Below are 72,089 nucleotides of genomic sequence, written 5' to 3'. Positions count from 1 at the left end.
GGAGAACCTGAGTTCAAATCCAGCCTCAGACACTTAATAATTACCTAGCTGTGTGGCCTTGGGCAAGCCACTTAACTCCATTACCTTGCAAAAAACTTAAAAAAAAAAGTTGGGGAGGGGGTGGAGCCAAGATGGTGGAGTGGAGGCAGGAATTCCCAAAGGCTCTCCTCCTAGATTACTCCAAATTCCTTAAATTTATGACTAACCAAATTCTGGAGTGGCGGAAGCCACAGAAAGACTGAGTAAAACAATTTTCCAGCCCAAGACAACTTGGAAGGGCTGCAGTGCAACTGGCGGTAGCCACACTTGAGCAAACCAGTTCCAGCCTTCCAGGAACATTTCAAGAGGCACCTGGGTCCCTGGAGGAGCTTGGTTGGTGGAAGAAGAGCAGTTTCCAGACCTCTCAGGCCAGGGATTGCCAAGGACAACTTGGAAGGTCAGTGGAAAAACTGCTACACCACAGTGAGCATAGAGCTCAGGCCAGCGCAGGTCTCAGGGCAGCCCCACCCCAGGAACCTGCAAAGCCATTCAGCAGCTGCTTCCAGAGCACTCAACTCCAGGACAGAATGGGAGTAGGGGTAGATTGCAGAGGTCTCTCCACTAACCCTGGGGCAGGACTCTATTGCTTTGCCTATACTCATATCCAAGTCATAATCTGGGGTCCCATACTGCCATAGCAGAGCAAAGACCCTCCTCACTGTTCCCTGGCAGAGGTGAATGATTGTGGACATCCACAGACCAGAGTACAGGCCAGGAGAGCAGTCAGAGCCTTTCATAAGACCTTGAAGGAATTGAGGTCCCTGGGGAGGTATCCCAAAAAACCCTCAAAAGCTTGGGAAAGTGTGTCCTCTACCCTGGAAGCAGAGTCCCACCTTACCAAAGGATTAAAATCAGGTCATAGGCTGGAGAAATGAGCAAAAAATAGAAGGAAAAAGAATCTGACCATAGACAATTACTTTGGTCCCATGGAGGATCAAAATACACACTCAAATGATGAAAAGTCAATAGGAATTGGTCCTTTGGAAGAGTTCAAAAAAAAGATTTTGAAAATCAAGTAAGGGAGGTAGAAGAAATTGGGAAGAGAAATGAGATCAATGCAAGAAAATCATGAAAACCAAGTCAGCGGGGTGGCTAAGTGGCACAGTGGATAGAACACCAACCTTGAAGTCAGGAGGACCTGAATTCAAATCTGACCTCAGACACTTAATCATTACCTAGCTGTGTGGCCTTGGGCAAGTCACTTAACCCCATTGCCTTGCAAAAACCTTAAAAAAAAACTAAGTCAGCACCTTGGTGAAAGAGATACAAAAAATACCAAAGAAAATAACATCTTAAATACCAGTTTAGGTCAGTTGGAAAAAGCAATCCAAAAGATCAATGAGGAGAAGAATAACTTAAAGCAGAATTGGCCAAATGGAAAAGGAGATAAGAAAGCTCTCCAAAGAAAATAATACCTTTAAATGTACAATGGAGCTAAGGGAAACTGATGACTTTGTGAGAAATCAAGTAACAATAAAACAAAATCAAAAGAATAAAATACTGGAAGAAAATGTGAAATATCTCAGAGGAAAAACAACTGACCAGGAAAACAGATCCAGGAAAGATAATTTAAAAATTATTGGACTGTCTGAAAGTCATGATCAGAAAAAGAGCTTAGACTTAATTTTTAAAGAAATTCTCTGCTCTCCCAGAAGTAGGAGGTAAAATAGTAATTGAGGGAATCCACCAATAACTTGTTGAAAGATTCCAAAATAAAAACTGCCAGAAATATTATAGCCAAATTCCAGAACTCCCAAGTTAAAGAGAAAATAAATATTACAAGCTGCCAGAAAGAAACAGTTCAAATATAGTGGAGTTACACTCAGTATTACACAAGGTTTAGCAACATATTTTAAAAGCTCATAAGGCTTGGAATATGGTATTCTGGCAGGCAAAAGAGCTTGGATTACAACTGAGAATCAACTACCCAGCAAAACAGAACATCCTCTTTGAGGGGAAAAGATGGATATTCAATGAAATAGTAGTCTTTCAAACTTAATTCTGCTTTTTAAGGTATTCTTCTCCTCCAAGCTGAATAGAAAGTTTGATCTTCAAGTACAGTGCTCAAGTAAACCACAGAGAGGGTGGATTGTAAGGGCAAATTACGAGGGATTTAAATGATGTTTGAAGTCCTTATATTCCTGCATGGGAAGATGATATGGATAACTCAAACCTTCTCATTTATTAGAGCAGTTTGAAGGAGCATATAGACAGGAGGGAACTGGATATGAAGGTATAATATAATATAGTATAAAGATGGAGTCTATGGACAAAAAAGAAATATACTGGGAGAAAAGGAAAGGAGAGGAAGAATGAGCTAAGATATTTCATGTAAAAGAGGCAAGAAAAATCTTTTTTGCAATAGAGTGGAATGGGGTAAGGTGAGGGGAATGAGTGAGCCTTCATTCTCATCAAAGATGGCTCAGAGAGGAAAAATATACACAATCAATAGGGTATAGAAATCTATCTTACCCTTGAGAGAAAAAAAGGAGAGAAAAGGGACTAGAGAAAGGGGACAAGGGGAGGGAAGGGGGGTGTAGATGATAGAAGAGAGGGTAGATTATGGGAGATGGTAGTCAGATACAACCCACTTTTGAGAAGGGACAGAGTGAAAGGAAAGAGAGAATAGAATAAATGGGAATGGGGAGGAATAGAATGGAGGGAAATGTAGCTAGCAATAGCAACTGTGGGGAAAAAACATTAAAGAAATTTCTCGTAAAATATTTGGGTCAACAATCATTAGACCTTATCTCACCAGGCCACTGGCCAGTTTTGCAGAAAAGCTAGAGTTTCAATGAACCTTCCTTAACATAACTGTTCAGTTGTTTATTACATCAATGATGTGCAGGTATTCTGTTCCTTGTTTGACCTAACTCTCATTTTCATCATATGGGACTTCTTGTAACCATATAGAGAAATATTCCATATCCATCTTCTCTGGTGGTTCTTTTGATTATCATGATTATTATTTATAATAATAATTATTATTACATGTACATTTGGGTGATTGTTGGTATTGGTTGAAGGCAGGAGAACTGATGTATTCTTATCTCTGAAATTTATTAACCATGTGTCTAGTGACCAATGATTGACTAAATTCTAGACTACCATCTGTATGTTCCAGCCTCTAGGGAAGCAAACAGAATGTCTTTAAATGAACATAATGAAGGTCCAGTGGTTAGTAGCATACTCTATGTTCTTGTCCTGACATTAGAGTAGTCAGAACATGGAAGTTCATTGTAAGGAGCAGGACTGGCCAAGGAAACACCATACCTGGATTTATATCCCAACTTGTTACTCACTGCCTAGGTAAACTCTCCAGTCCTCAGGTTTCTCCATCAGTAAAAGGGAGGGTAGTAATCCCACTCCAAGAAAAGGCTGTTTGTTGTGAGACTTAAATGAGATGATGTATGTTAATTACTATACAGAGGTATGAGAGTATGATGGTCATTAAGGGAGGCTCCCCAAACTAGAAAGAGAATTAAAATATAGGGTTTTGAATCACAGAGTAAGAGGTAAGAAAATACCTACTTGGTCTTTCCCATCTGACTCATACCTGCCTAAGGATCCTATCTGAGAAATTCCCAACAAGTGGTCATCCCTCTTTCTCTCGAAGACTTCTAATTAGAGTGGAACTTCCTAGGCTTTTGTGAGCCATGGACCCTTTTGGTGGAGCCCATAGGCATCTTCTCAAAATAATGTTTATTGTCTATATTCATAATTGAAAGAATTGTTAAGTTTCAGTTAGAAATTAGTGAAAATCAAGACTCGTCCAAATTCATAAATCCTGAAATCTATCCCCATGCCCTCAGGTTAAGAATGCTGGAACCAGGCTGTGCCTACTAACTCAAAACAGTTCATTAACTTTAGAATTGCCTTCATCATTAGGAAGTTTAATAAATTAATTATATAGTTCTGCTTCTCTGGCACTCACTCTTCTTTTTGTGTATATATAGTGAGAAACTAAATCTGAGTCACCACTTCCCTGTCCCATCTGATGAAATCACAGGACAAGAATCTTTATCACAAAGGGGAGCCTCCCATGGAGCCAGGCCTGTGTCATGGCCCCAGTCCACTGGTTATAATGATCTCAGCTCCTCAGTAACTACTTCGAAATGGTGAGTGTTGGAAGCTCATCAACATAGACTCATCAAAAGAAAGGAACCACCAGGCATGCAACTGAGAATAAGATCTCTTCTCCTAGAACCCATCTACCTTAGGTGTCTTTTCGAGACCCCTCCTCCAGAGTGAATCCATGTGAGACCAAAAAACCTATGTTTGAGAGTCCTAGGATTCATGTGTATGAGTACAAGCTTCTTGGTTGCTTAGTGCTTTCTGAGGGCAGGGACCTTGTTATCTATTTTTATCTTCAGTATTTGGGACCTACTGTGCACAGTGTTGGAAACTTGGATTAATACAGAGATTAGATAAGACCAAATTTCTGCCTTCATAGACCATATAATCTTTATTTTTCTTACTTTCTACTCATCTTTTTTTTTTTTGGGGGGGGGGGGAGGCTGACCAAAAGTGAGAGTCTCCTGTGGCTAACATAATTTGTTCTTTCCTTTTTTTTTCACAGCTTTAAATTTTAGTTTCAAATTCTCTTTCCTTCTAGCCCTTCCCTACCCATTCAGAAGACAAGCAACAAAACATATTTCCATATTAGCCATGATACAAAAAAAAGGAAGAAAAATAAAATGGAAAAATAGAGTATATAGTCTTGTAAGGAAAACATATACACTTATTATTTTTTTATGCCAGAACCCTAGGGTACACTGGATGGAACCCTTGCTGAAGGGGACCTAAGTTGCTATACAAGGGGATCTTGGGAAAGGATAACAGTAGACATAATTAGAACTGGGGGACAGACAGTTTGCCTTAAATCTATTTTGCCTAAATATCCTCAGTTCCTTCCACATATCTTTGTATGGCATGACCTCAAGGACTTTCACAATTCTCTTCTCTGTCACAGATTCCAAGTTGGAATCCTTCCAAGATGGTCCCTCCCTGCCAGATCCAAGAATCCCACCATTCCTCCTGTATTTTAGCATTGAGTCTCTCCTTGTTGGCTGTTCCTCCTTTTAGTGTTAACAGTTCTCCCTCATTGTTTCCTCCACCTTTTGAAATATAAAATTGTCATTAAGGCAAAAACTAAATTATTGGTTACTACGTTTTTTGGTACAGAGTTTGTTCCAGGGGATGTCTGGGTAATTGAATTACCTAGATAATTAAATTGAATTTAATCACTATTATTATGATTAATGATTAATAATTAATTAATAATAATTATGATTAATCACTAAATTATGACTTGACCAGCCTTAAGGAACTCCCAGCTCCAATCTATCCATCATACAGTTGATAAAGTAATTTTCCTAAAGCATAGTTCTGATCATGTCACTCCCCACTTCTCTTCAACTCCAGTGGCCTCTTATTCCCCATAGGATCAAAAATTAATTCCTCTATATGACATTAAAGGCCCTTCACAACCTGACCCTACTCTATCTTTCTGAAAATATTCTACCTTTCTCCCTTCATGTATACAATGCTAGAACTAAATTGTAATCTTGCTATTCACATTGTATGCCATCTTCAGTGTCTTTGAACTTGGCTGTCCTCTATGCCTAGAATTTCATCCCTACTCCTCTCCTTTTGGAATTCCTACTCAGCTCAAATGAGAATCAAGTTTATTGATGCCACCAGCCAAGAGGTAGTAATGTCTTCCTTTTAAAAAAATATGCATATATATATATATATACATACATAGTATATGTATAAATACATAATCTATATTATTTATGCATATTATATTGAATTTGCCTCCTTGAATTCTTACCTCTAGGTTATCTAACTCATTACCCATCTTTTGTCTGTCTGTATAGAGGCCTTTGTATCTGTGTCTTTGAGGTTGGGATTTAGATTTTTAGTTCTTTTCTTGGATTTTTGACTCCTGTGAATTGCTAGGTAACTCAACTACCATTTTACCTAGGTTATGGCTTCCCTCTCTGGTATCTACCAGAATTGTCATTGTTGAATCATTCAGTCACAAACAACTCTTCATGGCCCCCGTGGATCATAGCATATCAATATTGTCCATGGAGTTTTCTTGACAAAGATTCTGAAATGCTTTGCTCTTTCCTTCTCCAGTGGATTAAGGCAAACAGAACTTAAGGGACTTGCCCAGGGAGACCCAATTAGTAAGTGCTTGAGGTTGTATTTGAACTCATCTTCCTGACTTGAGATCCAGTACTCTATCCACTGAACTACCTATCTAGGTAAATGTAGATAAAAGAATTTCCCTCTCCCTTTTCATTTAAGACCCTTTTGATTAAATTTGTAAAACTCCATGTAAATATATTTTCATAGCCACTTGTTAGATATAGTCCATCACTGGTTATTCCAATATATCAAATAGATTCTCACCCAAACATATAGTATCTCCCCAAGTTACCCTGGATTCTAGGTACTATGTGAAAAGGCAAATATTCAAATCACTTGCTCCACTAATTCTTTTATTTTTAAATGAGCCCCATTAATGCATTTAGTTTTAGCATCCATAAACATATTAGTTCTAATATTTATACATAGTATTTAATCAAATAAGATAGTAAATAAAACAACAAGAAAATATTCCTCATACTTAGCAGTACACTCTACCAAAAGCAACTGTGTCACCAGGGGAGAAAGGTAGGCATCTAAAGAACATGTGTGACCAAGAAACCTACCTGGAAAGCATACACATAATGGACACTATATGAAAGGAATCCCTGTAGTCAGAGGGCACATGCATGTGGTTTGAGTGCATGTGTAACCATGCTCTTGCAGAAGTGCAAATGTCTTCTAGCGATACCAACATGCTACATTATGTTCCCTGGGAGTCTTGTAAGCCCTCTGCTGCTCTTTGTTTCCATCTTCAGGGTGTCAGTTCTTCAGGACTATCTTCAAGGCTCTCTACCCTATCTACTAAGGTACACTGATGAGAAAGCCTTTCCCTGACAAAGGTAGGATGATAGAGTCTCTTTCTAGTGCCCTTAAGGTCTTCAGTCTCTTGCCTAGGACTTTTGCATCCTCAGCTAAAAAATTTTAGATTCCTTCTGGCAATAGTGTTTGTCTCCACATGAATCACCAGAAGTAGGAAGAAGTAATCTGGTTTAACAAGTTTGAGAAGATTCCCCTGTCACAGAGCAAAGAAAAGACAACAGAGATATTACTGCTACATTGATAATAACTGCCTCAATCTATCTTATATTGATAAGAGATTTTGTCTAGTACAATCCTTCTAAATTATAAGGTCTTTCTTCTAGATAGTTCTTTTGGAAGAACAATGGCAAGATGGGCAACTGGTTAACTAAAGGATTGGCCAGATGATGATATGCAATTGGCTGGAGAGATGAAATTTTTTTTATTAATATCATGTATCTTGAATAAGAGAATGATCTGAACCCAAAACTGAATAGTAACATCAGAATGCAGAAGAAAAGGAAAGGGGGGAGAATGAAGTGAGGGGAAGGAAGAAAAGTAAAGTGGAGAGAGAGAGAGAGAGAGAGAGAGAGAGAGAGAGAGAGAGAGAGAACTAGACAGAGAATAGGGAGAATAGGGAGGCAAGAAGAGAATCTTAAAAAGGTATGAATGTGGATTTATCAGAAAGCAGAGGGAACATAGGTCCTAAATTGTCAAAAATTCAATGTCAGGAAATTTCCAGACTCTAGAATCTATGAGCTTTTTGGATGAGAATGTGGGAACATCTTTTGATACAGGCTTTTTAGTACAGAGTAGTTAAAAATGAATTATTTAGGCATTTGGCTGATCATATATGTCTTTAAAAGGGCCAGACTTTGACTAGAAAGGTAGAAGAGACAATTATCATACCTTTGGGGCTGAACTTTGTTGCTGAGATTTACCCCTCCTTCCTAAGTGCATGGGAAAATGAAAAGGGTTTGGTTTCTATAAACTAGGGATCCCAGAATGTTTTAGAAGCTATTGAGTAAGTAGTCCTTAAATGAATAATAACTCAGTATAGGCTATTCTCAGAGGTTAAAAGTGAAATTCATAGGGAATGCTCACCATAAACTAGACTAAGGTCCCCCAAAAAGATTCAAGTCCAGACAATTTTATCCTAAGGTATTAACTTAGTTGACTTTGCTCTGTGTATTAATGAGCTTGGTGCCTGGGTCAAAGGATTGCCTATTGGGAATAGGAATCTCTTAGACAAAATTGAAAAGAAAAAAACTTGTCATTCCATAAAGGAAAAAAGCCAGGAAGATTTCCCTCCAATCCTACCTAGGGAGGGGTTATTGTTAATCATATGAAGGAGGCAAGGGTTTCTACTGTCTAAAGAAATTAAAAAAAAATTAATAAATAAACCCTTCAGATTTTGCTCTAAAAGAGCATGATAAGAGTCCATTCTCCTCTGAAGGAGGACTACTATCTGCTCTACAGCACAATGAATCATTAGACTGCTTCAAAGAATGTTTTCCTTCTATTTCTGTGCCCTAAGTGTACCTTTCTTTAAATATTCCCTACATTTTGCCCATGGGGGCAGCTAGGTAGCTTGGTAGAAAGAGTGCCAATCTTGGAGTCAGGAAGACTCATCTTCATGAATCTAGATCTGACTTCAGATACTTACTATCTGTGTGACCCAGGCAAGTCACTTCACCCTATTTGCCTCAGTTTTTGCATTTGAAAAATGAGTTACAGAAGGAAATGGCAAATCACTCCAGCATCTTTGCCAAGAAAATCCTGAATGTGGTCATAAAGAGTTGGACATGACTGAAATAACCAAGCAATAACCATGATTGGTGGTTTGTTGCTTATTTGTTTGTTTATTTTTTATGTAGGAACTCACATACTATGGTTATGAGTATGAGTCCTTGGGGTAGCCTTCTCTGAGACACCTACCCTATGAGTAGGGTGTAGGAGATAGGGATGGCCCCAAATGTTAAAGAGCTACAATACTCTTGCCTGGAAACAATGGTAGACAAGATAGTTCATCAGTTCTTTTCAGCCTAATATTTTAGTAATAAACTATACTGATAAAAAAATAAAATAAACTACACTGATTCCATCTAGTACTTCTTGCTTAAAATTATTCATGCCCTCTTGCACCAAGACCCACAAAGTGGCTCCAGGATTTGGGACTAGGGTAAATCATTCAACAAAAACATTTATTCAGTACTTAATATTTCAGGCTCTATACTGGTACATTCCCTGAAGAATGGACTTGAAGAAGGGGCTCTTTTAATTTAAAATTTGAGGATAGAAAGATAAAAATATAACAGTCCATACCCTCAAAAAGCTTACATTCTATGGGGAAGACAGCATCTGCATACATAGATAGCTAAATACAAGATAATTTTGTGGAAGGAGGTACTTAGAGATCAGAAAAGTTCTCATGTAGAAGATGGTATTTGAGTTGAAAATTTTGAGTTGAAAATTAGCAGAGAGGAACAGCTAGGTGGTACAGTGCATAGAGCACCAGCCCTGGAGTCAGGAGTACCTGAGTGCAAATTTGACCTCAGACACTTAATAATGACCTGGTTGTGTGGCCTTGGGCAAGCCACTTAACCCCATTTGCCTTGCAAAAAACTAAAAAAAAAATAATAATAATAACAGAGAGGGGTAGCTAGATGGTGTAGTAGACAGAGCACCAGCCCTGGAAGACCTGAGTTCAAGTGTGACCTCAGACACTTAATAATTGCCTAGCTGTATGACCTGTATGACCTTAAGTCACTTGACCCCACTGCCTTGCAAAAAAAAAACTACAAAAAATTAGCAGAGACTAGGATTTCTAAGACATGAAGGTAAGAAAAGAGTGTCTTTCCAGCAAGAAGGGAAAAGGAATGCTGTATAGTAGGAACTGTAAGAAAGTCAGTTTGAATAAACCATATGAAGAGGCTTAGTGAAAAATAAGTCTGAGGTCAGTTTATAAAAGGTTTTAAATGCCAAACAGAAGTTTTTACTTGATTCTAGAGATAAACCACTAGAGTTTCTTGAGTAGAAAAATGACATGGTCAGGCCTGTGCTTAAGAAAATCACTGTGGCAGCTGTGTAGGGGATGGGTTGACATGGGGAGGAACTTGGCCAGTTAGGGAATATAGTAATATATGAGGTGATGAGCTAGGGGTTCAAATAGAGAGGAGGGGAGAGGTACAAGGTATGTTGTGGAAATAGAAACAAGATTTAACAACAGATTGGATATGTGGAATGATGAAAGAAGATAAGAAGGATGTCACAGAGATTGAGTTGACTGGCAGAGTGGTAGTACCTTTGACAGAAGTTATAAAGTTTGAAAGGAAGAGTAGATTTGGGGAAAAAATTAAGTTCTATTTGAGACATAGTGAAGATGAGATGCCTCTATGACATCCAGTCCAGAATGTCTAATAAATTGTGATAGTAGACTGGGTAAGATAGTGGAGAAAGACTGGTGATGGACACCATATACATAGAGGTCATTAAATTCATGAAACCTAGGCAGGCCAATGATCTGGAAGTTTATTTCATTACATTAGGAGCCTTTCCCTAGCAAGAGATTAGGTGAAGAGTCTTTAAAGGGGAAAATAAATCATCAATTCATTTTTAATAGCCCTTTCTCCACCAATCATTGTTCTTTGTGCTCTTGGGGTTACAAATAGGTTACAAAACCCATTTTTCTCCTATTTTACCTCTCCTGTCCTCAGGTTCCATATCTCTAATGAGGATAGACAATCATGACCATCCTTTCCAGGTCTAAGGACTACAACTCTTAGATCTCATCCTTTCCTCTTACTTTACAAGATCTGCCACAGGCTGTGTAGATTAGGGAACAAAAGGAAGTGGTTCCCCCAAAGCAGGAAATTCTGCCCCAAAGTTACCCAAGTCCTCTGAGATTCTGACCCACAGAAATATCAGAGGAAACTCTTGGAAATTCCAAGTGATTTGGTCCCTTGCTATTTTTGTTTTCATTAAGATCTCTTAGTTTACAACTGAGAATCAACTTCCCAGTAAAATTGAACATCCTCTTTCAGGGGAAAAGATGGATTTTCAATGAAACAGGGGACTTTCAAGCTTTCCTATTGAAACAACCAGAACCAAACAGAAAGTTTGATCTCCCAAGTACAGGACTCAGGTGAACCATAGAGGGGGTGGAAGAGAGGAACTTACAATGAGTAACTTAATGATATTGAACTGTGTGTATTCCTGCACAGGAAGACGATATTGATAACTCATATGAACTCTCTCATTTATAAGAGTAGTCAGAAGGAGCATATATTGACAGGACATAGGAAGGAGTGGAATATAATGGTATAAAATAGTAAAAAGATGGAGTCAATGGGTGATAAAGGAAAGTACTGGGAGGAAGGGAAAGGAGATTAAGAAGCTCAGAAATTTCCCATAAGAGTCAAGAAAAAGCTTTTTCAATGGAGTGGAAAGGGGGAAGGCAAGGGGGAATGAGTGAGCCTTCATTCTCATCAGAAATGGCTCAGAGAGGAAATAGTATACACACTTAATAGGGTGAGTAAATCTATCTTACCCTAGAGAAAAATGAGAAGAAAGGGATGGGATAAGGGAGAACAGGGGGAGGGGGGAGTAGGTGATAGAAGAGAGGGGAGATCAAGGGAGAGGGTACTCAGATACAACAGACTTTTGGACAGGGCCAGGATGAAAGGAGAGAGAGAATAGAATAAATGAGAGTGGGAGGTACGGCTATTAATAGAAACTGTAGGAAAAATATTGAAGCAGTTTTTCTGGTGGACTTATGATAAAGAAAGCAACTCACCCCAGAGACAGAGCCATTGGAATCTGAACACAGACTGAAGTACATTTTCTCTATTCTTGAGGTTTCTCATCTTCTTGGGGGGGGGGGGGGTTATGTTAACTCTTAAAATATTCAATTTAGGGGCAGCTAGGTGGCATAGTGGATAAAGCACCGGCCCTGGAGTCAGGAGTACCTGGGTTCAAATCCGGTCTCAGACACTTAATAATTACCTAGCTGTGTGGCCTTGGGCAAGCCACTTAACTCCATTTGCCTTGCAAAAACCTAAAAAAAAAAAAATTCAAGTTACATTAATGTATTACATGGAAACAATGTAAAAACTATCAGACTGCCTTCTGTGGTGGGGGGGGAGGGAAAGGAGGGTGGGGGAAATTGTAAAATTCAAAACCTTACAAAAAAATGATAGGTAGATACTACTATTGTATATAATTGGAAAACAAAATGTTAATAAAAAAACATCTCTTTTGTTCTTTTGTTTGTTTTTAAATAAGTAATAAAAAAAAAACCTGTAGCCCAAGTTCCAAAGGTTCTGGACCTTCAGAATCAAGTTCAAATCTTGAGGCATTTTCAATAGTAATGTATCTGTCTTGTTCACCTTTGTTCCCACGCAACTTAAATTGCTGGCATCACTTGAGTATAGATATTCAGTTTCATTTATGATTTCATGCATTGTTTGCCTTCTTAGTGGGTGGAGGCTGGACAGGAGGAAGGGACAGAATTTGGAACTGAAAATATTTTTTCTAAAAGGATTCAGTTTTTGAAACTGCTATCAGGAGGCAGCTAGGTGGTAAAGTGGATAGAACACTGACCCTGAATTAGGAGGACCTGAGTTCAAATCCAGACTCAGACACTTAACAGTTATCTAGCTGTACAACGTTGGGTAAGTCACTTAACTCCATTACTTTGTGCCAAAGAAAAAAAGAAAAAGAAAAAATTGCTATCAGACCCTATCAAGGAATAGCACCAAAATACTGGAGTATTTCATGGAGACTAATGTGAATGATAACAACAGCTCATATTCCCAAATATATAATCTCATCCCCTTCCCCAAAATAGTTTGGGAAATGTACTTTCTATCATTTCCATAAAACAGAAAATAGATGCAAGATTTCAAATCAGTCCTTGCAACTTTGACCTCCTTGCCAGAACACTGTTCCTGTATCTGCCCAATGCTTTCTGGTCTCCATACACTTTTGGTTGGTCTCTTCTCTGTATGGTTACAGACCAGTATTGAAGAATAATGATCAACTGGGGTGTGCTGGTAAAGGTTTAACAGCTAACTCTCTGAAATAGGAAATACATTTGACATATTTTTTAAAGTTTAATTTGAATTGAAAAAATTAATAAAAGAAAAAACATCAAAAAGAAAAGCAATCTAGACAGTAAAAAAAGTTTAAAATGCATTGATAACATTTTCTTCATCGATTTCTTACATCTAGATAATCAAAAAACAATCACTCAAACCCTTTCTCACACTGAAAATTTAACAATGTATTCCAAGTTGACAGAGACACCCCAATTAATTCTCCAACCCCTGGTCATCTTCCCCCATTCCCCCCAAAAATAATCAATCTGGGGGTGTTAACACACTTTCTTTGAAGTTCTTATTGTCCCAAAGAATGTTCATACTCTTAATCCAGGCATCCTGGGAAATGTAGGAGGACTTACTTACTCCAAAGATCAGACTAAAATATCAACTTCTCAGGAAGAATTTAAGGCCCTTCTCAGTGTAATTCCAAATCACTTTGTCATCATTATTTTCCCATATCTTACATTCAGTCAAACAAAACTATCTATTAGCTATACTCTGTCAACCAATAGTCTTCTACCTTCAAGCATTCACACCAACCTCACCAACACGCCTGTACTAATAACTGTAATAATACCACCTGATAATTATATAGCACTTTGAGCTATAGGTAAGGATTTTCAAACACTGTTTCTTTTGATACTCACATTGTGACTTCGGGAATCCTTCCCTGATATTCAAAGTGTTTGTTCCTTCTTTCCTTGATTGCATTCTATTTCTCCCTCCCATTTGGGATCTTTCAATATAGCTCATATTTCTATAATGTTTTAGGTCTGACAGTGTTATAGGTAGGAGGCAAACTATTCTAAAATTTTTTCTCTGAAAAAGTCATTTTCAGCATAAACATGATTATCCCCATGTATCCAGATAAGGAAGCTGAGATTCAAAGAAATTAGACCACGGAAAAGGCTTGTATGAACTGACATAGTGTGAAATGAGCAGAACCAGAACATTATACAATAACAGCAATATTGGGTGAGATTATCAGTAATGGACTTTTACATTTCAGCAGTATAATAATCAAAGACAATTCTAAAAGATTTGTGATAGAAGGAGCTGTGGAGTTTAAATGTGACCAAAAGGCTATCTGCAATTTTTAAAAGTTGTCTTGTGCATTATGTGTTTTTTCCCCTCTAATTTCCCTCCTACCCTACCCCTGCCAATTTGGATTTTATTTCTCTTTCATAACATGTTTAATATGGATCTATGTTTAACATGGTTGGACATGTATAGCTTATATTAGATTGTTTTCTGTCAGAGGGAAGAGAAGAGAAGAGGGGAAAGGAGAAAAATGTAAAACTCAAAACAAATTACTATTGTATATAATTGGGAAACAAAATATTTTTTAAAAAGAAAAGAATTCCACAAAATAGAAAAAAGATTATTGAAAACTACCATTGCATATGGTTGGAAAAATAAATTAATAAGATATTTAATAATAAAAAGAAAAAAATTAGCTGAAACAAATATTTTTAAAAAGAAAGAAATTGAGGCAGAGCCAAGATGGCGACAAGAGCTGATCGTATCTTAGGCGCGCTCTCATAAATCTTTGAAACTAAGGACTTTAACTAAATTTTCAAGACACAGAACCCATAGAGGGACCCAGTGAGGCAGTTCTCCTACTCAAGGTAACCTGGAAAAGAGCATAAAGGCTCTGCTCCCCGGGGTTGGAGGGACGGCCAGCCAGAGGGGTGGCCCACCAGAGCGAAAGAACTTCAGTCTCCCAGAGCCATGGCTCACAGCAGCGAAGGAGTTTCCCAACCTACTCCCGGGGGAGCACTGGGCACAAAGTAGGGGAACAGTGAGGGGACCTCTGCCAGAGCAAGCACATGAAGTCCAGCCCTCAGGGCACACAGCGAGCAGCGGCCACTGCATTCCAGATCCAGGAACAGAAGCAAGAACCAGTAAGCAGGAGCCCCCAGGGCATGAGCCCATTGAGCTAAGGGAGGGGAGTGAAGAGAGAGACTGCAGAGCTCTGTCCTCTGCCCCTGGAACAGGACTCTGGGGCTCTGACCACATTCAGATGCTGATCACAGTCTAGGCCCCCCCATAGAACAACAGGGCTCCCCCACCTCGGCCCCGTGGCAGAGGGGGGAGCTTATGGTCATTCACAGACCAGGAGGGAGGACAGAGCCTCACACACTGAGACCCTTGTGGGAGTGTCCCAAAAGCTCAGGAAGCACCCCAAAAAACAGGCTTAGGCTGGGAAAATGAACAAGCAAAGAAACAAGAGGAAGACCATTGAGAAATATTTTGCAAATGAGCCCAAGAAGGATCAATATACTCAGTCTGAAGATGAGGAAGCACAACCTGCATCTAAAGACTCCAAGAAAAACAGAAATTGGCCTCAGGCTATGACAGAGCTCAAAAAAGACTCTGAAAATTAAATGAGGGAGGGAGAAGAAAAACTGGGAAAAGAAAGGAGAGAGATGCAGGAAAAACATGAAAATGAAGTCAGCAGCCTAGTCAAGGAAATCCAAAAAAAATGCTGAAGAAAATAGCATGCTAAAAACCAGCTTAGGTCAAATGGATAAAACAGTTCAAAAAGTTATTGAGGAGAAGAATGCTTTAAAAAGCAAACTTGGCCAGATGGAAAAAGAGATAAGAAAACTCTGAGGAAAACAAATCCTTCAGACAAAGAATAGAACTCAAGGAGATTGATGAATTTACTAGAAATCAGGATTCATTACTTCAAAACCAAAAAATTGAAAAATTAGAAGAAAATATGAAACATCTCATTGAAAAAACAACTGATATGGAAAGTAGATTTAGGAAAGATAATTTAAAAATTATTGGAAGACCTGAAAGTCATGATAAGGAAAAGAGCCTTGACATCATTTTCAAAGAATTACTACAGGAAAATTGCCCCAATATCCTAGAAGCAGAGGGCAAAATAGAAATGGAGAGAATCCACAGATTCCCCCCGAGAAAGAGATCCCAAGAAACCAACCCCTAGGGATATTATAGCCAAATTCCAGAACTCCCAAGTCAAAGAGAAAATATTACGAGCAGCCAGAAGGACACAATTCAAATATTGTGGAGCTGCAGTCAGGATCACACAGGACTTAGCAGCAACTACATTAAAAGCTCATAGGGCTTGGAATATAATATACCGGAAGGCAAAAGAGCTTAGAATGCAACCGAGAATCAACTACCCAGCAAGGCTGAATGTCCTCTTCCAGGGAAAAAGATGGACTTTCAATGAACCAGGGGAATTTCAAAGGTTCCTTTTGGAATGGCCAGAGCTGAACAGAAGGTTTGATCTTCAAATACAGGACTCAGGTGAAGCATGGAGATTGGAGGAGAGGGGGGAAATATGAGGAACTTAATGAGGATGAACTGCATGTATAGAAAAATGATACTGATAATATTCATATGAACCATCTCAGTTAATAGAGCAGGTAGAGGGAGCTTTTATAGTTGAAGCACAGGAGAAAGCTGAATTCGAAGATAAAATATGGTGTAAAAATGGAGTCAATAGAAAAAAAGGGAAATGGAAAGGGAGAAAGAAAAAGGAGAGGGGGAATAGGCCAAGATATTTCATATAATAAGATTTTTCTTTATTACAATGAGCTATTGCAATGATATGGAAAGGGGGAAGGCAAGGGGGAATGAGGGAATCTTCGCTCTCATCAGAGGTGGCTAGGAGAGGAAACAGCATATATACTCAATGGGATATAGGCATCTGGAGTAAGAAGGAGGGGGGGACAGGGGGAAGGGGGTGATGTGAGTGATGGAGGAGAAGGTGGACCATAGGGTGAGAGTGGTCAGATATAACACATTTTCCTTTTTACTTCTTGCAAGGGGCTGGGATTGGATGGCCTGTCCAAGACCATAGGGCCAGGTGGATGCTGGGCCTAAGGGGTGGTATGGGGGCTCGGGTGGGCCTCTTGGCCCCAGGACCAGGGATCTGTCTGCTGCACCACTTAGCGACCCTACAGCAGAGTCAGAGTGAAAGGAGAGAGAAAATATAGTACATGGTAGTGGAGAAATAAGAAAGGAGGGAGTTGCAATCAGCAATGGCAACAGTGGAAAAATATGGAAGTAACTTTTGTGATGGACTTATCATAAAGAATGTGATCCACAAGCGACAGAGTTGTTGGTGTTGGAACAAAGACTGAAGCACATTTTTTATTATTATTATTATTATTATTTGGGGGGGTGCAGGGCAAATGGGTCTGGTGACCTGCCTGGGGCCGCATAGCAGGGTGATCATTGGGTGTCTGAGGCCAGATTTGGACCCGGGTGTTCCCAGCTCAAGGACCAATGCTCTGTCCGCCACCCAGCCACCCCTACTATTATTACTATTTTATTTTATTTGGGGTCTTTTTTTCTTTTTTTTTTGGTTTTTTGCAGGGCAGTGGGGTTGGGGTGGCTTGCATGTCACACAGCTGGGTGATTGTTGGGTGTATGGGGCCAGATATGGGCTCAGGTGCTCCAGGCTCCAGGGCTGGTGCTCCATCCACTGTGCCACCTGGCCATACCTACAATTATTACTATTATTTTTCTTTTAATTTTAATTTTTTTCTCTCCCCTTTACTTTATCGCTCAAGCAAGTCTATATTTTTGGGGGGAGAGGGGGTATTTTGTTTACTCTTAAACAAGAATATTTTAATAATGTATAAAAAACATTATTTGTAAAAAACAAAAATGTACATACCCTTTGATCCAGCATACCACTCCTCGGTCTATACCCTGAAGAGATGATGAAAAAGGGTAAAAACATCACTTGTACAAAAATATTCATAACAGTCCTGTTTGTGGTGGCAAAGAATTGGAAATCAAGTAAATAAGTAAATGTTCTTCAGGGGGAATGGCTTAGCAAACTGTGGTATATGTATGTCATGGAACACTATTTTTCTATTAGAAACCAGGAGGGATGGGAATTCAGGGAAGCCTGGAGGGATTTGCATGAACTGATGCTGAATGAGATGAGCAGAAACAGAAAAACACTGTCCACCCTAACAGCGACATGGGGGTGATGATCAACCTTATTGGACTCGCTCATTCTATCAGTGCAACAATTAGGGACAATTTGAGACTGTCTGCAATGGAGAATACCAAATGTATCCAGAGAAAGAACTGTGGGGTTTGAACAAAGACCAAGGACTATTACCTTAAATTTAGGAAAAAAAACCTTGATATCTTATTGTCTGATCTTACTACCTCTTATACTTTATGTTTCTTCCTTAAGGATATCATTTCTCTCTCATCACACTCAATTTGGATCAATGTTTACCATGGAAACAATGTAAAGACTGACAAACTGCCTTCTGTGGGGGTGGGGGGAGGGAAGTAAGATTAGGAAAAAAATTGTAAAACTCAAAATAAATAAAATCTTTAAATAAAAAAAAGAAAGAAAGAAATTAGGTCACATGGTCATACAGCTAGCACTTGTCAGAATCAACACTTCAAACCATATCTGACCCTAAGTCCTACTGTCCTACCATAAAAGACTTTTAATCCTATTTAAGGCAGCTATGTGGCTCAGTGGATGGAACCCTTGAGGGAGGAGAGTTTTGTTGTTGCTGTTTAGTCAGTTTTTGTGACCCTATAGACAATAAAACACCATTAATCTCCAAAGGGTTTTCTTGGCAAAGATACTGGAGTAGTTTGAATTTCCTTTTCCCAATAAATAAAGGTTAACAAAGATTAAGTGACTTTTCTAGGGTCACACAGCTAGTAAGTATCTAGGGTCAAATTTGAACTTGGGTCTTCCAACTCCAAATCTGACACTCCAGTAGTTGCTCCATTCTCTCCCCTTCCCTCCACCTTCTAGAATCTCTAGTGTCCCTCAAAGCTCTGTACAAGTGTAACCTTTTGCCAAAAGCCTTTTTTGATCTCCCTAGCAGGTTGTTGCCTCCCAGAGTGAAATAACTCTGTTTCCTCTCTCTGTTTCTGGTTGTTTCTTCCTATTTCTCTCTATCTCTGTCTCTGTCTCTGTCTTTGTCTCAGATTCTCTTCCTCTACCTCTCCTCTATTGATCTGTTCATTTCCTCATCACACCCTGGGACTAGTAATATGGCAGAAGGAAGGAGTAGAAAGAGGAAGAATATAAAGTCTGTAAAAACCGCAGAGTGGGTGGATGAAACTTCATGGGTTTCTCACTTGGCTTCATTCACTCCAAATCTAGTAGTAGCTTTTCATCTTGGGCAAATATATCCATTTTCTTCTCTGAGTACTTCCTCTGAGAACCAGATAAACTATCTTTTTTATTCCTCACATGTTACACTTCATTTCCCATCTCTGTGCATTTGCTCTGATGGGCACACATGCCTGGAATGCCCTCCTTGCCTCCCTTTGCCTCCCTCTGTTCCTTTAAGATGCAGCTATTTTCAGCTTTATCTTCTTAATGGAGTTTTTTCTGATCCCTCTAACTTAAGTGATCCCTCCCAAACTTCCTTAATTATTTTAGGCAAAGTAGTTTTATTCGATTTATATTATATATTTATACTTTATAAATATATTTCATATCTTTATAGTCTTCCAGTATATTTATATGTGATCTTGTTGGTCTCTTCCATTAGAACGTAAGCTCATTACTTATAGGAATTTGTTCATGCTTGATCTGCTATCCCAGCAGCTAGCTCAGGCTTGGTAAATATTTGTTGATTGATGAGCCATCTCATTTGATTTGTCCTGATCTTGAACAATTCTAAGTTGATCTAGACAGACAAAATTCTGTAGTCAGAAGACCTGAGTTCAAATTCCACCTCTGAATCTTACTATCTGTGGGATTATGTGCAAGCCCCTGGGCCTCAGTTTCTTCCTCTGTAAAAAATGAAGGCCTTTTTGGCTCAATATCCATGATTTCAAGGTCTCTCCCATGGTGTCCTGAGCATCCTAAGCATTACAGTGAATTTAATTAGACAAGTAATTATTAAGGACCTGCTTTGTCCCAAGCACTGTGCTAGTTCTTATGATACAAAGACAAAAAACAAAATAGTTCTTGCCCTCGATGAGCTTACATTCTATGGGGATTTGGGGGTGTCCTAAATATATCCAAAGATAATAAAAGGGAGAGGCTGGCAAAGCACCCTGAGACAAGGAGGGAGAGAAGACAGGTGATCAGGGAGGATTCCACTGAGGTGGTGACAACCTGAATCTAGTCTTGAAGGAAGATAAGGATTCTGAAAGACAGAAATGAGGTCACCTCATAAAAGGGTCTTCCTCTGAGGAGAATCTGTGGTTCCTCCTCACTTCTCTGCAGCCCATCCTACCCCACCCCCCGCAGCTTAAATCTTATTTCCCAGGAAGGTCCTTGGGTGGGAATTCAGGATCAGGGTTATGGACTACATTAGGATCTCTATCTAGACAAAAGTATTATTCTCATTTTACAGATGAGGAAATTGAGAACTGAATGGTGAAGAGATTTGTCCAAGGTCACTCAATTAATGAGGCATAGAACCAAGACTTCAAAAACCAAACATTCAGACATTACTTCAGAGAGCACAACTGATGGACTGGCCACATAAGCTTGCCAAAAAGACTATTTGATGGAGAGCTGACACAGGTAAGCACTCACAGCGGGTCAAGAAAAACTGTGGAAAGATATCCCTGAAGGACTCTCTTCAGAACTTTGGAACTGATTGTGCAGCATGGGAGACACTAGCGGAGACCGCCCAGCACGGTGTGTCCTCATTAGAGAGGATGTTGTGCTCTATAATCAAAGTAGAATTGAAGCAACTATCCAAGCAGATATCCAAGTTTAGAGAACCCACCCCAGGTGTTCACATGGATTATTTGTGTCCAACCTGTGGTAGAGCATTCTAAGCTCGTATTGGTCTGATCCGTCACAGCTGGACACATCGCTAATATAGTGATGTTATTTTGGTCTTCTTCCATAACAAAGGACAAGACTCAACCAACCAACCAACCAGAACCAGAGACTAGAGGGGTAGTCAGGTAGCACGGTAGCATGGTCATTGGAGTCAGGAGCACCTGAGTTCAAATGTGACCTCAAACATTTACTAGCTGTGAGACCTTGGGCAGGTCCCTTAACCCTGATTGCCTCACCAAGAAAGAAAGAAAGAAAGAAAGAAAGAAAGAAAGAAAGAAAGAAAGAAAGAAAGAAAGAAAGAAAGAAAGAAAGGAAGGAAGGAAGGAAGGAAGGAAGGAAGGAAAGAAAGAAAGAAAGAAAGAAAGAAAGAAAGAAAGAAAGAAAGAAAGAAAGAAAGAAAGAAAGAAAGAAAGACTAAAAGACATATATAATGCAAATATGAGTAGGGGAAATCCTTATGCTGTGTGCCTAAGGGCAAGGCAACATTCTGCTCAGTGACAGACTCCCATAGTTCCACATGACCTTTCTTGAGTTCTAGATCAATTGGGATGATAGGGTATTATTGTACCATAATAAATGACAAATGTGAAGAGATTAGAGAAGTTTGTAAAGATTTGTTTGAACTACTTTGGAGGAGAATAAGTACAACAATCTCCTGAGAACCAGAAAAATATAAAACTACATTGAGATAAAAAAAAACCATTGAGATGACTAATATGGAAATATGTTTTACATGATTGCCTCCTCTATGGCAGAAAAATTTGGAAATCAGAAACTTTCAAAAAATAAATGTTGATATGAATGATTTTTCTCAGCATTGCTAAAACCCCAAGACAACTTTGAAGGACTTATAATAAAGTATGCTATCCATCCCCAGAGAGAAAGCTGATGATGTCTGAATACAGACTGAAGCATAACTTTTTTTTTACTTTATTTTTCTTAAGGTTTCTTTTTTGTTTTGGGAGGTGGGTCCTACTTTTTTATAACATGACTATTATGGAAATGTTTTACATGACTATATTTTTGACCTATATCAAATTACTTGCTTTCTCAAAGAAAAGAAGTGGGGTGGGGAGAAGGGAGAGGATTCAAAATTCAAAATTTTTTAAATTGATGTTAAAATTGACTTTATATGTAATTGGGGAAAAGAAAAGAAAATTTTTAAAGATATTTAGCAAAAAAATGTTGAAAATTATCTTTACATGTAAATGAAAAAAATTAAATTTTGAAAAACTATACAACTTTGATCAACACATTGACTAATTTTGACTCCTCTTCTCAGAGAGCGTGGAATGAATTAAATTGTTGCTATTGAGTCCTTTAGGTCATATCAGCTTCTGATGTTGAACCATCTGACACTAGACTGGAAGTATTGTTATTTCTGAGGCTTTTGGGCTTAGAGTCCTAGATTTTCTTTGTAAGGATGTGAAGCAAAATGGTGGTCACTGGGATGGTGATCATGATACTGCCTGCCTGACTCGTATTGTCTCCTGTCTCTCTCTCCCTTAGGCTGTCTTGATGCTCCAGCTAGGTTAGTTTACCTTTCCTATGAGAATCAGTTGGTGGGAATGGTTGAGTCCTTCTCCATAGGTGAGGCCTCCCCAAATAAAAGGCTATGAGGGCTGGGCTAGCAGCAGGTACAGTGATCTGAAGGGAGGGTGTTGCCATCCCTAGGGATCTTGAATCGATTTGCTTATTGATGGTAGTTAGATACTAAGAAAACAGTTGAGATAATAAAAGTTGGAGATGGTGAGGAAGGTGGGCCTCTTCTCTTAGTAGCAGTTGTGGGGGAATGGAGTCTACATTTCCAACCTGACTAATGCCCTAATTTGTTTTACTTGATTGTACTTATTTCTTACAAAGTAGGGATAGTTGGAAAAGGGAAATCCTTGGGAAACTACAAAGATTGTTTTAAGAGCATTCATAAAATATTTTAAAAAAAGAGAGAGAGAGAGAGATTGTCTCAGACCTTGACAGAATCCAGCATCAGTCTCCAAAAGTCTGAGGCTGCAAAGGAAGCTGAAAAAGACCCCTCTAGAATTACCCACAGTTATCTATGGGGGAAGCCTCTTGTGCACCTCCCTGCATGTGCAGATGTGAGCAGACCCAGAATGAAACCTGGTGGGTAGTGAGGCATGAAGCATTTGCATGAGCAATATGGAAAAAATAGCCATCTCGGGTGAGTGGCATAAAATAGGGAAGTGTCCCTGTTTGCATTGAGACAGATTTCACAAGAAAATTTGCTTGAGCTATTGGAGTTTTCTTGAAGATGAGAAAGTTGAGGGAACACATAGAATCTCCCCTATGTTCTTGGGGCTCATACATTGTGAGAACTCACATATCTAATAAATAATAATATACATCTATAGTGCCTACTATGTGCTAAAAAATTTACAATTATTATCACATTTAATCCTCACAACAATCTTGGAGGGTAAGTGCCAGCTATTATTATCCTCATTTTACAAATGAGACAGATAGAAGTTAGGGGACTTGCCCTACGTCACACAAAATTATTTCCATTTTACAGATGAGAAAACTGAGACAGATAGAGACTTGTCCTAGGTCACACAAAGTTATCTCCATTTTACAGATGAGGAAACCAAAGCAAATAGACTTGCCCAAAGTCACAAATCAGCAAGTGTCTAAGGCCCGTTTGGAACTTCGGTCTTCCTGCCTCCAGCCCCAACACTTTATCCACTGCCCTGGATCACTGGAGCAGACTTGGACTGCAGTCCTCTAAGCCACCCTCACCCCTTCTCTCTAGTAAGCAGGAGGGGAAAATACCCCTAAGACCTCAGCCCCAGTTTGCAAGTAATGGGATTAGTACTTGGGGGGATTTGTGAGCTGGTTTCACTTGGCTTACTTTCTCTGCAAAGCTAAAAAAACCCAAAACTTTAAAATGCAAATTTCAAATAGAATTCTTGAGATATTTTGAGTTCCTAGGCAAGCCTTGATGGCCAACCAGCTGAATTGAGCAAAATCAAATATCCAGAAGTTTCCTTTGTTCCTGTGCTTTCTCCAAGAAGCCAGAATTGAGTTGTTCTCTGATGGATTGTCTTATTAAGTCAGACTTGAGCCAAGGGAGAAAAAAAATGGCAAAGAGGCTTCTAAGAAGAGTCTTTATTCTGCCTACCTACCCTTTAGCTCTAGGCCTCCTCTGAATTTAGTAGGCCCTTAATAAATGTTTATTGATTGATTGGCACTGCCACACTCTATCTCCAATTCTCATTTCTGTCTCCAGAGAGTTTTTAAACTCCCTTTGTCCCAGGATCTTCAGCCTCCACTCCTGATTTCTCAGTAAGAGTGCTCTATTCTCCTGCTTAGAAAGAATAGACACCTCCCACCACATGGCACCTTGGGGGCTCTTTTTCCAAATTTGTCTAGGAAGCTGGGACACATGGATGAGTTGCATCAGGAAAATTTCCACTGGGCTTCCTTACTTAATGGTCAGACCCTTCGGATACTGCTGAGCCCCCATTCATCTGACAATCTGACAGCTAGACCTACGGAAGCATTCCAAGACCTGGCTAATAGTGGAGTTTATTTTGTTCACCCATTTATATTTGTCACAAGGGTTTGTTGTTTTTTTTCCCAATTTGGCAGAGAGAGTGGAGAAAGAGAAATAAATACTGATTATTGAAAAAAATAAAAGTTTTTTTAAAAGTTGAACCTTTGTTTCAAAAGGTTTGGGACCCGTAAAAGTTGTAAGAGGCTTCTTTACTCTCTTACAACCAACACTTCCTATATAATATGGTAGAAAGAACATTAACCTCCAAGTCAGGAGTTTTGTTCTTGACTCTGACGGCAGTGTGACCTTGTGAGTAAGTCACTTACTTTCTCTGACCCTCTGTTTCTTCTTCCCTAATTTGAGGATAAAACTATTGTACTACACAGTGAGGAAACCTCCTCTATTAATGAAATCACTTCTCTAGAGGAAAATCAGAAGCAAGCTACCTTCCTCATTAATTTACAAAGAAAGCACTATGTAAATGTGCTATTATTATTATTATTATTATCATTTCATTTCATTTCCTTTACTCCAAGCAGTTACTTCCATTCAATTCAATGCACATTTATAGAGTCACTACTCAATTTCAGACACTGTGCTAAGCATTAAAGAAGGATATATGGGGGGGGGGGGTGAGGGAAGCAAGATGGGGGTAATTGTAAAATTCAAAATAAATAAAATCTTTCTAAAAAAAAGGATATAAAGAAAGATAAAAAATACAATTCCTGATCACAAGAAGCTCACAGTCTAATGAGAGACAGCATGAAAAAAATGTATATATATATATGTGTATATTGTTTAAAAGGAAGGGAATCTCAGAGGGAAAAGTCCTAACAATAGGAGAGAGGAAAAGATGTCTTGTAGAAGAGAGAGATTTGAGCTGAAGCCTCAAGGAAGACAGAAGTCAGAGAAAGGGCATTTTGGCAAGGGGGTCAGCTGGGAAAGAGGTAGAGGGAATTGGAAGAGCTGGGAATACAAAGGCAGAAGACAGTGTTTGCTTTCCAAGAGTTTTCTTTTCACTGAGCCAGGGAAAGCAGAGCATCAAATAAATCAAAACCTTTAAGAAGAATTATGGGGGAGGGATAGTTAAGTGGCACAGTATATAGAGGATGAATGATAGAATGACTACTAAATACAGGAGCCAGAATACAGCCCCATCCTACCCTTCCAATACCAGTCAAACTACTTGGAGTCAAGAGGACCTCAGACACTTAACACTTATTTAGCTGTGTGACCTTGAACAAGTCACCTAACCCCATTGCCTTGTGGAGGAAGAGGAGGAGGAGGAGGAGAAAGGAAGAAAGGAAGAAAGGAAGAAAGAAAGAAAGAAAGAAAGATTATGGAGGAGAGGAAGCATTTAATTTGGGAGTCAGAAAACAGAGTCACAATTCCGTTCCTGGATGTGACCCAAGACCAAAAGTCCTTCCCCCCTTTGGTGCTATATCCCCATCTGAATCAATGTCACAGGATAGACTTTTAGCCATAGACATTGCTGGGTAGGAACAGGGTCTTTTTTGGGGACACAAAGTGGAAGGCTCATCCATCTCCCTTGAGTCAATGTGGGTCCTTCCCCACTTTGGGATAGCAGAACCAAAAGAACTCTATATCCAGTCAGTAACTAGCCCTCCTGATTCCCCTTTCCTACTCCCCTTCACATTCATCCCTTCTTCTCCATCCTTACTGCCCCTATTCTAGTTCAGGCTTTTCTCATCTTTATCTCATGCAGACTATTGGCTGACCTCTCTGCCTCTACCCTCTCCTTTCTTCACTACACCCAGGTTTGCTGCAGTCCCACTAATCTTCCCCAAATCCTGTTTGATCAGCTTCATCTGGGCAATCCTTACTCAGAAAAGAGGTCCTCCCTTTGAGACTTATGAATGTTATAATTTTCTCAATGTGAGAACCCCTTCCCACTCATACATCCCAGATCCCTCTCACCTCCAAGATTTCTCATCTCATGACTCTTGTCCCAATTTGAAAGATAGTGAGGAATAGTCAATAGAACACTAAATTTGAAGCAAGGCAAGACACTAACACTAATTAATGTGAGACCATGGGAAAACGACTTACTTCTGAAAACCTCAATTTCTTCATCTGTTAAAAAAGAAATGAGATAGCACCTACATTATAGGAACCTTCTGTGGGTCAAATGAGATAACACGGGTAAAGGGTTTCAAAAGACTTAGAGTCATTTAGAAATATCAGTTGTCATCATTTTTTTGTCATTGGTTCTCTTTAGAAATATCTCTGTTTACCTATGGATAAGATTACATTCAAGGCCTTCCACAGAAGCAACAAAAGCTCATATCCTATAGTAATTTGCAATTTGCAGAATACTTTGCTCATCACAACCTTATGAGATTGATAATGCATATACCAGTTCTTGATAGATGAGGACATAGAGGAGAGACAGGATGAACGATAGAGTGACTACTGAATACAGAAGCCAGAATACAGCCCCTAGCCTACCCTTCCAAGATTGTCTCACCCACATACCAGTCAAACTACTGGAGTACTCACTGTTACTCAGTCACTGGAATCAGGGTGATTTGAGTTCAAATTCAACCTCAGACACATCCTAACTGTGAGACCTTGGGCAAGTCACTTAACCTTGACTTCCTCCCATCTAGGTCCATCTCCAGTAGTCCTGATTCTCTGGAGGAGAAAGTGAAACTGGTCACCTAGCACAGACCCTTCACTCAAATCCAATTCACATGCTTGTCATGTCATCACCTCCCGGATGTTATGGTCTTCTTGGAGGAAAGACAACAAGAATGTCATTATTATTATTATTATTATTATTATTATTATTATTATTACTAGTTCTGTGACCTGGGGCAGGTCACTTAACCTCAGTCAGTCCCAGTTTCCTCATCTGTAAAATGAAGAAAATAATAGCACCTATTATCTAATAAGATAATAGTGCTTTATTAATTATAATTCATTATATAAATGCTAGCTATTATTTATTAAACATCTATTAAACCCCTAAGCCAATTCCAGGCACTATACCAAAAACTAAAACTATAAAAGTGTTTACAGAAACAAAACAGTTTTTGCCCTCGAGGAGCTTACATTCTTCTGGGGGAAAACAAGATCCTATGCACACAAATAAGTTCATACAAAAGATATAAGTATTGATCCCTATATTCTAATCACTGGGTGACAGACAGAAGAGTTGGACAAAAACAATTCTCTGGATCTGTCTCATTTCTAGGTGGGGGTAGGGGTGGGGGTGACCCAAAATCTGAGGGATAAATGAGTTCTGGGCTGGCTTCCCAGATTCCCACATCAAACCCCAACGAACCAAACACATTCATTAAGCATTTGTGTTGCTTTGTCCCAGTTTTGGAGCCCTACCCCATTCCTCCCCCTGGCCTTAGACCTCACCAAGAGACACTTCTTGCCTGTAGACATGTATTTCCAGGCTAATGCAGGAATTTGTTTTACTTCAAAATGCATATTTGGTTGGAGTTTTTTAAATGGTTTTTTTTAATTTAAAAAGTTTTTTTAAAATGTTCATTTATTTTTTCAACAACATGCAAGGATAATTTTCAACATTCATCTTTTTATAAGTTTTTGAGTTCTACATTTTTCTCCCTCCTTCTTCCGTTTGATAGTAAGTAATCTGATATAAATTATATATGTACAGTCATGACTAATGTATTTCCATATTACTCATGTTGTTTCAGAAGAATCAGAACTAAAGAGAAAAAAACATAAAACAAGTTTTGATCTACATTGAGACTCCATCATTTTTTTCTCTGTGGATGGCATTGGCCATCACAAGTCTTTTACAATTGTCCTTGGTCAATGAATGTTGTGAGGAGACAATGCAAATTTGTTACACAGGTTCTGTTTTGCTTTTAAGTTTGGGGTGGTGGTGAGGAGGCAGAAGGAGAGACAGAAAATTGATTTTATGTTCATTAAAAAAAGTTGGGTTTTTTTGATTTGCTTTTAAAGACAAGCCTTTGTTTCAAAGGAAAGCATGTGGCCATTAAAATCCTTAAACAATTCCCCAAAGGCTATTTAGCCTTTTCTTCCTGTAAATCTCTGGGCTCTGTTCAATCTCTCCTTGCAGAGTCTATTCAAAATATATGATTATAATAATAGCTAATAATAATAATAATTAGTTTTTTTATCATTTTGAGGCTTGAAAACACTTTACTGTATATATCTTATCCCATGGAGTCCTCATAGCAACTCTGGGAAAGTATTCTTGCTATTTGCATTTTACAGATGAAGAAAGTGAGTCGGAAAGAAGTTAAGTGATACATCCTCCTATATCACACAACTAGGACTGATGTCTGGAGCAAATTCAAAAAATTCGAACTCAAAAGTTTCCCTGATGATGATGTTTGTCCTCCATTCTCTTTTTTTTTTTTTTAGTTTTTTTGTTTTGTAAGGCAAACTGAGTTAAGTGGCTTGCCCAAGGCCACACAGCTAGGTAATTATTAAGTGTGTGAGACCGCATTTGACCCAGTTACTCCTGACTCCAGGGCTGGTGCTTTATCCACTGCACCACCTAGCTGCCCCCTGTCCTTCATTCTCGAAGAAGACCCTGACATCAGAGAGGTGATGCCAAGTTAAGCTAGTGAATTGGATTTGAGTGAGGGGGACTGTGCTAAGTCACCAGCCTCACTTTCTCCTCCAAAGCCATCTGGGTCCAGTGGGTATCCCAAATCCTCTCTACCATACCTATGGACAAAGTTTCTGGGTTGATCACAGCCTGGATATAATCATCCTTTGTCCACTTGTTTTTTCCTGTGTGGATGAACAATTTGAATGAATTTCCCCCCCCTCATTTAGAAAGTTCTGTAATGTTCTATGGCTTTGACATGATACAATATCATGAACAAAGGCAGGTAGGCAGTCAATAAACAATTATTAGTTAAAGAATTAAGTTTAGTCATTGTGACAAGTTCACAATCTAAAGTTGACTATCTCACTCTCTCTCTATAGAAGGAATTTAAAGAAATATATTCCTGTTTGGGGCGGCTAGGTGGCGTAGTGGATAAAGCACCGGCCTTGGAGTCAGGAGTACCTGGGTTCAAATCCGGTCTCAGACACTTAATAATTACCTAGCTGTGTGGCCTTGGGCAAGCCACTTAACCCCATTTGCCTTGCAAAAAAAAAACTAAACATATATATATATATATATATATATATATATATATATATATATATATATATTCCTGTTTAATGAATGTATGTGAGTTTGTCTTAGCTCCCCAACTAGACTGGAAGCTCCATGAGGGCAGGGACTGTCTTAACCTTCTCTTTGCTCCCCGCCACAGCACAGTCTAGCAAAGGACCAAATTCTAAAATAAATTGAAGCAAGTCCTGCTGGACTCCCAGTCCTTCTCTGGCATTTCTACCCTCAAATTCACGTGCTGCTCATGACCCTGGGGAGACTTGTGGGAAAAATCCCTTAGTATTTGTGGAGAGTCTTGGCATCTCTGAATGAGAGGAACTACAAAAAGTACAGAGCATGATTTCTCACCTTTGTTGAAAGGGAAATGCCGTCATGAGCCTGTTCACAGAGCGTTTATATAAAATGTTATTTATGGTTGGACCTTGAGGTTACCTCTCTGGCTGGATTTTCCAGAAGTGTGTTTACTGTTCCCCACCTCCCACCACCAGGTCCCTGGGGATGACCCAAGATGTCTCTAATTGTAGGACAGCATTGACTGTTCCCATCTCCTCTCTGAATTACTTGAAGAGCTGGGGAAAACTATTATGGGCTCTGGGAGCCTATTTGACAAAGAGGATCGATATCAGATTGCCTTCTGCTGGGGGAAGGAAGGAGGGATAAAAAAATTGTAAAACTCACAACCTTGACTTGCTCCTTCCATCAGTGCAACAATCAGGCACAACTTGGAGGTATCTGTGATGGAGAATACCATCTGTATAGGGAGAAAGAATTGTGGAGTCTGAACAATGACCAAAATTTAAAAAATTATCTTATTATGTAATTTTGCTACCTCATACTTTATTTTTCTTCTTTAAGGATATGATTTTTTTCTCATCACATTCAACTGAGATCAATGTATACCATGGAATCAATGTAAAGACTAACAGACTGCCTTCTGTGGGGGGTGGGGGGAGAAAAGTGAGATGGGGGGGAAATATAAAATTCAAAATAAATAAATAAATAAAATTTTAAAAACCTGGAAAAAATAAAAAATAAATGGAAAAAACTTTAAAAAAATAAAAAACTGGAAACCTTGCAAAAAAAAATTAGTAGATGAAAAGAAAGAGAGCAAAGTGATTGTATAGGGAGTGGGCAGAGAGCCTTAAGCCATTTTTCCCTCTCCCACTTCCATCCTGCATAGATATACACCCATTCCTCCTTCTCGACCCAGGGCCAGCTGGAACTCCCAACCCTTTACACTATTCTTTTTTCTTAAAGACTAGGATTCTTTTGGCCACCAGGTGTTGCTACAAGCTACAATACTGTCTAGACCAAAACCAAAGCTGATTTTTGGTTTCCAGGGAGGCCAAGTTCCTTGATGTGTTTTGTAGACTTGGTAACTCAACAAGGACCCAAACAAACCGAAACAGAGAATAGAAGCCAGATGCCTCGGTTCGTTGTGGGAAGGGGAGGAGACCCCAAGATCTCAGAGTTCTCTGCCAGGGGAGCCCAGACTTCAACGGTTCTTCCCCATCTATCTAGACAAGGTGCCAAGGCTTCGAGGAATGAGAACCTGGCAAGGGTCCACTCCTTGAGAACTGAGCTGACATTCATCATTGGAAACTTGATCACCTGGGAAAGAATTTGGTTTTTGGTTTTTTGTTTTTTTTTTTAAGTTTTGTTTTCATGGAGATCACCTGGGGAAGAATTTGTTTAATTTTTTTTTATTTTGTTTTCATGGACAATGCAACTTATAAGGATTGTCTAAGACTCTGAGAGACAGTGATTTTCAGGGGGAAAGAGGGGAACACCCTTCCCTACTCCCACCCCCCACACACACACCTCATGAAACCAAGGATCCTTCAAACATCAAAGTAAGTGTTTGGAATATCACTTGTGGAATTTTGCTAGGGGGTCTCTGAGTGGAAGGAAGACTCTTCTAAACTCTTTTAGATGTGTGAGGGAGGTCCAGAAGAACTGGACTATCTTAATATCTTAAGATTCGTGGTCCCAAGGAATTTGTTAAATTACAGACTCAGGGGATCTCCTTTTTGCTTGCTTAGCAAATATCTGGGAATTCAAAGGGACCCCGTGTTTAGAGCTCTTTGGGGGTCATCTGATCCAACACCCACATTTATTTTGTAGGGAAGAGACTCACCCAAAAACACCCAGACAGGAAAGTCTGCTCCCTGGTAAAGGGGGACCATGCTTGGGACAGATATTCTTGTCTTTGGGTGAGGGGGACATCAGACAAGTAGGGAAAAGTAAATCTGGGATTGGAGCAGATGATTTGGCAGATGATGAAACTGAAACCCAGGGAGGCTGACTTGTCCAAGGCCACAAAGAGATCATTTGCTCTCTATGATCTTAAACAAAACCAGTTTAGATACCTGTAGGATTTTTCTATCCTGTAAAAAAGTTTATGTTTACAAAGTGAGTATTTTATAGCTCAAAAACCACCAAGAAAAATGCAACAAATCAGGGTTTGATTTATTAGGTAAAGGGGGGAAGGGAATAAGCATTTTTTTAAAACACATTATTTACCAGGAACTATGCTAAGCACCTTAATATATTACCCTATTGATCCCCCTTCCCCCAACAATCCTGGTGCTATTATGATGCCCATTTTATAGCTGAAGAGAATAAATAAGGCAGACAAGTTAAGTGACTTGGCCTGGGTGACACAGCTAGTGACTGAGGTCACATTTGAATTCAGGTCTTCCTGACTCCAAGCCTGGGATTCTATCCTCTGTATCAACCCACCTGATTATTGACGATCAAGATTTAAAAGAGTAGAAATGCAGACTAAATTTAAAGGCATTCAGGCATACATTCCCGCCCCCATGCTGAGATCTGGATTTACCAGCATACTTGCTTCCAAGCTAAAATCTATGATCTGACAATCCTATTTTGTTGTTTAGTCGTGTCTGATTCCTTGTGACCCATTTGGGGTTTTCTTGGCAGAGATACTGGAGAGGTTTAACCATTTCTGCCTCCAGTTCATTTGACAGATAAGGAAACAGAGGCAGAGTTAAGTGACTTGTCCAGGGTCTCTCAGGTAGCAAGCATCTGAGGCTGGATTTGAACTCAGGTCTTCCTGATTCCAGACCTGGAATCCTATCTTCTCTATCCACCTGGCTGTCTGATAATCCCATTACTGGGGATTTATCTTGAGATCCCAGGATTATTAGTACACAGAGCATGACCCTATGCAGGATGTACTTTTTTATTTCTGCTTGAAGAAACAACTCAATAATGTATGAGGCATTTTCCTGCTCAAGGATAATTGATAGCCTCATGATCAGTGGTCTGTGGCAGGGACATGCTAATAGGAGCACCCTATTCTCTAGGGTAACTGTGACTAATAACCGGCTTTTCCAGAACACTACAAAATGTTCAAAGCTCTTGACCTGCATGAGTTTGGATCTCTCCCCACCCATGAGGTATGCACAGTTGCTAGAACCTTCACCACTAAGATTGTCTTCCATACTCAGCACGTGTGTGTGTGTGTGTGTGTGTGTGTGTGTATGTGTGTGTGGTCTTCCCTATGAGAAAGTTCTTGGAAGAAGGATTATTTTTGCTTTTATTTAGTATTCCCAGTCCTTAGCCTAATGTCTGAAATGTAGTAAGCACATAATACTTTTTGATTGTTTGGCTGGTCAGTTGGTTGGTTACAACAAATACTATTAACCTCAGGAAGACTTAAGTTCAAATCCAGCCTCAGACCTGGGGAAACTCACTGAACCTGTTTCTTCATCTGTAAAATGGAAATAATAGTAACACTTATATTCCCAAGGTTTATGTGAGGATTAAGTGGGATATTTGGAAACTACCTAGATCAGGATCTGTCATATAGAAAGTGCTATATAAATTTTAGCTATTATTATTATCATCCAGATATTGAAGGTAATTGGAAAAAATAAAATACAAAATAAAAAAAATCATTATCCAGAGCATGGGGACACTGAAGCTCAAGGAGTTACTATCTTGCCCATGAACAGCTAGGGTCAGACGTAGATCTTCCAGATTCTAATTTCATTACTCTATGTAGAAAGAATCCCATCAGGAGGACAGAAAGAAAATAAAAAGAATCCAAGGAATTGGATAATAATTGGCATCCCAAGGAGGTGGGTGGGGAGAAAAATATTGCAGAGTTGGGGACAAGAGAAAAAGGGCATCCTGGCTAAAGGATTCCATTAGCCTTGGATTCATAGCCTGCTCCTCACATTTACTAAGTGTGTGACCCTAAACTATTTGAATCTCAGCTTATATATCTATACAATGGAATGATATTAATATGCTGAGTATAATGGTTCTTAACCTTCTTTATTTTTATTTTTTATATCAAAGACTCCTTAAACAATCTGGCAAAATCTTTGGAGTTCTTCTCAGAAAGATGTTTTTAAATAATTGAAGGAAATGCTAAATTTAAGTTGGAGGTTAATGAAAATAAAAGTGGAATTTTTCTCAAGTTACAAATAACAATTTAAGTTTTAAAAAAGTCTAATTTTACTAAGGTGAGAGAGAACTAGGAAAAGAAAAAGTTCTCTGTATCTTTGGTTGTATCTCTATTTAGGACTTCAAAAAATGTATGAAATGTATGAAAACTCCGAAAATTTTTCTTTCTTTTAAAAATTTTTCTTCTGGGCTTCCCCAAGTAAATATTTTTGAGTTTCAGTTTAATGAACTGCTCTAAGGCAGTGCAAGGACCTTCTTTTTGTGGTAGTTTTTCACTAGGTGACAAGATATTGGCTATTTGCTTGTACTTGGATCAGATAATGCTTTTCCTGACCTGGCTGAAGAAGTCTCAGAATATCTTCACTTTTCTGAACAACTCTGTCTAAAGCATCCACAGAATCTGACATTTTCTAATTTCTCTAAACTCAGCATTGGCAATGCTGCCAGATTTTGTACGTCTTTTTAAAATCTAAGTTTGGTGGTAAGTTCTATGCATCCACATGGATCTTTCTATCCCTTTTTTTTGTTTTTTTGCAAGGCAATGGGGTTATGATTAGCCCAAAGTCCCACAACTAGGTATTAAGTGTCTGAAGTCACATTTGAACTCAGGTCCTCCTGACTCCAGGGTCAGTGCTCTATCCACTGCACCACCTAGTTGCCCAAAATTGCCCCATCACTTTTTTTTTTTTGGTTTTTGGTTTCTAGACCAGTGATATACTCAAATAAGAAAGGGGGGGGGCACTAAACCCTGTATAAATATCCTTGTGGACAATGTATTGGCTTAGTTTAAAATGCAGTATTTTCTATGTTTCATTATATTTTTATTTTGTTAACTATTTCCCAATCTGGTGGTTCATGGTTGACATCTCTGCTCCAGACCACTTCTTTTTTTTCTTAGAATTGTTCTTCAGATACATTCCTGAGAATTTATCAAGTCCCTCGTAGTTTGGCTTCTTCACATATCATGGTTTCCTAACTATCCTTTTTCCGAATCCTTGGGAAACAATTCTTCCCAATCTAAGAAGTCCTTCAGACAATACCCAGATTTCCTCTCTTTCTCTATCACAAATTGTAAGATGAATTGGTTATTTCCTCCTTGGGTACCCAAGCACAAAATTGGGTGCTCAAGATGAGACAATAGAATCACAGAATTTCAGATTTTTAAGGAACCTCAGACATCATCTAGTTTTTAATTGAAAAAAATATCCTTCCTAACAATGTGCTTGGCAAGTGGTCATTCAATCTGATTAAAGACCACTAGTGAGGTTTCCCTTTGATAGTTCATCTGAAAACAATCTGAGGGTCTCAATATGCATCATCAGTGTATTATGACGGTGAATAATGTTAATGCAATCTTTGACTGCAATGAGAATTCAGAATTAAGTTGATAGAGGTGCACCCGTCATCCCCAGAGCACACAGAATATTGCATCAAGTTCCAAGTACTACATTTTAGGAAGCACATTAGTAAGAGAACGAAGGACCTCAAAATTACACTATATGGGGGGTGGCTAGGTGGTGCAGTGGAGAAAGCACCAGCCCTGGAGTCAGGAGTATCTGGGTTCAAATCCAGTCTCACTTAATAATCACCTAGCCATGTGGCCTTGGGCAAGCCACTTAACCCCATTTGCCTTGTAAAAACCTAAAAAAAAAAAAATTACACTGTGAGAATGAAGAAACTGGGGATTGTTCTCCTGGAGCAGACAGAGATAAGATATGCTAAGCTATCATTGAGATTTTCAAGGCTGTCCTACTTAAAAATTAGACTTTTTTGGTTCTGCTTGGTCATAGAGGACAAAACAAGGGGGGGAATCAGTGGACAATGGAAAAAAAAATATTAGTTGAGATTTGATGAAAGGAAAAATTTCCTGCCCAAAGGTGAAATAGGCTGCCTCTAGAAATCATTGTTCCCTCCTCTCTGGAAGTCTTCAAGCCAAGACAGGCACATAGTGACTGTGGTAATAAGTAAACTGATTTGGTTTGGATTCATTAGATTTCAGAGCTCCTTTTTAGTTCTAAAAATCTGGAATTCTGTGGTTATTTTTGAGGCATGTCTGTGCTGAGTAATTTGAAATCTATTATAGAAACAAGCCTCTTTCACCATGATTATTTATATACTGAAGAGAAAAATCACATCTGTGCAGGAAGTTGGGACCTTCTGTGGTAGTTCCCAGGTTTCCTGTCAACTACTTTCACTTATTTACTTAGCAGTGCCAAGGCTCATAATGAATGGATTTGGGCAGTGGTCCCCAGGATTGTTGATTCTTGATAAAAATACTGTGGGATTTATATGGAAAGTTTTTGTTTCTCCTTAAAGAAAAAAAATTGTTTATTGATGTTTTGGTTTTTCTTATACTGTTCTCACCCATCTCCACTAATAAAAGAACTCCTCACTTGCAACAAATAGTCCAAATTTTTGAGGCTTACCTGAGGTCAAATCTAACCTCAGTCACTTAATACTTAATTCAGTGACCTTGGGCTAATCAATTAACTCCATTACCTTGTAAAAATAAAAACAAAAAAGACTTGTCTGAAATATGCATCTCATATTCAGTTCAGAGGTTAAAGGCTAAACTAGGGCAGGTGAAAAGGGGTATAGAATTGAGAAATAAGATAAAGGCAGGACTTTTCAGGACGTGGCTATTTATTGGATGTTGGTGAGAGAAAAGCAATGAGGATTAGAGAAGCATGAAAGATGATTCAAAGGTTATTAACTGAAGCAATTAGCAGGGTGATGGCACAACAGGAATAAGAAAGTTGGTGGTAAAGATCTGGAAACTGAGGTAATTCCCACCAGTGGAGGCATGGTTAAATATGCTGTGGTACAGGATTATAAAGGAAACTATTGGAAGAAATGAGCTGGTTGACTTTAGAAAAATATGAAGATGCATGAAATTATGAAAAATGCAATGAATGGAACTAAGAGAGCATTATATACAATAGCAATATTGTTCAAAGAATAGTGAACATTTATAATTATTAAAATTTGGTATTATACTCAAATCAAATATAAAAGAGCTATGAAGGAAGATGCTATCAACCTTCAAAGAACTCAATAGCTATGTGAATAGTATGGTTTTACACATGGTTGTTTTATAAATCTGTCAAATGGTAACCTACTCTAATGCATGGTGGGAAAGCAGTTTGTAACTTAAAATGCAACAAAATAAATTTAATTTTTTAAAAAAAGGAATAAGAAAGTTGGGAGGGATAAATTTAATGGGGAAGCAGATTAAGTTTAATTTTAGAAATATTGAAATTGAGGTGAAAGAATTTGGGGGTAATATCCAATAGGAAGCTGAAGATATAGGCCTGGACTTGGACTACAAGTATAGATTTCAGTGTCATCTCTATATAAGTCATAACTAAGTGAAAAGGAATAGGATTAGATCACCAAGAGAGTAGAACTAAAGATATGACCCAGGGAATTCTGGAGAGCATCCATCCAAAGGGGAGTTTTATCAGTGGTACTAAAAACTACAAAATTATCAAATGCGGACTGAGAAAAGGTCCTATAGCTGTTAAATACACACAGCAATCTCGGATGGAAATTTCAGTACAGTGATGTCACATTGCAAAGGTTGGAGGGTTCAGAAGATGAGATCCAAACCAAATGTATTTGAATCTACACTAACTGAAAAAGTTGCTGGGTATCTGATAAGAGTACCTGGGACTAGTAAAGTCTGTTCAAGCCTTCATTCTGCCACATCAGCAATCACAAGTTCCTAGAGACCTAAATATAAAGTGAGATTGAATCAGATTCTCTTTGGGTTTATACAGTTCTAGGTCTATTATTCTTTATATGAAATAACCTTAAGGAAAAAACCAACATAACTCAAACGACTATTTCTTTAAAAGTATTGGAAGGGGGCAGCTAGGTGTAGTGGATAAAGCACCAGCCCTGGAGTCAGGAGTACCTGTTCAAATCCGGTCTCAGACACTTAATTACCTAGCTGTGTGGCCTTGGGCAAGCCACTTAACCCAAATTTGCCTTGCAAAAAAACCCCTAAAAATAAATAAGAAAGTATTGGAAGACCAGATTCCCTTTTGTTTTAAATACATTCTCTTGATTGTGGGGAAATTTCTCTCACCTGCCTCACTCTTTTGATCAGCATTTTAGTTTGCACATCAAAATTCTAAAACCAGTAAATCTGATACCAAGTCAAATCTTTTCCCATCTTAAGATCTTTTTCTGATGTTTTTAGATGCAACAAAAAAACCAAAAATGCTGACTAAAATGTTCCCCAACTGAAAGTATGGAAAAGAATTACAATCTCTTTACAGTTAGCACAAGGTCAAATGTGTAGTGTATCAAAGGTCACACAAAAACCCTACTATGTTTCAAATGTTTTAGAATTATGACTAAAAATCCTCTCAACTCTCTAGAATCCTGGGACCATAAATGGAGTGGTTCCAATATTCTGGGTCAACAAAAATTTTTCTAGGGTAAAAGAAAATTACATAATAAACATTGCACCCTTTATGAATAGACCAACCGCCCAGCAAGACCAGAATGGCAATCCTCTCTGCCCCCCTCAATATTTCCAGTGTAGCACTGGTCTTCAAACTTGTCTTGAATGGCACTTATCAAATGCTCATCACCCAAAATCTCTGTGAGGATAATGCACAAGTGTCTCTGTTGGGAAGAGATTACAATTAATCCAGAGGTCAGATGATCTATCTGCCTAGGATTACCTCGCCATTGAAGTAAGGTTCTAGGACACAAATCCAGATTTTCTTTCCTCTAGGAATCATTCCTTCAAAGGATACCAAACTGAGGCAATATGAAATGTCAGAGCACAATGGCATTCAGAGACTGCTAATAAGCCCCGAATGACTTTTAATGTGCTCCTAAAGCACTAATAAAATATAAACAAAACCCACACAAATGTAAACATGTTTGAAACCAAGATTAATGACAAACCAACCAGTAATAGTCAATTCTATTTGGGGGTAAGATCCACTAACAGTCTGTAGTATTGGTTCAAAAGGCTAATTTACAGTCAAGGTCTGCTTCATGAAGAACTTGGAATAGTAAGAAGTCATTCAGGTATTTCAGATTGTAGGTCTGTACAGTATCAGCAAAATCAATTTATGTACATGAGTATCAAAGGAAAAAACAAGCAAAACATTTAAAAACAGACTAACAGTACAGCCCAATACAAATACTTAGGAGTAGGGAAAAGGAAAAGGGGGGACATTTTTAAAAATTGGAAAGAGTAGCATGGGAAGGCCATTATTGGGAAGAATTACAAAACCAGTAATAATTATACTACATTAATACAGAGTTCCAAAAGGAGACAAAGGTGCATCTTTCTAATGCACTAGCTTCCAAGAAGAAAAGGAGGGGGGAAGCTGCTTTTTCCTAAGCAGCTTATATGTGTCACATAATTGTTTCAACAGAAAGCCTATTAACAATGATTGTTTTAATGCTACAATTTTACAGCAAAGACAAAACTAAGATAGCAGCAAATTCAAAAGGCAAATACTCCCATGGGATCATCTGCCCATGGCTGATGTAATGCCTACAAAGTGCTCCCAGTTGGATATACAAGTAAAATTCACAACAAAAAAGTCTTGACACCAGGTACATGAAGGGTTGTTGTACTGAATCATCTCAGCACTTATCTTCCTCTTTAAAAAGGCAGAATCTGATTGCAGAAGGCCATACAGTCCTCCAGATGGTGGAAGGGAAAGCCTTCTAAACTGCACGAAGCGGACAGCCATCTCAAAGCAGCACGCCACAATAGTGGTTAACCCTGGGATGGCCGGTGAAACACGGACAGGAATCTAACTGAGGCAGGGCCGCACACAGACCCGAGACCAGGTTATTGAATCCAAGGTCATACCAATGGTCCAAATACATCTTCCAACTGCAATTCAACAAGAGAGCCCCCAGGATTTCAGCAAAACTATAGACACAGAAGATGGATAAAGGGAGGGCAAAGAGATGTCGAATTTGCAGCTTCCTGTCACAGGTTTGAGGGAGAGGTCCATGCATCAGTTCAGTATATGGTCAGACTCACGGACCGGTTCATTTTTTTCCCTATGAGTCGTGCTGTTCTGTTGCTCTGTGTGGCGGACCGAGTGGCCATTCTGTCTGTAAACAGAGCTCGCTCCTCAGCAGCTGCTTTTGCCATCTGTGCTTTCTTTAGTTCTCTAAAAGGAGAAAGAAAGAATTAAAGTAGAAATTCAATAGCAATGCTATACTCAGCAAATTCATTCAAGGGATGACAATAGTCTAAGGAGTAAATGGCGGAAATAGGCACGTCTCAATTTGCCACTATTATCCTTAGATAAAAAAAAAACATGAAAAGCAACATTAAAATGCAAAGTTTTGGCAGAACTTTGCAATTCTGGAGTTGGAAATGCTTCCTAGCAGTCAAAAAATCCAAATCCCAGCCCAATTTAGGGCTTCCTTTTAAAACACCTCCAAGAAATATTTGCCTGCATCAAGATGTCTGTGACATTTCTGGTCTCAACTAGGAAGGACATGAAAAACAGTGTGCTCCAGGTGATTCCCAGGCATCTTACTTACTGTCTGAGGGTGAGTGGCAATTAGGCACCCAGATTGCATGTTTCCAGTCTTAAAAGCACAGTGACTGGGAGACAGAGGTTAGCTAGCTGTGGTTGCCCAACCCAGGCTATCTGGAGAGCCATTCAGGCAACACTGCGGAGTGGTTTTTGTTCCTAATTCTCCCATGGAAAGCATGTCTTCCTAGGTCCCAATCTCCACAAAACACCTCCTTTAGTGCTCTACCACAGTGCAGGATGAGACTGGGTCAACGGAGAAAGACAAACCATGGGGGGGGGGGGGGGGGGGGGGGGGGTGTCGTCTTCCATATTTGAAGATGACTCCTGTGGCTGCTGTTTGAAGCTGCTCACTTAGCCAAGGTAAGAAAGTCTGTTACCAGAGGTTAAAATTCCATGAGATCTATTCAGTCAAAGACCCACAAAATGGATAAAAACACAAATGGAGCCCAGCCAGTCCTACAGAGTATTTTCTACTTTCTTGACAAGGAGGCAAAGCAGGAAGAATAGAAGCACAGCCATGATGGGAAGAAGAGAAGGGAATGCTAGAAATAGAAGGATGAAGGGAATAATCAGCTGGCCAACCACTACAGAGTCAGAGCAAGACCTCAGGAGAGGACTTACGGAAAGGTACAGCCAGGAGACAGCATGGAAGAAGCCAGGAATGGAGATGGTAGCCAAGCTCTCTCCCACTGAAAGCCAGATTAGAAAGATGGCTACAAAGGCTAGGCTATATGTCTATAATGCTGAGCTCAGACCAATGGTATTGGTTTATTAACAGAGCTATAATTTTCCCTCCAACCTAGCTTTTCTTATACAATTTAAACATGACCTACCAATCTAGTGTCTTTCATCATCTATCCAATTATTTTTGGCTTTGTTTTTTCAAAGAGAACAGAGGGATGGAGCCTATGTTTAGACCAAAGGAGAACAATCTCATATACACCAAAATATTCATAGCAGCAAAAAAATTATAAATTAAGTACTGTTCATTCGAGGTGAGAATGGCTAAATAAATTACGGTTATAAATGTAATGGAGGTACTATTGAACTGTAAAAATAGTTACTATGAACAATTCAAGGAGGCTTGGGAAAAGTTACATGAACTGACCCAAAGGTAAAGTAAGTGGAGCTAAGACAACAATCTACAAGACAATTGCAGCCTCCTAAATAGGGAGACCAAAAAGGAACTACCTGCTATGTGACTCTAAGGGCCAAGGTTGGCCCCATAAAAGAGATAAGAAAACCATTCCTCCTCTAAGTAGAGTTGAAGGACCACAGTTGCAGATCACTGACCACACTGCCAGACTCCATCAACAGTTTGGTTGATTTTGCTGAACACTGAAGGCCAAGGGATTGCTCAGAAAGGAGAACGACCCAGAACAGGGTCTAATGAATTCATCCCCAAGCATAGCGGAAACTCCAAGGACTCACTTCTGCAGGAGGGAGTTCTTGAACTTTTCTGCATTCAGCTCTATACGCAACTGCTCCGCGCTCTTCCTGGAGGCAGAGAGTAATACGGAGTGTTTGACCAGCGCCACCGCTGATGGTCTCCTCTCAGGTTCGGGGTGAATCATCACCTTTTTGAAAGAAAAGAGAGTCATGAGTGACCTGAGGAAACAAAGTCCTAGTTAAAAGGCAGGGCAACTGGGAGTAGTCAACACTCACTTTCAACAGATCAGCCAGTTCTTGTGAAAGGACTTGTGGTATCCGGGGCAGCTTTCCTCGTCGTATTTCATGCCACTGATCTCCATTGGTGGGAAGCGGTTCAGCGCCAGCAGCACACACCACAGTGAGGGCCAGAGCAAAAATATCTGCCTTTGGCAAGTGAGTATAGTCCTAAAACACAGAGAAGGAATCGGTCTTAGAAGGGAATGCTCCTGGCTCAATCAATCCCACCTTGTTTACATATAGGACACACTAAAAATATTGCCAGGGGCTGTGGGTTAGGAATGGCATGGCAGAGATTCAGACTTGGGCTGAAGTAGCCCCAAAACACCAAGAAATTGGGCAGCACCTCAGACCCAACACGTCAGCTAGCCACAGAGGTCAAAGAAAGAAGATATAGACAAATATTTGTAAGACTTTTTCTCATAGCTACTATAAAAAGAAAAAACTAAAGGGATGCCTACCTATTATGACATATGAATGTAATAGAATATTATTGAACCATAAGAAATTATAAGATGGACAGCTTCAGAGGAAACTGAACTCTCCTATAAACCTGATGCAGAGTGAAGTGAGAATAGGAGAACCACTTCTACCATCACAACAGCATTATAAGGAAAAAACAGCTCTGAAAGACATCAATACTCCAATCAAAGCAATGATAAAATAAATCCAGAAAAGTGAAGAGGAAATATATCAGAGAAATGATGTATGTAAAATGTAGAACAAAAGATGATTTTATGATTACGTGTTTTGTTGGATTATGCGTACTTGCTAGAAGTTTTTTAAACGTGCTATGTAGAAGTAGTAGTAGTAGTTGTAGTAGTATTTAGGGCAATGGAGGAGAGATAATAAATGTATTCCTGAAATATATTTATTATAAAAACAAATATCAAGGGGGAAGGAAAGAGCTCTTACAGTCCCTTCATTATACCTAAACAGTACTAATTTCTCAGAAGCTTTTCCTTAAAAAGTGATGGAGTCAAACCCCTGCTTTCCATGATATTTCTCCCTGCTGAGGCCAAGCACAAGTCTAACCTGTTCTTTCTTGTGAAAACCCTCACATATTTCACAACCGATAAAATTACTTTCTAAGTCTTCTAATCTACAGTTATCTTAATAGAGACATACCTAACTTAATACTCCAGAGAAACACAGCCTTACATAAAACTCATTAGAGGAACAATTAGTGCCATCAAGCTCTACATTACTCTAGGGTTTGATTATAGGGTCATAAATGATATCACTACCAAGTTGACATGATGAGGCAACATTATCTAAGTCAAAGTGTCTTTCACAGAATTGGCACAGACTGGTTTGTTGAATTTAATTAAACAAACATTATGAAACATCTATCATATGCAAGGGAAGAATAAAGACCAAAAAGCAAAACAATCTCTCCCCTCAGGAGTTTTAATTTTACAGGAGATGCCCACAATTAGACTTGGCTGTAACTCAAGTCTGATTCAGCCCTGGCAGCTCAAGTTACCTCTTGTAAAACTTCATTAGCAAGGAAACGGCTGTCACCTTCTTCTACCTGCGGACTAGATATCCTAGTGACATGTCCAAGATCACCTAGGAAAAGCAAAGTTCAGTCAAACAAAAGAGAAGATTGTTTTATGATAATAATACACACACACCAAGCTTCTAAAGATCTGGATTTCTCACCTATTTTAAAAATAACTTTATTGGCTGTCCAATCATCTTCATCCCCTTCCTCAGTTATACCTGGGATTGACACCCTAGATATGAAAATATTACCTGCCGAAAAGGGGAAAAAAACTGTGAGGAGAAATAAAAATTCCATTTAAAAAAAAAATAATACAAGCTTCAAAGTTTAACCAAACTCCATTAATTAGGCTTGAACTAATGACAAACCACATTGGCATGAGGCTTTATTGGGGATTTTATTAACTTATTATTATTAAACAATCCCTTGATTGAGACCTACAGCAACTGTGAGAAGTACTTAAAATACTACCATCCCATTTTACAGATGATGAGAGACCTGAATGAAGTTCTGGTGTTAAGTGACTTACTTAAGCTGATGCAGCCCTAAGTGGCAGAGCCAAGGCTTGATCCTAGATCAACTGATCCTTAATAATAGTGCTCTTCGTATACCATGGAAATAATGTAAAGACATACAGACTGCCTTATGGGGGAGGAGCAAGATTAGGGGAAAAACTGTAAAATTAAAAATAAATAAATTTTTAAAAAACCAATATTGCTCTTCCCACTAGAGACTAATCAACTATTACTTGTGGAAACAAAAGGTAAATTACTCAAATTAGAAATCTAAACTAAGGTGCTTTGTTATAAATGTCCCTTAAAAGATGTTAATATTATCTTTAGAAATGCAAGACCAACAAACACAAATACACACAGATACAAGATGCATAATTTCCAGATCTTGCCAAAGACACCAATGCCCACCCTTGCTCTTTGATCATGGCTCTAAAAAGCTGGAGTCTCTAAAAGCACAATTCCCTACTTGGGTGCCAAAGAAGATAGAATCCTGGGCCTGGAGTCAGAAAGAATTGAGGTCAAATCTAGCTCAAGCACTTAGTAGCTGTGTGACACTGGGCAAGATACTTAACCCCTATGTGCCTCGGTTCCTCATACATAAAATGGGAAAAGAAATGGCAAACCACTCCAGTATCTTTGCCAACATAAAAACCTATGAGATGGAAGAATCAGACATGACTAAACAACAATAATACCCCCCAGATAAGGCACGGGTTGTGAGAATCATCTCATCAATACTGAGACAAACACATTGATCATAAAGCATGGAATACCAGGTCTACTGGTTCACACAGCCTGATGCCAGGCAAAGAACAATCAACTTGTAAAGCACAAGATTAGAGCCCTTGGGTCCCAGGTCTGTCATTACCTGGTGAAATTGGGTACCGCTTTACAGGACCTGTCCCCCATGTCTTTAAAGTTAAAACTGTTGGCCTAGATAGCATTTTAAGGTCCCTTTCAGCTATGAATCTATAACTTAATACACATCTAGAAAAATCTCATCTTGAGAAGCAAGTACCAGTACTTCAAGCCACAGTGGTGAAACTACAACTATCTCCTAAGTCTTTAAAGCAATATCTTAAAGAATGACAGACTGCCACTTAACTACATTACCATGTTTCCTCAATGAATATTCATTTCCCTCAGTCTCTCAGTCATATTGGGACTGGAAAGTTATGTTTTCATTTTAAGGTGTCAATGATGTCTTGATGTAAAAGTTCTTAAGAAACATTCAATAAAATATTCAAAAGAAACTCATATAGGTTTTGTGAAAATAAACATAAGTTATCCTAAAATTAAGGGCTTCCCAGGACCTATAATTTCTAAAATAACCCTAAGATATTTATAATTCCCTAACACTGTTCTAGTTTTTAATAATTTACACTATTCAATGATAATATTTGTAAGGCATTTTGCAAACCTCAAAGCTATTTAACTACAATATTTTAAGGACTGGCAAAATCATTAGTGTGCCCCTGGTGTGATTTCACCAGTGTGGGTCCTCTCACCCTAACTTGGATATTATGCCCTCCACTTCTAAAGAGACATCTCTGGGAGAGTTTGAAGTTGAAAATGTTCATCACTTGATGTCCAATCCTCTGGTGATCAGCCTATCTTCCTTAGTCAAATGTCAGAGCTGTACCAGAAGTTTCCCTAGTTTTTTATGACTAGTATAGTTTTTGAGAATCCAGGGTCACCTCCAGGATGATGTAGAGGGGGACCCAGCAGAAGGGAGACATCCAAAGCTAACAAAAGAATATTTACTATAAAAAGTTAAGAGAGTTCGTTCACCTAAGATCAAGCAATGTGGCCTCCCACAGAGTAAAACTTATATTGTACTTACTAGGTTTAATATCCATATGTACCAATGACATTGAGTGAATATATTTCAAGCCACGAGCAACTTGTAAGAGGAGATCTTTAAGTTCTGTTTCCGAAAAATAATTCATGCTTCTGTAGTTTTCACTTATGGCATCCCCTAAGCTTCCACCTAATAAAAACAAGACAAATTAGCTTTTTCTTTCTGAAATATTTTGAATCAAGTCCCTTGATTTAGGAGGAAGTTATGCCTATTTAATTACCCCAAAAGTTTTCTCTGGGAACAAGCACAAACTTCTTCCTTATAATCAACTCATAGAATCATTCAAAATCAGACAAAAGAGAAATAGAATGACACTGTTATTTGAGCCTTGGTGGCTGGCCTTTAAGAAATCTGATCTAGGAGCGACTAGGTGGCACAGTGGATAAAGCACCCACCCTGGAGTCAGGAATACTTGGGTTCAAATCTGGTCTCAGACACTTAATAATTAGGTAGCTGTGTGGCCTTGGGCAAGCCACTTAACCCCATTGCCTTGCAAAAACCTAAAAGAGAAATCTGACCTAACAGAACACCTCCATGGTCTCTACTGAGAACAGGTGCCAGTTCTCAAGTCAGGATCCTCAGTCCCTCTTCCCCATCCCCTTTAACTATCTGGCTAGTTCCTTGGCTCTAGCTCCAGATCTTTACATTCAAGTTTTGTGAATTCCATTCACAGACCAAACACCTTCAGTCAGCAACGATCTCTCACTTGCTTGAGGCACTGACTCTGGCCTACTTTGTATCCTGGGTGGGTTGTCCACATCTTATCACCCTATTGGACTCAAAGCTTCAAGCAGGGGCAGTTAGGTGGCATAGTGGATAGAACACCAGCCCTGGAGTCAGGAGGACCTGAGTTCAAATTCAGCCTCAGACACTTAATAATTACCTAGCTGTGTGACCTTGGGCAAGTCACTTAACCACATTGTCTTAAATTTTTAAAAAAGTTAAAAAAAAAGGAATCAAAGCTTCAAGCAGTCTTGCATTCCTTATTTTCTGGTCCTGGCTTTTCCCCTAGCACACTGCAGATTCTTATCAAGTGAAAGGATCTGTGCTAAGTGCTGCAAACAATTCTACCCTCAAGCGCTTCTCCCATTTTTATTTTATTTTTTTTTTAGCTAGGCAATGGGGTTAAGTGGCTTGCCCAAGGCCACACAGCTAGGTAATGAGTTAAGTGTCTGAGGCTGGATTTGAACTCAGGTACTCCTGACTCCAAGGGCGGGTGCTCTATCCACTGTGCCACCGAGCCGCCCCAAGAGCTCCTCTCATTTTAATGGGGAAATAACTACTCTTTACAGAGATAGACCTGCAGTATATGAGAGGCAATATCGGAGGACTGCTGTATATTTAAAGTAAATCTTGAAGGAAGCCAGAAGGTGAAGATGAAAAGGGTGAGCAATAGCCAGGCAAATGAGATGGATCTGGGAGATCAATCTCAAGATCATAGAGAACATAAAAGGAAGTCAAGTGCAAGAAAACTGGAGCAGATGTGAAGGACTTTAAAAGCCAAACTAAGGATTTTATCTTTGCTCTTAAAGGGAGTTAAGATGCTACTTCAGTTTATTGCCTTTGGTAGTGATATGGCCAGATCTAGGTTAAGGTGTAGGCATCCAGTCTGAGGTTTCCAAAAAGTAGTTGGTGATGTAAGAGTGGAGGTTGAGGAGAGATGAAGAATAGATAAATAGATCTGAGGATCATCCAATTAGAAATAACTGAACTCTAGGAGAGCTGATAAGATCACCAAGTAAGATAAACGGTGAGGGAAAGGGGGAGAAAAAGCCCAGGTCAGTCTTTAGGTGACATCCACTTTGGAAGGCATGACCTGGAGGAGGATCCAGCAAAGGAGACTCAGAAGGAGCAGTCAGACAGGTAGAAGGAGAACCAGGACAGAGCAGTGTCACGAAAACCTAGAGAAGAAAGTACCAAGAAAAGAGTCATCTACAGGTTAAAAAGGATGAGAATCAAGAATACATCATTAAATTTGGTAATCAGAAGATCAATAACTTTGGAAAGAGCAGTTTCAAGTAGGATGAGGCCAGAAGACAGACTACAGAGGGTTTACAAAAGAATAAAAGAAGTGTAGGTACCTATTGTAGATGGCTTTATAGAGTTTAGTCAAGAAAGGGAGGCAAGACAATTGAATTTCTATCTTCTAAAGCCTCAATGAAAAAGGAAGCCTTCTTTTACTATCGCATACTTTATTTTTCTTCCTTAAGATATGATTTCTCTGTCATCACATTCAACTGAGATCAATGTATAACATGGAACCAATGTACACACTAACAGAATGCCTTCTGTGGGGGGGAGGGAAGCAAGAACAGGGGAAAATTGTAAAACTCAAAATAAATAAAATCTTTCTTCAAAAAAAAAAAAGAAAAAGGGGTGGCTAGGTGGCACAGTGGATAGAGCACCACCGGCCCTGGAGTCAGGAGTACCTGGGTTCAAATGCTGCCTCAGACACTTAATAATTACCTAGCTGTGTGGCCTTGGGCAAGCCACTTAACTCCATTTGCCTTGTAAAAACCTAAAAAGAAAAAAAAAAGAAAAAGGAAGTCTTCTCAAGTGGATCAAGAAAAATTCCTGGCTCACACCGCTAACCCCCCAAGATCAACTTGATTCAAAAGACTTCTAATTTCTATTATGGTCAAGGCCTTGTTAATTGTTGGGGACGTAAGGACAAATTGAAAAACAGCCCTTCGTCTCAAGGAACTGATTGTCAACTTGATGGAATGTCATACAAGTAAATGAGAGAAAATTTGAGGGAGAGCACTCCCTCATGGATATCACGATAGGCTTCCTATAGCTAGGCAAGTACCTAACTTTGAAAGAAGCTAAGAATTCTAAGCAGAAGTGTAGAGGATAAGGCAGACCCAAAGCATAGGGCATAGTTTGTGCAAAGAAATGGAAGCTAGAAATGAGAAGTTCAAGGAACATTTAATTGACACAGAATGTGGAAGAGTATAATATATGAAATAAATCTCAAAAGATTTGATGGAGCCAAATTGCAAGAATTTTATTGTTAGCAAGGAGGGAGCCATTGAAAATTCACAGGCATAGGAGCAGCTAGGTGGCAGAATGAATAGAGCGCTTGTCCTGCAGTCAGGAGGACCTGAATTCAAACACTTAATAATTTATCTAGCTATGTGACCTTGGGCAAGTCATTTAACCCTATTGCCTAAGATAAATAAACTTTAAAACAAATTCACAAGCATAGGAAAGATATAATTCAGACTTCAATTTTAAAATAGATCATTTTGGCAGCTCTGGGGATAAATTGGAGAAGAGAGACCCTGAAAGCATAGAGATCAATTAGGAATTTATTATGCTAGTTCATGAGAAGCTGTGATCAAGTACTGAACTATGGTCGGGGCATGTGAATGCACAGAAAAGGCAGTTTCATAAGTTATGAAGGTAAAATGTATAACCCTGGGCACCTGACCAGATAGGCAAGATGGGGTATAAAGGAGGGAAGGGTCAAGAATAACTCTGAGTTTGTGAACCTAGCTAAGTGGAAAGGTGGCCATGGTATTAAAAGAAATAGTGAAGTTTGAGGGGCAGAGGTAAGAGGGAGCAGTTATGAATTCAACTTTGGTCATTCTGAGTTTGAAATGCTATGGAACATCCTGGAAAAGATAACTACTAGGCAGCTGGCAATACAGGAATGGAACTCAAAAGAAGAGAATTTGTGATTCATATGGCAAAGAGATGAAACATGAAGCCAAAGGAACTCAAGAGTTCACAAAAGAGCTGTCAAGAAGGAAAAAAGGCCCCAGGGAAGAATCAGAGAGGATGTCTAGGTAAGGGGTGGGTCAGAGGAGAATGATTCATCAATGAAGAAGGAACAGAAAAGATCAGGTAAATGGGATGAGAAACACAGAAAGTTACATTAAGAAAGCAAAAGGGACTACCTAGGAGGGAATGGTCAACAGTATCACAATCTACAGCTTTAATAAAGATGTGAACTTTGATAACCTTGGAGAGAACCACTGCAGGTCAGTGGTATTAAGAAGATATGTTACATGAGTTTAAGATGTGAATGAATAGTTGAGGAAGTAGAACAAATATATGTAGACAGTTTTCTCTAGCAACATAATGACTTTCAGGAAGATTTCTTCATTTTTTCTCTTTACACCCCCCCCCCCCAAAAGACCACTGCTAGTGCTTGATCCATATGCTGCACAACCCAGGGTTTATTCGTATTGAAAGGGCAACTGTGATGCCTGTAACTTTCTTTTGGTGAATTTTACAGCCTGATGGTGAAAAAGAGCAGGAGACTCCCTTCTGCACCTGCATCTCACTGTTATGGGGAACTTTCTGAAAGGGGAGTTGTGGGGAAATATATACAACTAGGTGTATTGTTTTAGCTAAAAGGAAAATGGTTTCTTTCTGGCCTTAGTTTTTCTCTCTTTAAGGAGGCAACTGATGATAAAAGGTTATCAAACTCAACTGACAAAAAACATCAATAAAGTTGTTAAGGGACCTTAAGGAATAATTATTTTAAGTATTCGATTTGTCTATAATAGCAGTATCAACAACAGTTGACACTCATTCAGGGCATAATCTCTGAATTCTAACAAGAAACACAAGAGATAAGTAGCCAGGGAGGATTGTCCACACCTAAAGTGACTCAGACTTATAATAATAGTCAGGACTAGAATCCTAGTGTCAGAATCCTAAAATCTTTTCCTGCTTCACTCATCCTTCTTCACCTGAGAAAAAAATGGGAAAACAAAATGTTTTAAACAACTCATCCTCCACCTCAAATATCTAGCTTACCATTACAATATTCATTCTGTATCAGCATGTGATCATCTTCTGCCCAGGCAGAGAAGTACCGAACTACATGAGAATGTTGTCCAAGCACAGCATGAGCATAGACTTCTCTTAAAGCATTCTGTCTGTTTAAAAGAAGTTTTGAGATCAGTATCAATATAAACCAGGAAACTTTATTACATGTTATTTGATAAACTCCTTTGGAGAACCCTTTATAAAGGATAGAGGTTTGCTTAAAAAACAATCTTTGTGGGGCAGGTAGGCGGTACAGTGCATAGAGCACCAACCAGAGTCAGGAAGACCTGAGTTCAAATCTGGTCTCAGACACTTAACTGCCTAGCTGGGTAACCTTGGCCAAGTCACTTAACCCAACTGTCATAAATTACATAACAAACAAATCTTGGTTGAGGACAAAGAACCTATTTAAGTTAGCCATTTCTAGTCCTTTGAAAAGCTTAACCTCTATCAAACGGTAAACTTAATTGAGAAATAAGGTCATAAATATCTCTAAAAGGAGTTCTATATCCAAGACATAAAAAGAACCAATGAAAACATATGAGACCAAGACAGTTCTTAATTGTGTTGCAAACTGGGAATAATCATATAAAAGAATTTCGCTAGTAAGTAATAAGAGAAGGCTGAAGACTTCACCTCACCCCCAGTAAAATGGTAAAGATGATAAAAAAGAAGAATAATCGATACTAAAACAGTTGTACAAAGATAGGCACACTAAAGGCTAATTAATGAAGCTATGTTCATACTGCAAAACAATTTGGAATTATGTAAATAAAACTGCTAAAATAAACTGGCCATTATCATTGGATTCAAAATATACACACACAGAGACACACACCCCTTCTACAGGAGACCAAAGACAAGTTTCCAGGTACAAAAAATATGGTAGCAAAGCATTTAAAACCAAAGTGGATGCCATGGAATGGTTAAACAAACTATGGCATAGGAGTGTAGTGGAATATTTCTGGGCTTTAAGAAATGATGCAGGTAAATAAATACACAGACACATGGGAAGATCTATATGAACTGATGCAGAATGAAGTAAGCAGAGCCAGAAAAACACTATACACAATGACAGCAATAATGCAAATAGAAAGAACTAAGATAAAGCAAAATAAAGTCTGTGCTGCCAAATTATGAATAAGCATGACCTCTAAGAGGAGGTATGAGAAGACATTCCACCCCCACCCCCACAACTCCTTTGAAGAGATGGGAGGGCACGGTTTTAAACATTGTACCTAATATTAGATTTGTGGGTGCTGATTTGTTTTAATGAGTTTTTTCTCATCTTTAAAATTATTTGGTATAAAAAAATGGCTCCTTGGGAAGGGAAGGAAAAGGGACTAAGGAAATGTGAATTGAAAAAAACCAAGATATCCATTGAAAACTTTAATGTTTTTAAGTAGTTATGTCCGAAATTCTAGCAAGACTTCAAATATTCCCAGGTTCAAAAAATGAAAGCTACTCAGAAGAAAAACTGATCAGAACGGGGGCAGCTAGGTGGTGCAGTGGATAGAGTACTGGCCCTGGAGTCAGGAGTACCTGGGTTCAAATCCAGCCTCAGACACTTAATAATTACCTAGCTGCGTGGCCCTGGGCAAGCCACTTAACCCTGTTTGCCTTGCAAAAGAAAAAACAAAACTGACCAGAACAACATTTTCCCAACTTTGAAGAACCTTTTCAATTTCCAATTTCAATGCCTTTGAATTTGCAGTTAAACAAACTACCTCTGGCAAAGGAGCATAGAAGCAAAGATCAGGGTTAAAGAAAATACTCACTCATCAACAGAACCAGCCAATGGTTTCTTTGATCGCTTTATGGCATAGATGCATCCATCCAGTCTCTTTACACACTTAAATACGGAACCAAATTCACCTGACCCAATCTTCTCCAGTTCATGAAATTCACTTTCATACCTTGATTTCATGTTACTTTCTGTAATTGTAATTCTCTGTAAAACAAAAAATCTGCCTGTTTCAAAAGTGTAAAAATTAAGTCAACAAAAAATTGCCTAAAAAAGGACTAACAACGTACCTTGGCAGGCCTAGTAGTCTCATCTTCAAGCTCCCCATCACTGGCTTCCATGTCTTCATCACAGGAGCTACAATAAAAATCATCAAACATACTTGAGAGGCATATTCCAACCCTTGCTCTGAAGTCTGAACATAATACTATTTTTAATAGGAGGATGTGGTGAAGATAGAGCTTTTGAGAAATTAAACAAGTATCTCTTCCTCAAAGGTTTTTAAGGTAAAATTATTAATGAGCTTAGTTTAGAGTGAAAACCTTTACCCCACATTTGTTTTCTGAATTGTAGACTATCAAAGTATATTTGTCCCAACCCAGTGATCTGAATATTAAATCCCTAGCCCTACTACAACCTTCCAAGTTAACTCTCCCAACCTAGAATTTAAAAATAGAACCTTTGAATGCAAAGAAGGCCCCTTATCTAACAGCTCTAACCCTCTTCACTTGATGAAAACATTTCCTTTAAATGTTTCAATTCTGTTTGAATACTTAAAATGACCAAGGTCTCACTACCTCATGAAGCAGTCCACATCATTAACAGCACTCTTATCTCTTTTCCGTATTATAATGGGTTATAACAGGGTATTCAGGTGCCACCTCTAATTTCCGAGCTCTTAATGCTTTCCTTTAAGATGTGCAGGTAATATTTTAATTCCTTCTGCTGTACAAAAGATCTTTTTCAACAGGAATTTACAGCTAATCCTACTTCTACTTCTCAAGAATCTCTAAAACCCAAATCGAGACAGTGGCTGTAAAAACAGGACCATTCACTGTAAATTTTTATTTCTATCAAATATGTAAAAACAAGCCTTGGAAATTGTCTTAGACTTTATGTTTCTTCTTTAAGGATATGACTTGTCTCTCAGCACAGTCAGTTTGGAGCCCCGTACAACATGGATACAATGTAACGACTGACAGATTGCTTTCCGCGGGGGGTGGGGGAGGGAAGTAAGATGGTGGGAGATTGTAAAACTCAAAATAAATAAAATCTATAATGAAACACAAAGAGAGAAAACAGTATTAGAAGTCAACATCCAACGACATACTCATTCCAGTGCGTTCTCTTCCTCCGACGACACTGTCCGGAGGAATGGAGCAACATGGAATCTGGAGTGAAGGGGTTGATGTTCACTTGTGGGGTTTGTCTCACGTCAAATCCTTGCTTTTCCGACCTGGCCGAGGTCATGAACAGAGAACCACTTCGGTGCTTGGCAGAAGCGGAATCTAGCCCTCGAGCCTTGGACAGCAGACTCTGGATGGTAACAAGGAGACGGCGTCAGGGTCTCGGGCCATCGGCAGGGCTCCCCCCGGGCGCCGGCGCTCGAAGGCGAACCGGGGCCCGCGGAGCTTGCGGCTCTGCGGGCGCCTTCCCTCGGGGGCAGCCGAGACCCCGAGACCCCCGGGAGGGTGGAGCGGACCCCCCGGCCCCGGCCCCGGCCCCCGCCCCGCGCGGCGCCCCTCACCTTCGGGGTGTGCGGCGTGTCGAAGAGCCGCAGCTTGCGGAACGTCTTGTGCGGCGGCGTGCCCGGGTAGTCGGGCAGCGGCGAGCACGAGCCGTCCCGGCGCCGGCGGCCCCGCGGGGAGCGGGCCCCGCGCGGCGGCGACGAGGGGCTGCTGAGGCACAAGGGCGAGCAGGAGGCGGCCGGCGACTTGGCCGGCGACGCCGAGCCGAAGCCCTCCTCCTCCCACGAGTCGCCGCCCGCGCCGCCGCCCGGCCCGGCCGCCATGTCCTCCTCCCGCGGGCCCGGCGGCGGGGCCCGGCCCGGGGCGCGCCGGCCGCGGGGCTCGGGCTCGGGGGCCGCGGCGGGGCTGCGGGCGGGCGGCAGCGGCGAGTCGGGCTCCTGGAAAGCCGAGTCCTCCCCGGTGCTGTGGCCGCTGCCCTCGTCCTCGTCCTCGTCCTCCTCCTCCTCCTCCTCGCAGTCGCTGCCCGGGGAGAAGATGAGCTTCTGGCGCAGCGCGCACGAGCCCCCGGGCCGGCCGCGGGGCGGCGGCGCCTGGCGCCGGCTCTGGAAGCTCATGGGGGCCGGGGCCGGGGCCGGGGCCGGGGCCGGGGCCGGGGCCGGGGGCCGGCGCCCGGGCCCGGGGGGCGGGGCGGCCACGTGCAGCGCGGGGCGCGCGGCGGCGGCGCGGCGGGACGTGGCGGCGGCGGCGGCGCGGGGCGCGGGGCGGGCGGCGCGGGGCCGCGGGGGGCCGGGTCGGGGCTCCGGACGGGCCGCGGGCGCCGGCGGGACACGCTCGGGCCGCTGTGCCCGGGCACTCGGGGCTCCGCGGCTTCCCGCGACCGTTAGTCACGTGCGCGCCCGGCCCGCCAATCCCCGCCCGCGCTGGGGTTTGAAAAAAAAGGAGGGCGCTACGTCGGCCGCCGGGGGAGGGGACGTGCTACGCGATTTTGGCGCGAAACTGGCGGCCCCGCCCCGCCCCGCCCCTCCCGGCGCGCCTCGCGGGAGACACACAAACACGCCTCCGCCCCGGGGGGCGCGGCCGGAGGGGCGGGGCGGGGCGGGGCGAAGCGGGGGCCGCAGCTGAGCGCGCCCCCAGCCCAGGCCCGGCGGACCCTCCAGGCGGGGCGCTCAGGCCCGCCCCCCACCTCCCGAAGACGCCCCCTGGCCCCCGGGCTCGGCTCCAGCAGCCCCCTCCCCACCCTGGAGGACGGGGCTGTCCTCCGCTCCCCCCACCGCGGAGCAGGTGCGAGCTGCCCCGGCACCCCAGGAAGGCCTGCCCTTCCCTCCTATTAAATGGGGGGCAGGACGGGGGGCGTGAAAAACCCATGCCCAGCCCCGAGGACAGCCGGGCGGCGCCAAGAGGGCACTGGCCTTGGAGGCCGGAGCCTCGCACTTGATACCCAGAGCTTGTGACCCCTGAGCCCTTGCCTCCCACCCAGGGCCATCTCCAGCCCCCCTCCTTCCCATCTGGCCCCTGGACCCCGAGGGCTCCGGAGGAGAAAGTGAGGCTGGGGGCTTAGCCCGGCCCCTCCCTCAAACCCCAGCCCTGCCCTGGTCGTGGCATCGCCTCCCTGAGGACGTGCTCTTCAAGAGTGAAGGACAATTGCTTTCAGGGGCGGGGGGAGACGGAAGTAAGATTGGGAGGAAAAATTTTAAAACTCAAAATCTTTTATTTAAAAAAAGGACCAAACATCATCACCATCATCCCCAGTTTTTCCCTCTTCCGCATCCCCAACTGTATCCATTCATCATTTTTTTTATTTTGTTTTTACTCTCACCTGCAGCCCTCTGTTTGGGGGCCTCATCATCTCTTTCAAGTAATAACCTCTGCATTCATTAGGGGCGGCTTCTTTTTCAAATCCATCCATCATACAATGCCAAAATAAGCTTCCCTAATTTTCAGGTTTCGCTGGGTCATTCTCATGCCCCAAATTTTCAATGATTTACTACCAGGGGAAAAAAAAACAAAGATTCCCAAATATGGGGAAGGGAGGGTGTCCAGAAGCCACATATCTCACCTCCTTTCACAGAGAAGGAAACAGACAGTGACTCAGTTAAGGTCACACAGGTGTGAAGCTCCACTTAACTCTACCACCTCCATCTTTTCCCGTACCAGTCTTGGTATGGAAGACCTTTCACATTTTGACTTCAAAGAATCTCCCTCCTCCGATCCCTCCTGTAATCCAACCAGAGTGGACTACCAACGGTTTGCTGATTTAGTCCTGACCTCTCAAATTTTCCTGCATTCACACAAGCTTTGCCCACTCCTTTATCCTCTTTGAAGAATGTTCTTGATCAGCTCAGGTGTCACCTCCGTGAAGCCTTCTCTAATCCCTCCCCCCCAGCCCCAAGCATTGGTTTCAGATTCCAACAGAAATGGACCACTAATCCATACAGAAGGAACCCTGCAGACCAAACATTGACTTACTTTTAAAATGGGACGTTACCTATGTTTTATTATATTTTTGTTGATTTTGTTAAATAATCCCAATTCCATTTTAATTTGATTTGGACAGTGCTCAGGAATAGTGATCAGAGTGACCTCTTTTTCCCTCCTCAAATGACCCCTAGTCCTCTGGCCCTCACCTTTCCTTCTATCACACGAAACTTTGTAGCATCACACTCTTCCTTAGGACTAGGCAGCCCCTGACAACATGGATAGTTGTTTTTCATTCTTGTATCTCAGGTGCTAAATACAAAGCTCTGAGCCTCAGGATTACTTAATAAATCACTAGCAAATGGAATGTGTGTGTCTGGTCATCCCAACTAGATTATAAATTCCATCAGGGCAGGAATTCTCTCTGTCTTATACATAGTGTCTTCCAGATTGGGAGATGCTTGAAAAATTGCTAATAAGTAATTAGCAATAATTCACACTTTTTCATCTTATTTGAGCCTCACCACAATCCTGTGAAGTAGACTTCAGAGGAATATTACTGTTTAGTCCTGTGACTCTTTGTGACCCATTTGGGGTTTTGGGTTTTTTGGGTTTTTTGCAAGGCAATGGGGTTAAGTGGCTTGCCCAAGGCCACACAGCTAGGTAATTATGAAGTGTCTGAGGTCAGATTTGAACTCGGGTACTCCTGACTCCAGGGCCGATACTCTATCCACCTGGCCACCTAGCCACCCCTGGAGTTTTCTTAGTAAAGATACCGAAGTAGTTTGCCATTTCCTTCTCCATCTCATTTTACAAATGAGGAAACTGAGGCAAACAGGGTTAAGTAATTACCCAGCTAGTACATACCTGGGGAAAGATTTGAACTCAGGTAGGTCTTCCTGACTCCATCCCCCTTTGATTTATACAAAATCAGACACTTAGTGGACCAACAGAGCTGTTTGCCTCAGTTTCTTCATCAATAAAATGGTAACAATAGCATTTTCCAGAGTTATGAGTAATTTTTGTCAAGCATTTTGCAAATCTTAATGATCTCTAATAATGCCCTTAATATTATTCACAGCAGTAATTGAGTAGTTCCAGGTAAATGAATGGGACCAGGTACCATCCACCCCTTCCAGACTGCCTTCCTTCTGGAGCCCACAGGACTTATTCTACCAGGCAAAAACATTGATCTTCCCCTTTCTCTTAGGGCAGAACCAAATTGGGGGCAGCTAGGTGGCTTAGTGGATAGAGAATTGGCCTTGGACACTGAATAATTACCTAGTTCTGTGACCTTGGGCAAGTTACTTAACCTCATTGCCCTGCAAAAAAAAAATTGTCTATGTCCCATCTCTAAATCTTTTTTTTAAAACCTAGGTGAAAATAAATCTAATCAAACTTTAGATAGTATTATTCCTATTTTAGAGTTGAGGAAAATAAAGCTCAAGAAAAAAAAAGAAAGAAATTGGTTTTATCCAGGGTCCCACAATTGGTAATGATGGTGAGAGAACTAGAATCCTGGTCATCTGAATACACACATCTATGGAGTCTTTTTCTATTCTGCCCTTTGTGGCCTTTATCAGTGAAGCTGTCATTTTTTACCAAAGGAAAAAGTACTCAGATAAGGAGAAATTCTGCCCCAAAACACAACACATCCTGTGACAAGAGGGCATTGTAATTTCATGAGCCACACACTACAGTTAATGTTTTAAAAGGCCTTTCTTGACTTCCTCTGCCTTTGACTGTTTAAAGGGAAATACAGGATAGCTTCACACAGCCTCCCAAAGCCAGAGAACAGTTCATACCCTCCAGCCCCAGGGTCTGGAAAACCTACAAGCTCCAAGTTAGTTCCCTTCCTCACCCACTAATGTTACTCAATGTGACCGTTGCTAGGCAATTTTTGCCAAATCCATACACTTTTGATAATGTTGCAATAACCGAAAAAAGGGCAAGTTTCTTGCTGCTAGTGGTTGGGAAAGCAAACTCAACCTGTTTGTCTCCTTTAAGAAATTGGACTGAAAGAGTGAAAAGACCTTTTGTGGGACCAGAAATTCCTCTCTCCCCACAGAGGTGGATTTTTGCCTGAAAGACTTTTAACAGTCTCAGATTCATAAGCTAAGTTAACTTCTGGTTTTGAGGTTTTTTTGTTTGAAGGTGGGTTTTTTTTTTAAACAGAGTGAGTTTCTATTTGCATCTGCATCAAATTTCACTTTGAGAGTGGAAGTACTCTAAGGCTTGGCCTCTCCTTCCTGTGTTTTATTTTTACTACTATTTTATTCTGAACCTGTGATTGCCCTCCTGAGGAAGTTCTACAACTTAAGGGGCCACCCAAAGTCTTAGAGAGTTGTAAAGGTAAATGACTTGGCCAGGATTTATATAGTCAGGAGGTATCAAAGACTGGACTTGAACCTTGGTCATCCTGATTCAGAGATTGAGTTATCCTCTTCCAGTGTTCTAAGCCACAGCATCGAAGAGTTGAGAAATGACATAAAGATCTCCCAGTCTTTTTCATTCCATGCCCCTACCTTCTAGAGGAAGACACGTAGAAAAGGAAAGGGAACCAGATTCTAGCCTCAAGTTAGAACTCTTTTCTAGTTGCGCTTCTAATTCTGGGAAGCTCATTAGATAGATGAGTAAAGACTAACTCTTCTACAATTTGGAACTATGCCCAAAGTGCAATCAACCGTTCATACCATTTGACCTAGCAATACCACTTCTAGATCTGTATCCCAAAGAGATCATAAAAAGTGTGGGGGAAGAACCTCTTTGTATAAAAATATTTATAGCAATTCTCTTTGTGGTGGCAAAGAATTAGAAAATGAGGAGATGCCCATGAATGAGGAAATGACCGAATAAGTTGTGTCATGTAATTGTATTGGAATACTGTTGTGCCACAAGAAACGATGAGCAGGCTAATTTCAGAAAAACCTGGAAAGTCTTACATGAACAAAGGCAAAGTGAAATGAGCAGAATCAGGAGAATGTTATTCACAGCAATAGTGCAATGATCAACTATTAATGTCTTAGTTCTTCTCAGCAATCCAATTATCCAAACCAATTTCAAAAGACTCATGATGGAAAATGCCACATCCAGAGAAAGAACTGATGGAATCTGAATGCAGATTGAAGCATATTATTTTTCACCTTTATTTTTTCTTTTTTTTCTTTTGTTTCTTCTTTGACAACATGACTGATAAGGAAATATTCTTTGCATGATGGCCCATATATATATATATAATATATATATATATTATATATATATATACACACACATATATATATATAACTTTTAACAATTGTTTACTGTCTTGGGGGAAGGGAAAAATTTTGAAACTCAAAATTTAAAAATGTTAAAAAATTTAATTTGTATGTAATTGATAGAAATATTATTTTAAAAATCAAAAATGATTAAAAAAAACCCCAACTATCTTGGGGCAGCTAGTTGACATAATGGATAGAGTATTGGCCCTGGAGTCAGGAGGATCTGAGTTCAAATTCAACCTCAGATACTTAATAATTACCTAGCTGTGTGAACTTAGGCAAGTCACTTAACCCCATTGCCTTACAAAACAAAAAACAAAAACAAACAAAAAAAAAGTATCTCTCTTGGATGGCTTCCTCACTGAGCAAGAGGGCCTCTGATGAAATCCTAGTTTCTTGCTGAGTGTTGAGAGGAACTCCCATTGCCCTTCTTTGCTTAAAAAGGGATTTTCCCAATATCTTGATCCTTGCCTCACTCCAACCCATCCCCACAAAAACTGCCCATTTGCAGCAGTGAAACCCACCAATTCACAGCCCAAACAGGGAAATGGACCCCAAAATGACAGCTTCATTCTTAGACATCAAGAACCTTATTTCAAACTCTACTTTTAAAAAAATTGAGTCTGTTATAGGACAGAGAATGTTGATTCCCACTCTATAATGAGTGACTTCTTTTGGAGTCAGCCAAAACATCATAAATACCTTGGAGCCCAATTTACATCTAGAAGAGAGATTTACAATCATATAATCCAACCTCACTCCTATTCTACAGATGAAGAAACTGTGAAATCCAGAATAGAATAGAACTACTTCAATTCGATTTAATGTTTTATGCCCATTACTCACCAAAAACCATGCTAGACATTAGGGATAAAAAGACTGTCATAGATTCAGAGTTCAAAGGTACTTCAGAAATCATCTAATTTAATCCAATTCCCTCCTTTTACAGAAAAAACTTGAGTTCAAGAAAAAAAAGTCACACACAGGTAGTAAATTATTGACTTAACTCTTTAACCCTGATCCTTTACTTCTGCCCTCAGAGAGCTTTCATTCCTTTGAGAATTATAGCAGGTTCACAAATAAATGCAAGATACTTTTTTTTAAATTTAAAAAATATCCATTGATGCACTTTGATTTTCAGGAACATTATTTGTCACTTCCTAGTATCAACTAGACATTCCCCACAGTCCCCTTCTCTTTTTTTTTAAGTTTTTTTTTGCAAGGCAGTGGGGTTAAGTGACTAGTCCAAGGCCACACAGCTAGGTAATTATCAAGTGTCTGAGACTGGATTTGAACTGAGGTCCTCCATTCTCCAGGGCCAGTACTCTAGCCAATGTGCCAGCTAGCTGCCCCTCCCTTCTCTTCTTTACAACAAAAAGAAGCACAATTCACCTAAATTTCCGGCACCTTTCTTATCAGTCTTTAGCTCTTTCTATTTTAGTCTACATCTGTAAATTTATTGATGTAGGGAACTTCCTATGAGGAAACCCCATTCTTCAATGCAAATTGGCCATTATTACAACTCCTATAGTCTTAGAAGGCTCTTAGAGCATTGAGAAGGTAAGTGACTTGCCCAGGGTCAAACAGCTTGGATGTGTCAAAGATCACATTTGAACCCAGGTTTTCCTGATGCCATTAAACTACTATCTTCAGCATATTCTTTATCTCAACTTTTTCTTTTTGGTTAATTATTTTTTTTAACGAGCAAAAATCTACCTTCACTCAGCTAGGTGACCCAGTCAGAAAGAACTGAGTTCAAATCTACTCTCAAACATTTATTTGCCATGTAGCCTAGAGAAAGTCACTTTTTTTCCAAAAATGGAGATATAATTAGCATCTACCTTGGAGAGTTGTTGTATGGAACAAATGAAATAATGTTTTTGAAGCACTTTCTTCTTTTTCACCTTTCTTTCCGCCTTACCCATCAGTGAAAATGAAAGAAAACAATACAAATTATTATAACATATAAATGTATTACAGTTTATCGAATAAAATAATTGTAATAGATTGCATAGTCAAGCAAAACTACACTCATTTCCTCTGAAAAATAGATTTCTCAAATTCCATCTAAAGCATTGCTGAGATACCACCTCACACCTCTTCGATTAGCCAGTATGACTAGAGAGGACAAAGGAATGTGGGAAATCTGGGATAGTAATGCATTGTTGGTGGAGCTGAGAACTGATTCAGCCTTTCTGGCGAGCAGTCTGGCATTATGCCCAAAGGGCAATAAACATGTGCATATCCTTTGATCCAGCAATACCACTACTGGGTCTAAGACCTTGAAGAGATGATGAAAAAGGGTAAAAATATCACTTGTAAAAATATTCATGGCAGCCCCGTTTGTGGTGGCAAAGATCTGGAAATCGAGTGAATGTCCTTCAATTGAGGAATGGCTTAGCAAACTGTGGTATATGTATGTCATGGAACATTATTGTTCTATTAGAAACCAGGAGGGATGGGGATTCAGGGAAACCTGGAGGGATTTGCATGAACTGATGCTGAGCAAGATGAGCAGAACCAGAAAAACACTGTATACCCTAACAGCAAAATGGGAGTGATGATCAACCTTGATGGACTTGCTCATTCCATCAGTGCAACAATCCGGGACAATTTGGGCCTATCTGTGATGGAGGATACCATCAGTATACAGAGAAAGAACTGCGGAGTTTGAACAAAGACCAAGGACTATTACCTTAAATTTAGGGGAAAAAAACCACTGATATCTTATTGTCTGATCTTGCTATCTCTTATACTTTATGTTTCTCCTTAAGGATATCATTTCTCTCTCATCACACTCAATTTGGATCAATGTTTACCATGGAAACAATGTAAAGACTGACAAACTGCCTTCTGTGGCGGGGGGGGGGGGGGGGGGGGGGGGGGGGGGGGGAGGGAAGTAAAATTAGGGGAAAAATTGTAAAACTCAAAATAAATAAAATCTTTAATAAAAAATAAATAAAAAGAAAAAATTAATGTTAAAATTGTTTTGATATGTAATTGAATAAAACAAAACTATTTCTTATTTTAAAAAAATACAACTATGTCTCCCTATCTTGCCTGGGCTAGAGGTGCACCATCCATTCCAAAGCATGGAAGTTTTAATCTGCTTAATTTTCCCTATCTAGGCTAATTGGTCCCTCCATAGGCAGCACTGGGGGTCCTTTGCTCCTGGAAGCTCACAACATTGGTACCAGATTTAATGTAGACAAATGTAGACAACTTTAAATCCTGAATTCAAGTGATCCTACCTCTCCAGCAGCAGCAATGATAAACATCAAAGCAGGGACCTATGGCCAGGAGAGGCAGAGGAGGCAGAATTGTGCCTTAAACTGCACAATCGTTCAAAAACTGAGTTGAGTGTATACAATAAACCCATGCCTATATTAAATTCTAACTCTGATCCTGTTCTTGCCTTCCTAATCATGTATCCCACCACATATCACTGCAAGCATCCCCATCCCTGACTGGAGCAGTTTTTCCTGTATCTATTGATGACTTGGATTATTTCCTCTGAAAACTTGCTATTTCTATCCTTTGACTATTTATCAGTTGAGAAATACAGAAAATTTGAGAAGAGAGAAAGCACCACCTATTGTGGAGATCAGATAGGCTCCTGCTAGATAGATAGGCTCCCCATGGAAACTCAACCTGCCCAAGGCCAGAGTATCCCTAGGGGAAGAGGAATTAGAAATCTAGTCCTCCTCTAGTTGCAAAACCCTGCTCCCAGCCCTTACCTTAGCCCAAGCCAGCCATACTATCCCATGCAATTTTGACTTCTCTCTAGCTCTGTTTTTCCCACCAGATGAATCCTCCAGTTCCTCACCTCACCTATATTTTATATACCTGCCACCCAACAGCTGGTGCCCCAGGTTTCACCCTCCAGCAATGCCCCCCCCATTTGTGATATCACTGACAGTTCAGACCTCTCTGAGACACTCTTTGCCCAGAGTTTCTCAAACTCTCAGATCCATGGTTTGCTCCACACATCACTCACTATTATGATCTTAGAGGTATTCTGCATAATAATAAACACTATCATTTATATTAGGCTTTGAATTTTGTAAAATACTTTACATCTGTTTCTCACCGTGACTTTGAGAGGAAGGTGCTGTTATGATCCCCATATTAAAGATGAAGAAACTGAGGCTGAAAAAGTGACTTGACCCAAGCTACACCACTGGTAAGATAGAATTTGGATTCAAGTCCATCTGGCTCCACATCCAACAATATGCTCTCTACTGCCCCATCTAGATAGTAGGTGATCAGACTTCTATGAAGTCAGGGGTTCCTAACCTTTTTTTGTGGTGTGAACCCTTTTGGCAATTTGATGAAACCTATGTATCTCAGAATGATGTTTTTAAATGCATAAAATTAAATACATAACAAAGTAAACAGTTCTATTGAAATACAATTATCAGGGAGCAGCTAGGTGATGCAGTGTATAGCATGAGCATCAGGACTGGAGTCAAGAAGATCTGAGTTCAAATCTAGTCTCAGACACCATGTTCAAATCTAGTCTCAGACACCATGTGATCCTGGGTAAATCACTTGACTCCTATTTGCCTCAGTTCATCACCTATAAAATGGGGACACACTGCAAAAGAAGGGGACACTCCAGTGTCTTTGCCAAGAAAACGCCAAGTTCAGACATGACTGGATGACCAAAGAGTAACACAATTATCAAAATACTTATTTTTAAAGGCCATAAACCCCAGGTTAAGATTCTTTTATCTAGATTCATGGGGTCAAATTCAAGAGAAACAGGGCCCCTGGTCAGAAATATTAATTTTAAAAAACCACATAGTGGGGCGGCTAGGTGGTGCAGTGGATAGAGCACCAGCCTTGGAGTCAGGAGTACCTGAGTTCAAATTTGACCTCAGATACTTAATAATTACCTAGCTTTGTGGCCTTGCAAGCCACTTAACCCCATTGCCTTGCAAAAACTAAAAAACCACATATTAACACTTTCTATTTCCTATTATATTTTTAAATTTATTTTGTTAACTATTTCCCAATTACATATTTTCTGATCTAGATGGCTGAAAGTAATACTGATAATTCAAGTCCTTTTTATCCTCCAAAGTCCCCAAATAATTTACTTTTTACCCAGCATCAATATTAAGTTTAGTTGATACTTCCAGCTCCCCAAATGTTATCTCCATCCATGACCAGCCCTTGGAGGGAACACACAGTCCTTCAATCAAGTATATTCAATTATTCCTCCCAGGTGAATTTTGACCCTGGTGTTCCCTTGAAGAAGCTTCAAGGGAAGTGGTCCCACTTGCTCAATTCTAATTTTTAAGGAATTATTCTCTTCTGTGAGCTATTCTTTTTTTCTTTTTTTCTTTTTAGATTTTTGCAAGGCAAATGGGGCTAAGTGGCTTGCCCAAGGCCATACACCTAGGTAATTATTAAGTATCTGAGGCTGAATTTGAACTCAGGTACTCCTGACTCCAGGGCTGGTGCTCTATCCACTGTACCACCTAGCCGCCCCTTCTGTGAGCTTTTAAAACTCCTTTTCCATTTAGTTAATTCTATTTTTGTTTATTTTGAATCTTACAATTTTCCCCCTAATCTTGTTTCCCTCCCCACCCCCCACAGAAGGCAGTCTGTTATTCTTTACATTATTTCCATGCTATACATTGATCTAAATTGAATGTGATGAGAGAGAAATCATATCCTTAAGGGAAAAAAAATAAAGTATAAGAGATAGCAAAATTATATAATAAGATAATGGTGTTTTTTTTTTTAAATTAAAGGTAATAGTTTTTGGTCTTTGTTTAAACTCCACAATTCTTTCTCTGGATACTCTCCAATGCAGATACCCCCAAATTGTGCCTGGTTGTAGCACTGATGGGATGAGTAAGTCCATTAAGGTTGATCATCAACCCCATGTTGCTGTTAGAGTGTACAATGTTCTTCTGGTTCTGCTCATCTCACTCAGCATCAGTTCATGCAAATCATTCCCAGTTTCCTTGAATTCCCATCCTTCCTGGTTTCTAATAGAACAATAGTGTTCCATGGCATACATATACCACAGTTTGTTCAGCCTTTCCCCAATTAATGGATATTCACTCAATTTCAAGTTCTTTGACACCACAAATAGGGCTATTATGAATATTTTTGTACAAGTGATGTCTTCAGGGTATAGACCCTGCAGTGGCATTGCTGGATCAAAGGGTATGCACATTTTTGTTGCTCTTTGGGTGTAATTCCAAATTACTCTCCAGAAAGGTTGGATGAGTTCACAGCTCCACCAACAATATAGCTAATTCTATTTTTAAGGAGTTATTTTCTTCAGTGACTTTTTATATATCTTTTCCCATTTGTGTATTTCCTTTACTGTGCTGTTGACTTTCTTTTCATGATTCTGTTGTGTCATTCTCATTTCTTTTCCCAAGTTTTCCTCCCACCTCCCTTATTTGATTTCTTTTGGAGACAATTGTGCTAAATTAATTTCCCAGGGCCACACAGCTAGCAAGATGTATCTGAGGTGGTAGTTGAACTCAAGTTCTACTGGTTTCAGGGCTGGTGCTCTATCCATTCCATCATCTAACTATTGCTCCTTAAGAAATTTTTAAAATTCTTTTAGAGCTCTTCTAGGATTTCTTTTTTTTTAAACAAAGATCAAATCACTTTTTTTTTCAAGAGTTTGCTTATAATCATTTTGGCATTGTTGTCCTATTTTGAGTTTGTGTTTTGATCTTCAAATCTTTTATTGTCTCTACCATTCCAGGATTCATTTTGAGGTTTTATTTAAAATTGTTTAGAAGGGAATTTGGGAGAGCTCCAGTAAGTTCTTGTCTTATTCTGCCATCTTGGCTCTGCCTATATCTCAATGATTTCCTATTGTCTATAATTTAAAATATAGACTTTTCTGTTTGTCATTTAAGGCAATTCACAGTCTGGCTTTGGTCAGTTCACAGTCCAGGATGACTACATTTTATTTTACCTTATGTATTGTGCTTAAGCCAAATATATTCCTGTTACAAAACATCTTGCCTCCTTCATCTATGTCTTTGCACAAACCAGCCCAGGTAATTGGAATGCTTTCCCTCCTTATCTCTACTTCCTTTCAAGATTTATCTCTAGGCCTTTTCTACCAGGGAGACCTTTATTTTGCATATATTTTATCTGGATTTATTTGTGTATTTGTTTTGTTTTCACACGTAGAACATCGAGAGGGTAAAGAGTTTCATTTTGTCTTTGTATTCTAGCATCTAGCCAAGAAATGTAAGCATAGAAAAATAAGATATCAATAAAAACTTATTTTAAAAAAGTTTATGTTCTGCCCAAAGTGCATTCTTTACCGAAATGTGACTAGCAGATCTTGCAGGCATTATCAGCTCAGTTCAAACTAAGCCACAGAGGGCTTTGTTGCATCTCCAACCTAGGTCATCTGATTCAAACCCGGAGCCCTTCTCAGAGTAGAGAACAACTGGCTGAAGTAGGAAATGATTCAGAGGCCCTCTGGGGGCTGGTAGGAAAGGGAGGTAGGTGGGAGGAGCCTCCAGGTGGCTTTGGAATGGGGGAAGGGAAACCAGGATCTGGGCCACAGCCCCCCATGTCCTGCCAGAGGAAGGAGGCAAGATCACAAAGCCACTGTACATGATGAATGTTTGTTGAATTAAAGTGAATTCCTTTTAAGGAAATAGAAAAGCAAAGTCCTCATGGGATATGTCACACTTAGGTAACACTCTGTGATTACAATTTATTATTACAATGCTTTTTGACAGCTATATTAACCTGCTTGCTTAGCATACCTTCTATTTTGTATATATTTTATCTGGATTTATTTGTGTACATCTTATTTTGTTTTCCCTAAGTAGAATATAACATCTCCAGAGTAAAGACTTTCATTATTTCTTCTGCCCTTCCTGGCTGTTCATGTGACTTAGAACAAGTTATTTAACACTGGAGCCTCAGTTCCCTCATCTGTAAAATGGGACCTTGAAATGGGCAGCCTCTAAGGTCCCTTCCAGTTTTATACCTAAGATTTATGTATGCTCTCATACGACTTGTAAACGGATGATCTGGGATTTAAATCAGTTTCTAAAACTAGTCGTTGCCACAACAAAGTCGTTTTCTTTCTGTTTTGACCCAGGACTAACAGCTGTGAGACACACCCTTGGAGGATGTTTAAAAGTTGTCATGGATGTGGGGAGACAAAACAGGTCCATATGAGGTCACAGTTGTTCAAAGGAACATCTGACTGGTTTCTCAGTTATCAGTGTGCCTCTCCTAGGAGATTACAAAGGTCCCTTATCTTAACCGACTAGTTAGACCATCCTTGCAACAGGTCACACCAATGGATTATAAGTGTGAATCTAGGACCTTTCCCAAGAGAAAATTCTGACCATGCTTAGATAAGGAGGTGAGAGTTGATCAAGCAGATTGCAAATGCCAGTCTCCCAAAAGAATTAACCAGAAGATCCATAGTCCAGCCAGCATTTCATTCCTTCATGTTTAAAGTACATTGACCCTTTTTTTGCCTTTGCAAATGATTGTGATTTCACAATCATTTTTTGATACGTCTCCATTTCTACATTGAATCTTCCTCTGTAACAAAGTAAAACAATGAACAAAATGACTCAATGTGACACCATATGGGTTTTAAATACTAGGCTAATGTATTTTCCCCAGAGATAATAGGAAACTTCTGATGAAGAATAACATAGAGCAACTAAGTGGAGAAATGGATAGAGCACCACTCCAAGAGTCAGGAATATCTGAGTTCACATCCTTCCTCAGACGCACTTACTAGCTATGTGACCTTGCCTCAGTCACTTACCTTCTTTCAACCTTTATTTATTTTTTTGTTCCATTTTGAGTTCCAAGTTGTCTTGCTTCTTCTCTCCCAACAGCCCCACCCCCCAGAGAAGGTGAACATTTGACACAGATTTAAATGGGAAACATAAAAATACAAAATTCCATATAACACATTTTTCTGTGGAGGGGGATAGGTCCTTCCTAGGTCCTTTGTGGTTAACTTCAATATTCATATTCTCTGGAACAGCTTAGTCATTCACAGATACATTTTGAACAATTTTACTGTTACTATAACAATGTTCTCTTGGTTCTTCTCATTTTGCTCTTCATTATTTCTTTTCTTTTCTTTCTTTTTTTTTCTTAGTCTTTTTGCAGTGGCTTGCCCAAGGCCACACAGCTAGGTAATTATTAAGTGTCTGAGACCAGATTTGAACCCAGGTACTCCTGACTCCAGGGCTGGTGCTTTATCCACTATGCCACCTAGCCGCCCCTTCTTCATTATTTCTTGCAAATCTTTCCCTGGTTTTTCTAAAAATCATTTCTTATAGTATAATATTCCATCATACTCATATAACACAACTTAGTCATAGTCAGCCTCAGTTTCCTCATTTGTAAAACAAGGATAATAATAGCACCTGGCTCCAGAGTTGTTGCAAGGATCCCAAGATAATATTTGCCAAGTACAATACTTCACAAACCTCCAAGCACAATGTAAATGCTAGGTATCATTATCACACCTTAGTATTATTCTTTTGGCAGCCTGGAGAAGGATACCTGCAGCAGGAGCTTATTACAGTAGTCCAGAGGAATGTGCAAGAGTTAAGAGTTCATAGTGAGAAGCCACAGGGAAGACTTGGTAATGGATCTATTGGATGTGAAAGAGAAGGAAGAACCAAAAATAACTCCAAGTTCTGAACCTGGGTAATTTAGCTGGATGTCATTAACTGAACCAGGTAAATGGGGGAGAGCAATGGGGATTTAGTGGATGAATCGAGACCTGGGTATGTTGATGCTGATGGTTGGCAGGGGGCATCTGACTAAACTGCACTGGAAGCATTTGGAGATCCATGATTGGAGTTCTGAGAAGAGCTAGGGCTGGCTTGATCGTTTTGGAAATCACCTGCATCAAGTTGAAAATTGAATCAAAACAAGCAAATGGACAGAGCTTTGGGAGACATCCAGACTTAGGAGGCAAGAGAGTATATTGATTAGCAAAGGGGGCTGAGCAATAGGCAGAGAGAAGACCAGGGAAGAACAATGCTTTGGAGAGCCAGCGCATCATAAAATGTAAAGCAGGAAGGAAGCTTTGGGATCTTCTAGGCCATTCTCCCCCCACCCCCACCCCCTGTTTTAGGTAGATGAATTGAAGACCAGAAAGGTTAAGTCCTTTGCTCAAAGTCACACTGGCAGGAGGTCCCAGAGCCAAGATTCTGAACTGGCCCTTTTACTTTTGAATCTAGGTTTGAACTGGTTCCTTAGACACCGTACTTTAGGCTCTGATTTGAGGCTGGGGTCACTTTTGGTGGGGGGGAGGGAAATTCCAGAGCTAGTCTCAATAGGAGAAGTGAGCTGGAGAATTACAGAAGTGTTAGGAGGGTCTTTTGCAAATGTCTGCTATTTTCAAGCTCATCAGCCATGCATAGAAAATGATTTGGAAAACCAGGGGAATTTCCTAGTCAAAGCCCAATACTGCAATAAGTCATTGGCTATTTAAATCAGGTTTGTTCGGTTTATCTTAGAACAAAAAGTCCTGATGACTCTTCTTGGATGAGTCAAAATGCTGTAAGGGCCCCAGGAGAGGAGGGGTGGGGTGGGGGAAGGGCTAGTCAGTCATCCGTCTCAAGCTGGCCTTTTGTGTTCCAGCCAGGCTAAATTGTGATGACTCAGGCTAAGCCAGTTTAAAAGTACTGTAAACAGCAGCCTCCTTGTTTAGAGGTGATCTCATGCTGGAGCCGGCTGGGGGAGGGCAGGGGAGGAAGGGAGAGGAGGGAGCCGGGTGTCTGGGGTGGGGAGCAGGAGACACAAGAGACAGAGAGACAGAGACAGACAGAGAGGAGAAAGACAGAGACAGAGAGAGAGACACTAAAGAACAGAGACTGACAGACGGAGAAACCAGCAGTGAGAGGAACAGAAACAGAGAGACAGATGTGTAGACAAAACAGACAGAGACAGAAAGAAACAGGCAGAAGCACAGACAGAGACAAAGACAAGTAGAAACAGTCAACGAGACAGGGAGAAACAGAAACAGAGGAGAGATGGAGAAACTGAGGCAGAGCTAGGGAGAAATGGATAGAAGCAGAGAGACAGACAGAATCAGAGAGACAGATGAGTAGAGACAGGAAGAAAGAAAGAAACAGAATCGAGAGCCAGAGACAAAAAGACAGAAACTGAGACAGAGAGACAGACAGGAGAAACAAACAGAAGCAGAGCTAGGCGGAGGGAGAGGCAAGGCTAGCCTGTAAAATCAGAGAATTAGAGAAGCCCAGATTTATGAGGATGAAGGAGGAAGGGGCTGGGCCCAGCCACCCACACCAGTTGGATGGCTATAAGACAGAGTAGCTTTTAGGAATTTCAAAGCACAACTCTCTATAAAATCTATTTTAAGAAAAGAGGGGGAGGGGTGGGAAAGGGGCCTCTGGAGAGCTGACCTAAGTCCAAATACTTGCTCTGCCACTTGCTGTGGAATTAGGCAAATCACTTCCTTGTCTCCACTATTTATCTTTTATTTCTCTACTTTCTAAAATCTTAATTATAGGGAGAAAGCTCTTTCGGTAGGGGAGATGGGAGGACATTTTTGGGGAAAAAAAGATAATGTAAAAACAAACTGTTGATGATACAAATTAAGTTTTTCAAAGAGAAGAGAAATAGCTTAAGGCTGCCCAATCTCAGAAACTCTATGTTGAAAGTGAAATCCCTTCCCAGCTCTTTCATCCTTCCCCTTTCTGAGGAAGGACTGAAGCTTCAGGTGTGTGTCCCATCTCTCAACATTTGAGAAAGTGTTTTCCCATCCATTGTCTCTTTAGAAGCTCCATTCTATATAGCCCAGGAAGGAGACGGGGAGGATTATCGACCCTGTTTTACAGATGAGAGGAAACTGTCACCAGCAAACACTGGGAATATATTATATATATATAACCTGGGAGGATTAGCAATGACTCCAGAAGGGTCGGGTGATGGATGGGGATGGGGGAAGGCCAGAGGAGAAGGAATCATACAAAAGTCATTGAATCCTGCCTGTCTGCACCTGATATAGGATGTATTACCAATGATTGGTCATCCATCTTTTGAATAGCTCTGGAGAGGAGGGGAACCTTTGCATGAGGAAGGTCAGAAAGCCTAATAGTGCTTCTCTGGAACTTGT

The 72,089-nt window shown here is 40.2% G+C and overlaps 1 protein-coding gene across 1 annotated transcript; it reads right to left on the bottom strand.

Moving 5' to 3' along the window:
• Nucleotides 1–38,910: 38,910 nt before the first annotated feature.
• Nucleotides 38,911–54,928, bottom strand: LOC141518346 (wee1-like protein kinase). The gene is made up of 11 exons (XM_074230286.1): nt 54,341–54,928; nt 53,924–54,129; nt 52,884–52,950; nt 52,628–52,800; nt 50,838–50,959; nt 46,050–46,196; nt 43,850–43,942; nt 43,671–43,756; nt 42,182–42,352; nt 41,948–42,093; nt 38,911–40,141 (listed from the first exon to the last, which is right to left on the bottom strand). The coding sequence occupies exons 1-11, from the start codon at nt 54,893–54,895 to the stop codon at nt 39,988–39,990; spliced, it is 1,920 nt and encodes a 639-aa protein (XP_074086387.1). The 5' UTR covers nt 54,896–54,928; the 3' UTR covers nt 38,911–39,987.
• Between the last annotated feature and the right edge of the window lie 17,161 nt (nt 54,929–72,089).

The sequence above is a fragment of the Macrotis lagotis genome, chromosome 3 (genome assembly GCF_037893015.1).
Source record: "Macrotis lagotis isolate mMagLag1 chromosome 3, bilby.v1.9.chrom.fasta, whole genome shotgun sequence".
Taxonomy (NCBI): Eukaryota; Metazoa; Chordata; class Mammalia; order Peramelemorphia; family Peramelidae; genus Macrotis; species Macrotis lagotis.
This window is presented reverse-complemented; position numbering and strand designations above follow the sequence as displayed.

What these genes read in the sequence shown, in the direction of transcription:
- LOC141518346 (XM_074230286.1), bottom strand. Translation starts at nt 54,895, where the DNA reads ATGAGCTTCCAGAGCCGGCGCCAGGCGCCGCCGCCCCGCGGCCGGCCC. An exon ending in AAGAGAACGCACTGGAATGA is followed by an intron (nt 52,951 to 53,923) that starts GTATGTCGTTGG and finishes TTTTTATTGTAG; the next exon opens with CTCCTGTGATGAAGACATGG. An exon ending in ACAGAATGAATATTGTAATG is followed by an intron (nt 46,197 to 50,837) that starts GTAAGCTAGATA and finishes TGTTTTTATTAG; the next exon opens with GTGGAAGCTTAGGGGATGCC.